The sequence below is a fragment of the Myotis yumanensis genome, unplaced genomic scaffold, assembly GCF_028538775.1.
Source record: "Myotis yumanensis isolate MYYU_CA2020_CCGP unplaced genomic scaffold, mMyoYum1.0.hap1 SCAF_2, whole genome shotgun sequence".
Classification (NCBI taxonomy): Eukaryota; Metazoa; Chordata; class Mammalia; order Chiroptera; family Vespertilionidae; genus Myotis; species Myotis yumanensis.
Window position 1 is genome coordinate 14,245,089 of NW_027223753.1, and position 54,391 is coordinate 14,299,479.

General features: G+C 38.1%; 2 protein-coding genes across 5 annotated transcripts in view; both read right to left on the minus strand.

Annotated features, from left to right (window-relative positions):
• Positions 1-6,741: 6,741 nt before the first annotated feature.
• HNRNPR (heterogeneous nuclear ribonucleoprotein R) lies at positions 6,742-39,643 on the minus strand. The gene is given in 12 exon segments (XM_070404331.1): positions 6,742-8,031; positions 8,170-8,291; positions 11,424-11,573; positions 16,128-16,333; positions 19,187-19,322; positions 21,277-21,405; positions 21,407-21,454; positions 30,174-30,287; positions 35,258-35,365; positions 36,193-36,311; positions 38,613-38,781; positions 39,629-39,643. Coding segments are annotated over 12 exon segments (1,923 nt in total). The 5' UTR covers positions 39,638-39,643; the 3' UTR covers positions 6,742-7,418.
• Positions 39,644-51,420: 11,777 nt separating this feature from the next.
• The window catches only part of ZNF436 (zinc finger protein 436), a 10,065-nt gene continuing 7,094 nt past the window's right edge, over positions 51,421-54,391 (minus strand). For all 4 annotated transcript variants that reach the window (XM_070404333.1, XM_070404334.1, XM_070404332.1 and 1 more), the window contains one exon: positions 51,421-54,391. This exon is cut by the window's right edge and continues 197 nt beyond it. In XM_070404333.1, the coding sequence (XP_070260434.1) occupies positions 53,336-54,391 (1,056 nt within the window). In that variant the 3' untranslated portion in view covers positions 51,421-53,335.

Here is a 54,391-nt window from a genome sequence, read left to right on the forward strand (position 1 = left end):
ACACATTGATGTTTCTCTCCACCCCCCACCCCAGCTCCGCCCCACCCCTTCCACTCTCTCTAAAGATCAATGGAAAAAATATCCTCAGGTGAAGATTAAAGAAACAAACAAACCCCCCCACCCCAACTCTTCTTGTTTATATTAGTTTTTTAAGAAAATGTCTATACATGATCATGATTTCAGTAATAAATTTCAAGTCTAAATTAACAGAAATGTGATTTTCATAGCTATAGGCAAAAGATACTCCCTTATGTGAATATAATGCACCTCACAGGAAATACCTAATAAAATCTTACTTCTAAAAATTAACTAAGTAAATTCAGGGCTTTAGGTAGAGCAAAAACACACCAATAGAGCCCAAGTTTAAAATCTTTGTCAGAAGCAAGCCCCCTTTATTTTTGGAAAAAATACACCACACATCTGTGAGCTGCTCCATCTCCAGCTCTACCAACACCTACAGATGCCCAAGTTTAGATTTCTGTTAGAATATTCCTTCCTGTCTCAGTGAGTGACCTTTGATTTGGGGACAACAGGAAAATAACAAAAACAGTAAACTCTTTCTGGAAAATACTGGCCTATGCAAGTATTTTGTCTACTCTTATTTTAAAATAATCACTTTTTCTTCTCCATAGCTCTCTTTTATTTAACAGTCTTCATTCAAAAAAACAAGTAGACTATGTTATTACCCCTTGTGAAGAGTTCCTTTAATTCGCTTATAAGTCATTAGGTTCCTATCACTTTCCTCCTTAATCTTTGTTGTTATTTGGTACAGTCTGCAAAGAAATGAGCACATTACTTCAAGTAGATTTCCATTCTAAATTGCAGGACTTCTACTCTTTAGACTCTAAAGTTTAGAGTAAGCAGTGGTCGGCAAACTGCGGCTCGCAAGCCACATGCGGCTCGCAAGCCACATGCGGCTCTTTGGCCCCTTGAGTGTGGCTCTTCCACAAAATACCGGCTCTTCCACAAAATACCGATTTCTGCGCATGGGCCACGAAGTTTCAATCTCACTGTACGTGCGCGCCCGCACGTGGTATTTTGTGGAAGAGCCACACTCAAGGGGCCAAAGAGCCACATGTGGCTTGCGAGCCTCGGTTTGCTGATCACAGGACTAAAGGAACTAAGAACACCCCAAGGAAAAGAAGTAAAAACAAAAGCTACTGTATTAGGTCTATCTTCAGGAGAATGGGAATCAGAATGAAAGAGAAACCTTCATAAAATTTACTGTAAGAAACAAAGAGGGGGCTCTCTCTATATGGTACTTCTTATACATTGAAGTTATTACCTGCCTAGTGCATTCAAACACAGCCTTCCTCAAATATTCCTTTATCACCTCCTTCACTTGCTGGCATGTCATGTCAATTGGTCAAGAACACTGGGGCAATAAAATGGTTACTGAAAGCATCATACAAATGTTTCCCTCTGCCCACCTCTGTATGTTTTCTAGGATCATTTCTAATGTGGAAATGCCACAATTTCTTTAGAAAAATGTTATTGGCAGCCTGTCATGCCAAAGCCAACATCCCTATCGGTAGACCCAGCTCTAAACTCCAATAAAGCTATTTCCTGACACTTTAATAAACCCCCTTGATGTCAGTCCTTTTAGTCCTATTTCTTTACTGCCTTTCATGGAACAGGTGCCCAAATGAGTACTAAATCTGAAGATAGGAAATCCATTTGACTTCAAATGTCTCAATTACAGAACTACTGAATTTGATTTGTATAATGGAACCCATCACACACCACCCAAAATCACCAACACAACATTTTGAACATGTTAAATTTTATTAAAAATATTTAACATTGTACAAATATTCCAATACAGTTATGGTACCTGAACGCTGTACCAAAAGCATAATTTTTATTAAGCTGCTGATTAAATGTTCTTATAAATGTTTCTATTTTAATATTCTCGTGTTACTGTAATGTTTGCAGGAGCTTTCGGCTCAGTTATAGAAATAGCCTTGTAATATAGTGCTAAACATCGTAATAGGCATCATTCAAGTACAGATGAACAGGCTACAGAAGTCCCTTTTGTCCAAATGACAAATCAAGATAGGATGTTCATGGGATCCTGACAAAGTTACTACATAAAATGAAAGCCCTTATTTATATTTGAGGAATGTATGTTTTCCCCCGTAATGCTTCATTCTTTTCTGGTCCTATGAAATGTATTTTGTTGTTAGTGTATAAAGCACAAAAATTTGCAATGCATTTTCGTTAACTTCTATGAACTGCTCAGAACTACTTGAGTGTTCCTACTACTTACTATAAAACTTCCCAAGAGCACATTAAGTGCAATCTTAAAGTTTTATACTCTGATCTTTTCTACCACTGATACATGTATAAAATGTGTCAGAAGAGAACAAGTACCTTAACATAATGATACAATCACTAAAATTCTTCAAGTATTTCACTGCAGTAATGTTCAGCTAGTCTACAACAAGCTTAGAGATAGGGGTTTACATTCATGACACCAACTAGCACATGTTTAACACCTAGGAGATTCTTCCTGGACTGATACACCCAACCAACAAAGAAGGCGTAAGAATAGTGAGGAGGTTCTTCAGGCATGAAAATCCAAAATTATTTTCAATCAGTGCTTATGTTATATTACATTTTTAGATGGTATGGTCAGAAATCCCTATTCAATTTAATTTCCTCAATTTATACTTTACCTTCATGGAATCCTCTAATGAGTATGAAAGATTTTAATCTTTAACACTAATCTAAAAATTGACTCTTAATTCTACCAATATCTACTAATCCTACCAGCTTTCCTGAGTTTCAGATGAAACACAAGTTGCTGATTAATTTGCGTTTCGCTATGTTCAATGACCTAATAATTTACCTATGTATTTTCCTCTTAACAAAAAGTTGTTATAGCAAATGTATCTTTATACTGAATCAACTACTGTTTTTCAAATTGCTAAAACTTTTAAGTTTCATTTTACAATATTAAGGTTTCTTTTGGAGGATTTAAAAAAAATTACTTCTCTTAGTGTTTAACACCTCCATTCTATCAACATCGTCCTATTTTTACTAATATTAGTTTGCAATGAACATCCCTTAAGATGCATTATATGCTAATATACCAAATAAAAATGTAAATGTAATGAAGATATTGGATTGTTTGAAATCACAGTAAAATAAAGCAAATTTATTGCCTCACCAAGAGACATTATTTAGAATCCATCTTATAAAGTGTCTATTCTGATCACTTAAAATAATACCCTGAGTATTTCATTTATTCATACTGTAGGCCTTTCCTGCTCATCTACCAATTTGAGAATAAAGAGCATGAAGTACTTATTATATGTTCCTATTAAGAACAAAATTATTTAAAGTCTTATTTTTCTATAAGGCCAACATAAATGCCCACTTATAGGATATGGGCATTCTCCCACACTTAATGCCCCACTACTAATAAAAAAAAATAGGAAAAAAAAAGTTCTTACCAACAATTCCACTGGTTATCGTCCCCAGCGAACCCCACCTAGCAAGTCGACATCATGACATGTCAGGTCAGGGCAGCCTCAACCTCGCTTCCCTGATAGTCAGGTGATAAAAGGAAGGAGTTAAAACAGGAAAAGTATACTTGCAGATTTCTGGATAACATCTGAAAATGATTAAAAAAACAAAACAAAACAAAAAACCCAGAGCTTCTGGTAACCTCTAAATAAAATATATATATATGTATACACATTTTAAAGAAAACTTTTCTATAAAGATTAACAGTAACTACTTCAAATTAAAAATTATATTTAAATTACCGGCCCATACTTTAAGTATGCAATATTTTTAAAACTTGGTGTTTAAATCTCAAAGATAAGAACTAATCAACAAACTTCTATGCAAAAGTAAACATGACTGGTTGACGGATTTGTCAATCTGGATTCTCTAGTCAGTTATCCACTCCACTTGCTTACTCTGAACAACTAAGTTAACAGAAGCTCTCATTCTTAGAGGAACATAAACACACTTATAAATCCAGTGCACTCTTTCTATAAGGCTTTTTCATAGCTCCTCAGTTAAGAGATCCACATACTAAAGGACATCACTAGTATTACTATTTCTTCCACATTACTTTGATTGATTATAATGGATAGCTCAGTATAATAAAATTATCTTTGGAAAATCAAAACAGCAAATTTTAACATAATTAGGAGTCTTTAAAATTGACAATAGCCTTATAGCAAGTATTTACTGGAAGGGTTTGGTTTTACAAATAATACACAATTAATAAAACATAGGTATGATTATCCAAATGGGCAGGAGGCAAATGATGTAATGAGTTTCAAGAATATTATATGGCTTTTCGCTAGGAATAGAATTTTATATCCCTTCTCTTTTGGAATTTAAAATATATAATTTATGTTGATGCATTCTGACCTTTTTAAAAAAGAGGATTCACCTAAGTCAGATTTCAAAGTCAAGTGAGAGAAAAATTATTTATTAATAGAAAGCATTGGGCTTTCTTATGCAGAATAACCACAGGAACTAAAAAAACTGAAAAATTATGCTGAACTCTTTTGTTTAAAAAAACTAACTTCAGAACCATAGTAAACTTAATTTCCATATTAATTGACCAAATGTGGATTTATTAAAAATCTGGCGACTTATTAAAACATTTTTGCTTTAAAAAAATTAAAACAATGTCATATACATACATTTAAGCAACTGCTATAAATGAGTGATCAAATAAAAATTAGCATTCCATTATGGGGAAGGGGTATATTTATGCCAATCTCAGGAGGATAACTACAAAGACGTCTATCTCATTATAAAGTAAAAACTTCCTAACACACATTAATATAGCAGGCTCATAAATAAAACCAAATGAATTAGGTTGGGGAACAAAAAGATGACAGGAGTATAGAAAATCAAATTTCCCAGAACTCATCATTTGTGCCTATTAAAAACAACAATGAATGCAAGTCTAGAATAAAGACCTTCCTCAATGGATATTTTTCAGATTTAGATATTAGATTATTAGATTTCTGTGAAAAGTTAAGCTCTGAATCTATTTTTTCTGAATGCTGCTACAGCAATAGTTTACAAAGACAAGGTAAAAGCTCTAAAATGAGACTTAATGTTTATAAAGTTTCATTTTACTGCTAAATAAACGGACATAAAAATCCTATAAAACAATATTAGAGGAACTTTTCTATAGATATATATTTTAATTGGTGAGAATAAAATGTAATTTGCAATCAAAGAAAGGATTTGTTATGGAACCCAAGTTTTGTTCTTATGTTTTTGCTGGGGCTTTATATTTTAGGATGGGTGGGGGAAGCATCACTTTATTCCAAGTCCTAATTCCCTTCATGGTAACTTTGTAGCTGGTACCATCTAATTTTTAAGAAATACAAACAACTCAAATTTTATTTTTAGACCCTTTCTTCTTTAGAAAAATCAGGGTTTTATTCAAGTCTAATTTAGATTTATAATGAGCTTCAAGTTGTATTTTCAAAGCTTAAAAGCAGTATTTAAAGAATTTTCGGTGTCTTTACTTTTATACATGGGCATTAAAATACATCAACACAACTGGATCTAAGCTTTATCAAATACATACCCATGTTGACCTGAAACTACTCTAAAATAGACTATATATATAATTCCTTTATCAGTTTATAAAAAAAATAGGAACATTAATAAGGCCAGTTTACTTACTGTACTATGTAATAAGTACACGTTTAAAGAGAAATAAGATATACTAACTTTCATCAAGAAATATTTTATTTGAAACCCAAAATATAATCTAATCAAAGTCGTAAAAAAATTAAGTGGCTTATAATTTTGAAATCTAGTGCTACTGTTATAATAGACACCAAATAGAAACAGAACACAAAATAAGGTGTGTTGTTTTTAATTATTCCCCAATGGCTTGTTTTTATAATTTAAAAACAGATCCACCTAAGAACAAAACGGAAGGGAAAATTTTGCAGTAATTTGAAAGTGATCCAGCCTTTCCTGCACTATAAAGTTTGGATTTTTTTGTTCCTCTTATTCTCAAGCAAAAAGGCCATTACAATAAATCAGAATTTCTAAAGGAAACAGGGAAAGAGACGTTATGACTTGGCCAACAAAAACTTTGGCCATTAGGGTTAGTTAAAAAAAAAAAAAAAAAGGTTTTAACCGAAAGTCAGAAGTATGTTTACTAGATATTTTTAAGCCTCTCTTGTGAGGCTTGTGTTTCTCAAAACAAATTTACATAGCAATAGAAAATCATATTCCTGAACTGAAGTGGCAGTCCCGATCATGTACACTAAAACTGAGTTTCATCCGTAGTGCAACTGACACCACAATACTAACATTTTTTCCTGTTACATATATTCACTTATTCAGCAAAAAAGGTCTTCAGACAACAAATTATCCTTTATAGAAATAATGTGGGTCAAAATAAATTGCAGTTTGCTTCCCTAATCCCACTTTAACATAAATTATACAATGCCTGCAAGAATGTTCAAAAGTCATTGAACCTGTTTTATAAAAATAAGGATAAAATTTCAAAATTTAAGAGACTATGAGAGAACACCAATCAATGAAGTGCTATTTGGAATAAGTACTAGAATTTAGACTAATCCTCAGTCTGACAGCCACGATACATATTGAAATAGATAAGAAATTTTGCATGAATTTGATCACTCACATAGGCAGTTATAGTTTGAAAACAATATTCCTTGCAAGGATTACGAATAAAATAATGTTTTAGGACACAATTGAATTTGAAATAGGTAATGTTTTGAATAGATTTTTGAGTTTTATTGAAATCTTACATGAACAAGAAATTGGAAATACAATCACATCAAAGAACAAATTGTCACGGCTTTGACGTTTAAGCCAAACAAATTTTGTAGGGCAGATTTCAAAAAGGTGTGAAGTAATAACAATTTAAAAACACAGTTAACCTACTTCTAGGAATGCAAAACATACAATCATAGGTTATTTTCAATACAAGAAAACTTAAATTTTTGTCTGCTTTAATTTCTTAAAACTACTAAGACAAAGTACTAGCTTGTATTTTTATTTACAGCATACTCCATACTCCTATGTAATCTATCTCAAATGCAAAAAAAATGAAACTGTCCAAAACCAAAGGTTCTGCAAAATCATGATTTAACAGTGTGCTCAGCTTGTTTTGAAGCTAAAAATGAAGCCTGAAACAATAAAAGCATTGTAATCCCCGGAATAAGGGAACTCTGCAAGCCCAATAATGTCCAAGAGCATTTATGAAAAGAGGAAAAAATAAAAAGACTTGAGTATATACACAATAATGATTTCTTCAGCTCAATACAAATGGCAGCAAATTGCGACTTAAAGATGAAACAGTTAAGCCAATTTTTGTTTTTTTGAAGAATGTAGTAGATCTAGAGCCAATCGTGTCTTGCCAATATCATTTTCAAGCCCTCACTTGTCTATTTCCACTGTTGCCCATAAGTATCCTGATAAAATTCCTGGTTGTCATTATTGTAACCATAGTTACCGGAATAGTCACCACCTTGTTGAAGCGGCTGCTGAGCGATGGGCTGGGAACCCCAGTTCTGTTGGTTGTTGGTCTGACGGCGCTTGGAATCAGGTTGGTTGTACCCATCTGCCTTTCTCTTGCCACCTACATTGCCCCCACGATTGCCCCGAGAGCCACGGGAACCACGGCCTCTCTGCTGTTGTGCAGGCCCCCCTCTGCCACCCCTAGAGCCTCTTGGTGGTCCCAAAGGTGCCCCCCTCTGTGAATAGCCAGCTCTACCTCTTGGAGGTGGTGCTCCCCGCCCCCTTGGTGGTGGCGGAGCACCTCGCCCTCCCCTTCCTCCTCCTCTTCCTCTTACTGCATAGCCATCATCATAGCCGTAGTAGGGATCTTCATAGCCTCCACGATAGTCGTGATAATCATAACCATAGTAATCATCATAGTAATCTTCATAGCCATAGTAATCTGGAGGGTAGCCATATCCACCTCTCCCCCCACCACGACCCCGACCTCTAATTGGAGGTGGCATGCGAGGAGGAGGGTGATAGTAATAATCTTCATACCTAACAATGGAGGGAAGGGAGAAAAGAAAAAACAAATTAGCTTACTTCAAGACTCTTCCTGATTTTGTTTTATTAACCTGATCTCCGCTATCAAGTTATTCTCTGTACAAAGATGTATTTACTAAAATGCAGACTCACGCAGTGCTTCTGGAGGCCTGTCTAGCAGCTTGGCGTTCTTTCCTTTTCTTGTCTGGTGGCTTGGCTAAGACTATTTCAATTTCTTCCCCTTCTATTTCTTTGCCATTCATTTCATCCATGGCCTATACAGAATTAAAAAAATAAATTTATTTTAGAAGTAATACTTTAAAACATAACTACATAAGCATAACTGTGCCAGTTAATACACTAATAAACAATTTAAATATTTTACTTTGCAAAAGATGAATCCAGCCACAAAGTAAAAAAACAACTAAAGTACCTGTTTCCCTCAATCTCACCCTCTTATATGTAAACAATATTGAGCACAAAACTGATGCCCTACTCTTATATTTAAAAAAGTAGACATATGTAATACTCTTTGTAATACTTTAAGCAATAAAAAAAAAGGAAAAAACAAAGTAAACGGGTTACCTATTGCTGTTCCTTAATTCCAAATAACTAACTCTTCAATATTTAACCATACTAAAGAGGCAAATCCACACATGGGGAAGATGCCAGTATCACAAACTTTTCAAGATTCAAAGTTTTAAATAAATATAATAGCATTCAACATGTACGTGGTCTTACATTGTTCTTCCATAAAAATTTTAAGGGGGGAGAAGATAAGAGATCAACCAAAGGACTTGTATGCATGCATATAAGCATAACCAATGGTCACAGACACTAGGGGGGTGAGGGCATGTGCTGGGTGTGGGGGTGACCAGGGAGAGGTCAAAGGGGGAAAAAGGAGACATATGTATAATACTATATGTAATACTTTAAATAAAGAGTTTTTAAAAAGATTTAAAAAAAAGAAAAAAAAATTTAACCCTTTGCACTCCGCTGTCCCCTCTCAGGGGACATCGGAATTCTAGCATATCACTCGGATGTCCCCTCTCAGGGGACATTGCAGTTTATTAGTGATTACGGGGAATTGAGTTATTTCAACGCAACTTTTTGAGACATGCATGTTTCCCTGAAGTTTTATCTTGAAATGGCACAAGAAATTAAATCAAAATATCGTAAAATTACTAAGATATATACAAGAAATGTCAGCGGGTTTTGTGTCGGATTAAACAATAAACTACATATTCCCGATGTGGGACAAAGAAAACGGGACTGCATTGTGTGTTCTAACAGGAAAACACCTGGTGGCAGGCGTCAAACCACTTATTACTGTCAAACATGCACTAATCAGCCTGCAATGCATATTGGGGAGTGTTACAAAACTTATCATACTGTACAAAATTATAAACAATATTGTTTTTTTTGCAAATATACATTCCTCGATGTCACCCAATTCATATAAGTCCAATATCATTATAATACGTTACTTGGTTCCAAAATTATACTAAATAATACGAGGGTCTGTAAATGCACGTTTCCGCCGCAAAGTACCGTCGAGTAGCTGGTAGCCAATGTCCAGAATGGTTCGGAGTGCAAAGAGTTAAGAATGTGAAACACAAATGAGGTCACTGATAAGATCAGCAATGGACTTCAACAAGAAATTGACACAAACACAGTCTAGGTTTCCCTCACAACACTGAACCTGGAACATACTTTGCCTAAACAAAAGCACAGAGCCCAGAAAAAGCCTGACCTAATGAAGCACTCACCTGGAGGACAATAATCAAAAGCATTCTATGCTCTAGTCCTTTATTCATGTTGTTCCACCTAATAGCCTCTGCCATGCTTCAAGGTTCAGGTGACTCTAACAAAATATCACCTCACCACAGTTTTTCTATTTCCCTATACAACCATTTCTTCTTCAGACATACATAAATGCTCTATCCATAAAGAACATTTAGTGATTTGCAAATATCCAGTCAAATCCATCTTTCTCTAGATACTAATTTTCTCCCTTTACCACCTTAGGTTTTGGCTATTTCAGCTAAAACTAAATGAGGCTGAAGCTTCCTGGTCTAAACAACAGAATAGAGCAGCGGTCGCCAACTAGTGACCCACAGACCACTGGTGGTCCATGAGGTCTGAAAGGTTGGCGACCGCTGGAAAAGACCATCTACTCGCTCACCTGGCCATATCGATGAATGTGATTCCCAGTCGCTGAGCTAAAAATTTTGTAATTTTACAGACTTCTTTGGCAAAGCACCCTGCCAGTTTTTATGCACCTGTTATTTAATACCAAGTGAATCAAAGGACTATTTAGAAGGTATAAACTTATTAGTTATCAGTGCTTCATACCATTGGCAATTTAAGAAGGCATACATTAAATTCTGTACCGAGTTGTGAATTTTATAAGCAATAAGGACTAATTAATTAGCAGCCATGAAAAAGCAAACAAATCAATTCTAACTAGTCAATGCATTTGTTCTACAAGGCACATTTAACCCCTAGAGTGCCAGGGAGCGTGATCGCGACCGCGCTCTTCCTGTCTTTCGCCAAAAGTGCCGGGACTGCGATCGCGCTCCTCCTGCAGTGTCACTATTAGATGCTAGTAGTTCACTCTTTATTGACAGATGGCACCTAAGAGCAGATTACTTATGATGCCGAATGTCTGTAGTTCTAAAATTGACCACTGGCATTAATCTGCCTAATTTTTTACAGGTACTACGATTTTATGAAGTTTACTCAGATTTTGTAGCCCTAAAGCTTCGAAATGGCGTCCAGTTCTAAGTCTGCTTTTATTAGTGATGATGATATTGCTAAATTATGTCAATTCTTGCTGTGAAGATGACGATTTTGTGGAAGCTATTGGAGAAGGGTGTCCCTCTATTTTATTATGTTTTGTTCAAATTTTTTTTTCTACTAGTATTTTATAATACAATCAGCAAACAATATATGTCAAAGATAAAAACAAATGTAGTAAAGGTTTCCTTAAGTTTTTGAATATGTAACTTAATTTACTTGAGATTCATAATTTTTTTCCTAAACTGCTGTAAAATCAGCAAAAATGCCTTGGCAATTTTAGCAGAGTTCCTAGGATACTGGTTGGCACTCAAAGGGTTAAAAGCAGTACCCTGGGCGAAGGCCTGAAGGCCTGGGGTGGAGAAAAGCCGGGTGAGGGGGGCAAAGGAGGGAAAAATGGGAGACATCAGTAATACTGTCCTCATCACTGATGTTTCTATCTCCCTCTCCCTTCCTCTCTGAAATCAATAAAAATATATATATATAAAAAAAAAAGTTCCAGAGTTCGGCGAAGCTGAAAACCAATTTTATTTTAATTTTTAAAGGCACTACATATGTTTAACAAGTTTCAATAGCAGAATTCAAATATCAAGAAACAAAATTTCTACCTTAACAGCTGCTCCTCTGTCTTCAAAATGAACAAATGCATAATCTTTCAACTTCTTCACCCTTTCGAGTTTTCCAAATTCAGAAAATGACTTTTCCAGTATTTCTTCCGTCACTGTAGTAGCCAAGTTTCTCACAAATAAAACTTTCACCTAATACAACAAATAGAAAAAATTGGCATTGGCTACTCAATTTTAGCTGGTCTTATATTAAAGTATTTCTTCCTATCTTCATGGCATAGGCTTTTTTCCTCTGAAACATTAAGTGCTATGATAGAAGGTATAAAAATTGCCAAAATAATTCAGATTTTACCGATTTATATAAATATTGGTTCCTTCTCATGTCCTATAATTAAAGTGCCTAACATTGTAAATAGGACCTTCAAAAAACAACAACACATAATTATTACTAAGTTAACTTACAAATTTTGCATGGTCCCTAAGACTCCCTTAAACAAGTTTTTCCAGGTTTTTTTTCCCCCTATTAGAACTGGATAAGCTGATTCTAAAGTTCATTGGAAAAAATAAGCAAATATAGCCAGGAAAAAGATAAGAAAAAAATTTAGAGACTAACCTTACCAGATATAACAACCATAATGCTTAAATCATTCAATCAGTGTAGTGTTAATCTGGATAAAAATAAAAGTCAGATCCATATCTCACACTGTATGCCAGGATAAACTCCAAATACACACACACACACACACACACACACACACACACACACACGGATGATGGGGAAGGGAGGAAATGAAAGTGCTAGAAGAAAATAATGTTTTTATAACACACATTGGGGAAGGTTTTGCGACTCAAAATTTATTAACTATAAGTCTATAAACTATAAAGGAGTGATGGATTCAACTACTAAAAATAAATGGCTTCACTTGGCTGGCGTGGCTCAGTGGTTGAACATCAACCTATGAATCAGGAGGCCACGGTTCCATTCCCCATCAGGGCACATGCCCGGGTTGCAGGCTCAATTCCCCACTGTGGGGCGTGCAGACGGCAGCCGATCAGTGATTCTCTCTCATCACTGATATTTCTCTCTCTCTCTTCCTCTCCCTTCCTCCCTGAAATCAATAAAAATATGTGTAAAAATAAATAAATAAATGGCTTCCATATAGCAAAAAATACAAGCAAAGTAAAAAACCAAATGACTTATATAACAAAGAATTAATCTTTCTTTTATATCAGAGATCCAGAAAATAATAAAAAAAAACTCAACAGAAAAACTGAATAGAAAAATAGGCAAAAATTCATGATTATATGGTTCATATAAAACAACAACAACAACAACCAGCAACACACAAATGACCGGAAAACATAGTAAAAACTTAAACTCATGCATAGTAAGAGAAGAAAACTCTTAACGGCTTTGAAATACCGTTTGTTATCAAACTGGCAAAATCCGAGAGTTTAACCATACACTAATTTTGACAAGGATGAGAATAGGCCTCTTGTATTTCACTGGTAGGAGGGTAAAACGATCTGGTCCACTTCCCAAAGAGGGGAATATAGTAATCTTAGTAATAACAGGTGCATTTATCTGTTGGCCCACAATTCTACCCCTGAGAATCTATCCTACAGATATATCCATACTTGTATCAACGGACATGACAAAAGCTTATTCACTACAGAAACAACCTAAAAGACTAGAACAACCCAAGAACGTCCAGTTGGTTGAATATACTGTGGTACATCCACCGAATGGAACACTATGTAACCATACAAAAAATGAAGAAGAAAAAAAAAAGAGGAAGAGTTCTAGCTGGTTTGGGTCAGTGGATAGAGCATTGGCCTGTGGACTGAAGGGTCCTCCTGGGTTTGATTTCAGTCAAGGGCACATGCCTGGGTTGCAGGCTCGAACCCTAGTAGGGGGTGTGCAGGAGGCAGCCAATCAATGATTCTCTCTCATCATTGATGTTTCTATCTCTCTCTCCCTCTCCTTTCCTCTCTGAAATCAATAAAATTATATTTCAAAAACACACACACAAAAAAAACGAGGAAGAGCTCTAAGAGCTGACATGGAGAGATTGCTAGGATACATTGTTGGTAAGACTTTTTTTTCCCATTTCTGAAACAGGGATCCAACTTATAGTCAATGTGACAGATAAGCACTGTGTCATAGTTTAATTGGCAACATTTATAATTTCTTAGTGGTACTTATAATAATGGTATACCTTCCTTAGAGCTGATGAAATAGAGTGGTAAATAAAACAAATATGAAATCAGTGAAAACAGTAAGTTACCAGCAACCACTTGTATAAGAAGCAGGGAAATAATACATCCTCAATATTTGTCAGTATTTGCCCAAGAAAACACGAAAAGATAATAAGAGACTACTAAAACTGAATGCCTATAGGGAACCAAGGGGTATGATACAGATATGGTAGATGGGGATAGGGGTGGAATTGGGACTTGTCTATCTTTCTATAAAATTTTGATTTCTAAGCTAAGGAAATATATTAACTATTCAAACAAAAAAAACAAACATATCCACTGAACAAAGTGTTGCTCTATGAATAGAAAGGATGGGGGAGAAAAATCTTAATTCAATGGGTGAAAAAAATGGAACAGTTTCCACCTCTCTCTATCTCCTTTATTTTTCTAAATGTTGTAATACTGAAGTATAACTTCATCAGACAGGTCTCCACTGATTTCCTTTTTAACTAAACATGGATCCCTTATCTTTTTCTGAAATGAAACCATTACATACTATATAAAAATTACTTGTTGCCCTAGCTGGTTTGGCTCAGTGGATAGAGCGTCGGCCTGCAGACTGAAGGGTCCCGGGTTCAATTCCGGTCAAGGGCACATGCCCGGGTTGCAGGCTCAGTCCCCAGTGGGGGCGTGCAGGAGGCAGCCGATCAATGATTCTCTCTCAACATTGATGTTTCTCTCTTTCCTTCTCTGAAATCAATAAAAATATATTTTTTAAAAATTACTTGTTAAAACTGTATTAAGAAAGATACATTTATTTAGTTGCTTAGGTTCTGTTTGATTTTAAAAGTGACCCAACTTGGCAAAAGATCTGCAATAAATTGTAACATTAATAGAGTGAAGTAACAGCAAAAGCTTTACTCTACTGTGTAAATTCCCCCTCATTAGAAAACAAAGAGTCAGTAATATTCAAGTTTATTCAACCAGTATTATTCAAGTTTATAGAGGCTACCTATTCATTCCAAAATTGTTTCAGATGCAGAAAGAATAGTTACTAGAATAAAATTTGAAGTTTTCTAACCCTATAAAAAGATTTAGGGTAAATTTCAATCTGAAAGGTTATAAGAAGTATATGAAAAGTGATTGATGAGAAAATTAGTAGCTATACTTTAGAATTTTGGGGGATTTGATTCCCCTCGTATAATATACCTATAATACTATTTTTAAAATGTTTTTATAGGATAAGCAATACAGGCTACACTTAGCTTCTATAAGGTAGATTCAAAGTTATAAGAGATTTGAAGATATTTATCCAATGCTAATAAAGTAGGTCACATCCAAATTCAGTAAGTTTGCCCCAAGTCACAATTGGGAGAACAAGTGAAATTGAAATCAAACTAGAAAGGAAAGAAGGAAGGAAGGAAGGAAGGAAGGAAGGAAGGAAGGAAGGAAGGAAGGAAGGAAGGAAGGAAGGGAGGGAGGGAGGGAGGGAGGGAGGGAAAAGAAAGCAGGGCCATTTAAATTCTCAGTCCCTTTCCTTGACACTATCTATTCAAGGAATATGTTAAAAAGATACTGAACAGCACATCTAAGAGCCTCTGGCTCATTCTCAGTGGATCTTCTGTTTAACACAAAGATGTTTTTTGCCTACAAAAATTTTATCATGCTAATATAAACTGGAGCTCTTTTAACTAATCAGAGTGAGGACTGCCTTCTCAGAATCTAGAGGCAGACTTCTCATCCAGAAGAATCTAATCACTAATTTATGACCATCCATAAAGTTGCTGCCTCCCTGAGAAGGGAAAAGACATTTACCAAAATACTCAAAAAGTCACTAAAAGGGACAGAGATGCAACTCTAATGTGTCCCTTCAATCCCAGGACTCACCCAAAAGAAAGCCTGAGAATGAGGATTCATGGTACCATCTGTTACCAGGCAAAGATCTTGGCAATGCAAGGACAGGACAGAGAAAAACGAGGTCCCTCTACAGGACTTGCCATGCATATTTTGCCACTACCATATAACAGCAAACATGAAAACCTTCTGCCTTTCTTCACAGGGACAATACCCTAAATGAAGCTTGATAATTAAAAAAAGAAAAACTTTTTAAAATAAGAGAAAAAAATTAGATATAAATATAAATAAAATTATTCCTGGCCATTTAATAAAAGTCATAATATGGTCAATGAAGATTATAATTCAAACTTTACCTCTTTCTTTACTGAGTAAGACCTTGTCTTTTTTTCTTTTTAAACCTCTGTATTCCTTATAATGCCTAGCACTAAACAAATTCTCAGTGTGTATAAAAATACTTAATGGAAGGGATTTCATTTCAGTTCCTTTTACACGTTTAATCAGCAGGAAAAGGAATGGTTAATGGAAATTCCTGAATATCAAGAAAGGCTGTTAAGTTTGGTGTTAAAACAGGTCCTTGCCTAAATAGTTAAAATCAAGAGCTATAATATTAAACTCAAAAAATTTTGAGTTTCATTCTGAGTATAAAATTTGAATGATGACCACACCTCCATCCCAAGAAATTGCATTTACCTTAGCCATGACTTCTGGATCTGGTTCTTCCACAGGGTCAGCCCATTCAACTGTAACTACATTTCCCCATACTTTTACTTTTCCACTCATCAGCCGGCGTCTGGCTTGTGCTGCTGACTTGTGATCCTCATATTCAAGGAAGCAGAACCCCCGATTCTTCTTTTTGTCATCGGGTTGATGATAGAGAATAACGTCCACCAAACCCTCTGTTAAACCAACAGCCAGATATATAAGCCAAAAGCATCCACCACACATCTACTGATTAGGCAGACCTAAATCCACTTGCCTAAAAGCAAAAAATAACTGAAGAAGCCTCAAAATGATTCACTAATTACCTAATAGACAATTTAATCAGCATTATTAGATATGAGGTTTGGGACAATATTTTTATGTGCCCTTTTAATTTTAGGGGTCGTAAAGATACAGCCATAAACAACAGGTGCAACTACTGCATTTTGACATACAGCATTCTACAATGTTTTAAAGATTTGATGTAACATGACCTTACAATTTATAAAAATACTACACCAAAGAACTTAAACATCAAATTATTGATATAAATCCAAGAGAACTAAGATTCAACAACTAACCATCCTCAGGTCTAATTTAAAAGTTAGTTTTTACTAAGAATAAAAATAATTGCTAAATACTGGTGTCCCTCTGGTCTGTCCTGTGCCCTCATCTTTCCATAAATCTCCTTTCTAGGTAAAAACCAGGTAGTTCCTACTCTTAAATACTATCTATATCCTTAAGAATGCTTAGATTTTATTTCTACCCCAGACTTAGACATTTTAAATTTAACAGTCCAAAACTGCACCACCACTCCCCAAATCTGTCTTCTCTAGACTTTCCTACTTAATAAACAGTATTATCTCCTGAGTTTCTCAAGCCAGAAATTAAAGACTCATTCTTGATTTCCTCCTTTACTTCATCTCCCCTATCCAATTCCAAGCCAATCTACTTTTTGCATCTCCACTGCTCAATCTTCTATTTGAACATTATGAAAGCTTCTACTCTTTACCCCTTTCTAAGCCATTATCTATATAGCAATAAAAATATTCTGAAAACATAAAACAGATGTCATTCCCTGTTTAAGACCTTCAAATACCATCTCATTATACATACACTAAAATCCAAACTCCTTATGTGGTCTTCAAAAGTCCTACCTACTTCATTTTATATAATTCTGCCTTTTAAAAACACTGGCCTTCTATTAACTTTAATATACCAAGTTCTTTCTTGCCTTAGAACACAGGCATGTGTTGCTCTCTTGGAATGCCTGTTTGTATGCTACATTCTTCATGTCTTGGATGAAATGTCACCTTATCAGAAAAGACTTCCATAACCATAAAATCCCCAATAGTAGCTATTCTCTACCTAAATATCCCTTATTTCCTTCTTTACAGTGCTTACCACAATGTGTAAATATTTCCTTAATTGGGGGGGGGGGGGGGGGGGGATGATCTTCTCTCCTTTCCCAGAATGTAAGCTCTACAGGGCAGAGACTAGATCTCTCTTATTCACCACTGTATCCCAGCAGATAGTACAATACCAGCACTTAATAGGCACTGGATAAACACTTGCTGAAAAAAATGAATACATGGATATAAAGCCAGAAAGGACTTGGTAGGTAATAAACTAATATAAACTAATGAGGTTAAAGAATTGTGCCAAAAAAAAAAAAAAAAAAAAAAGAACTGTGCCAACAGTTAGAGGTATTTGACCAACACAATTATGATAAACTAGAGGCCCAGTGCATGAAAATCATGCAGTGTGTGTGTGTGTGTGTCCCTCAGCCTGGCCTGTACCCTCTTGCTATCCGGGAGCTCTTGGGGAGGGGGCCTAAGCCATCCTAAGCCATCAGTCGGACATCCTTAGCGACATCCTTAGTTCCTCCGTGGAGGCGGGAGACGCTCTCGCCACCTCTGCTGCACTCACCAGCTGTGAGCCTGGCCTCTGGCTAAGCAGCACTCCCCATGGGAGCACACTGGCCACAGCTCCTGTGTTGAGCATCTGCCCCCTGGTGGTCAGTGCACATCATAGTGACCAGTCATTCCACCGTTCGGTCGATTTGCATATTAGCCCTTTATTACATAGGAGGATAGTGGCAGTGGTTACAATGTGGGATGCTAGAAGTAAAAAATTCCGGAGTGGCTAGATTTTGTGGCAACAAGATCCAGAATGTGATCTGCATGTGGGGAAGCTGAAGTAAAGGACTGAAGATGAGATGGTCACAAAACTAGGAGGCTAGGGTACTGGATGATGCCTCTATGGCAAAAGTACTAAGAGTAAGTCAATTTAGGACAGAAGAGAAAGACTGTGAGTCAGAAGCAACCTTGAATTAATAAGACAAATTAAAACCAGAAGAGCAATAGATGACAGCTTGAAGGAAGGGGAAAGGATGACAAAAATGTAAAGGAATAGTGGGGTTTTCTTTAAAAGGGAAGGTAATCGTCCAAAAAAGTGTTTTTTAAACCACAGCTAGTATTTAGTAGCTCTCTATTAGCATTTTAAAAATGGAAATGGAAAAGGAAATAGTAAAAGTATTTGGTTTCATTAAATTTTGTTTCAGTTACATATAAATGTATACAGACCAATGTATAAACGTATACACTGTAATATAAAATGTACTTCTCAATCAATTCCATGCATTTAGAATTGCAAATTTTGAAAAATATGATCTAGATGAGCTAACAGGAAGAGGACAAGAATACTAATCCCTTTGGACCTAAAGTACACTGAATGTCAGAAGGGGAAAGCCTTCACTTGAAGACCACAGGGCAAAAGCCAAGGTTCAATTAAGGGTAAAGTGAAGGGGACATTCCAAGATATTAAGGATATGAGGAAATGTGCTTAGTCCAAACCACTATAAACATAAAAAAAACTCAAATGATTTATCAAACTGGCAAAATCCAGAAAATAATAAAAGCAGAAGGGATGCAATTTAGACACTGAATAGACATTTAAACTCTTAGATTAATACACACATCCTTTTTTTGCACTTATAAACAGTACCACAGATTTCCCAAAATTAACTTCTAAATACATTTTTGTTTTACCTGTGACTTTACTGAATTCTTCCAGAATGTTTTCTTTAGTCTTATTCTTTGGAATTGATCCAACAAAAAGCCTGTTGTTTGCCACGGAAATGCACACTCCAAGGTGTTTACCAGGGCGAATTTCATAGCTGTCACACTGCAAGGAAGAAAAGAACCAGACACCCCACAACCACCCCAAACTCAGGACAACCGATCTCAATCTAAAATATTCATTAATTTAAAGTCAAACACTCCCTGCTTCATGAACTCACCAAGTTCCCTCAGGCTTGCCATAATATAAATGTGTATTTTAAACTTGTTACAGCCAGTCTTTCATTTAATCTGGTTTTGTTAACTTTCACTATTCCTCCATATTATAAATAACTCAAAGTTATTAACATTTCATTTTTAAAACTATCTTATTTCATATTTAAGATTTATCTATCTAAAAACTTCTTTCCATGGATTTTTCAGAAAAAGTACTTTGGAGATGAAATCAGATTCACACAAGTCATTGGCAAGATAATAATATATGAAGAGTAACAACTATGTTTAATCAATGCAAAAGAAATTTAGAAGTACTTCATATTCTACACAAACCACAGAATTCTAAATATATAAAGTTTTAAACTGTGTATCAAACACAATATTTTCAAAAGTATATAAAATGATATATATAAAAAATGTTTTATTTAAATCACTAAAGTTTATTCCTTGATAAACTTTAGCTTGTTTTAACATTACTTACCCATTTATTTACTAAAAGACATGTTTTATAAATTAAATCATCCATATATTGCCAAAACATGGAAATAAAGATTTAAAAACTTAATATTAAATAAACAAACTGTAAAAAAAAATCCATAACAAAGACTAAAATCTGGGTCAAACTAGAAGCAGAACTAAGTTAGAGGCAACTTATGAAACAAAAGCCTTTGTTAAAGAGGTTACTGTTCTAGAAGGACTAGACTAGGTGAGGGCTTTAGATATCTGGCAAAATATAATGACATTGTTAAGCTACTGAGATGGTTGTATTTTAATACAGTAGGAGTAAAGATATACTTAATTTGCAAAACTTAGTTACTACTGCTACTCATAAGTAAGTACGAAGAGTAAAAGGCCCTATAAAAAGGAATTAATAGAAGACTGGTTATAAAATAGCAAAAAAGAGAAGGATTAAAGCAGTGGTTCTCAACCTTCTGGCCCTTTAAATACAGTTCCTCATGTTGTGACCCAACAATAAAATTATTTTCGTTGCTACTTCATAACTGTAATGTTGCTACTGTTATGAATCGTAATGTAAATATCTGATATGCAGGATGGTCTTAGGCGACCCCTGTGAAAGGGTCATTCGACCGCCAAAGGGGTCGAAACCCACAGGTTGAGAACCGCTGGATTAAAGACAGAGAAGACTGAACGACCTGGAAACAAAAATATAGAAAAGAAGAATATACTTAGAAAATAAATTGTATGATTAGGCTGTGACAAAAATAAAACAAAACAGATTCAGAACCATTTCCAGAATTGGCTACAGTGTCCTAAGCCTTCATTACACTTTAAGAATCCTATCATAAAGTTTAACAGCAAGAATTGACATCCTTTCTATCAATATTCAAATGGAATTTTAGATACTAATCACTGTAATTAATAACTTTAAAAATATATTTATATTTATTGATTGCAGAGAGGAAGGGAGAGGGAGAGACAGAAACATCAATGATGAGAGAGAATCATTGATTGGCTGCTTCCTGCATGCTCCCCACTGGGGACTGAGCTTGCAACCTGGGCATGTGCCCAAGAATTGAACTGTGATCCCTGGTTCACAGGTCAACACTCAACCATTGAGGCAAACCAGCCGTGCTCTATTAATAACTTTTTAGAATTATGGGACACTTTCTCCAACACATTAATTCTTGGGTATACTCATTTCTTTTTTACTTTTATAATCAGAAAACAGAGCAAAGGCCACATACCAACTCAGTCAACATAAAAACATTCAAAGCAAAAACTAAAGAAAGTAAAATAATGTTAACTGCAAACATTTTAAACTGAGGTAATTCTCTCAAATAATGACCTGCTAGACAGTAGGTATCTGTTTTGTTATCACATACCAGTTTAACAGCTTCTTGTGCAGCTTCCTTTCCACAGAAGGTGATAAATGCATACCCTCTGTTCTGACCAGACAGTGGATCCATCATAAGACGTAGATCCCAAATGGGACCAGCCTTTTCAAAAAGGGGGTACCAACTCATCCTCATACAAATCTCTTGGTATTTTACCTACAAAGACCTGAAATAAAATCTCTGTATTAGAATCCCAATGTAAGCATTTGATTTTAGATCTATAAAGCCTAACTGCCTTTTCTTTAAGGGGGTGGGGACATGAAGATTGTTAAGGAGCAATGGGATAATATGAATTTTGTGATACTGACCCTAATTTTTATTATAATAACTTTAGGGTCATCAACATAGAACAGTATTCTATACTGAAAAATGGAAACTGATTAATAAGAGTGTGCAAAATTAGTACTAAAATTTGAATATAATTTATTTTCCTCATAAAAACAAATAAAGAGCACATATGTTCATGGAAATATGTCTGTTTTTATAAAAAAAAATTAAATAAAAAATTAATGTGGTCTTCTTCAAGCTTTTTCAATCTAAAATTTTTATTATTTAAAGCTCCAGGGCTGCTTCAATCAATCCCTTTCTCTATCAGAATATTGTATTTTAAGGCCTATAAAAAATTCTTCACCATATAAAGATTTAGTATTCTATTTTAATAAAAATTATATAGGATTAAATTATAATATACAATGGTAAATTAGAATTAAATAATCATACCACAATTGTCTTCAAGTTTCTACGTCAGTAACATCAAAATAATCCTTTATGTTAAAGTATTTGCAATCCAGTCTTAACGAGTAAATCAGTGTTTGCATGAGATAAATTTTCTAGTGAAACTCTTCTACATCAACATTCCATATTCTGAAAAATAACCTGATTAATGAATAATAGTAATCCTACACTAACCTTGTCTTCTTACCTTTAATTATTTCTCTATCCTTTCCAAGGTGATCCTTCAATCTACCTACGTTTCCCAAAGTTATGGTTCTACTATACTTCACTGTATTTTCTTCACTTATAAAGATCTATCCCCAAAGCCTACAACTATACAGTCATCTTCCAGTTCCCCATCCCAAGACCTAATTCTGTGTCTCCAAATGCCTATTAAACATTTCCTCTTGATTGTCATCAATAAGTCTAGCAGTGCCAACTTGTTTTTTGAATATAGATGTATGTATAGATAAGAATGACTATCAGAATAATAGTAGTTATAATACATAAAAAACTTTTCTAATTGTATTTTTCCTTATTACATTTCTAAATATTCTACAATAGAGATAGAATACATTTGCAAGAAATGTTTCCTTTTTCAAAAGTCAAAATGACTAAAACCCACCCTTGTCAACTAGCTCCTTTGAATTTTCACCATTTCTCTTGGAAGAACATAATTTCTGCTGCTCCTCCAACAAGATGACTGAGGAAATATTACTCCCATAAACAAAACAAAAAAAACTCAAATATTTTGAATCCCTCCCATTCTCATCCATGTCCAATTAATCTTTTAATTATCAGCTTAAAGTTGCTCCAATGCATAATGTCTAGCCTATATAGACAACTGGTTCCTTCTTATGAGACATGGAAATGCATATGCATATACCTTGGACTAATGTGCCATGTATTTTTCTAAGTTCTAGGGATATAGTGAACACCAGACAAGGTCTAGGTATTCATGAAGCTTATATTACTGATAGAGATATAAATATAAACAATATTATTTTAGGAGGTGTTAAAGGCTAACAAAAATAAAGGCAAGGAAGGAATAAAAATTATGAGGAAGAGACTACTTTAATTAGAGGGCCTCTTTAAGGAGGTTAAATTTGAATTGAGACCTAAGAGAAAAAATTAAGTAAATAATCTGAGGAAAGAACATTCCAAAATAAGGGAACAAGTACAAAAAGATGGAAGTACAACTGACATGGTTGAAGAACAGCAAATAGGCCAGTTACTAGAATACAACATTGACACAGGAGACAGTATTGAGAATGAGACAACAGGTTAAGTTAAATCATGGTTAGGAGTTTGAATTTTATTCCAATTGTGTTGGGAAGACATCAGACAGCTTTGAACGGACAAGTGACTAGGTATGACTTATGTTCTAAAAGGAGTATTTGGGTAACTGGGTTGAAAATGGAGTGTACAGAGACACAGGCTGACTGGTCAGGTTAACAGGGCAATCCCACAAAGGGATGATGTGGCTTGGCAAAGTAAAGCTATGAAGGTAGAGAAAATGTAAAAAAATAGTGAGTTTCAAATTACATTGAATTCAAATCTACATTTTTAGTTACCTTGAGCAAGTTTCTTAATTAGTGAATCTCAATTTCCCCATCTGGGAGTAACACCAGTAAGAGGGTTCAATTTCCATGTGAGTGGAGAGTTCACAACTTGTTCCTCATTTTATTCCCAGCATTGGACACAGTGGCTGCTCATCTTTGAATAGATGTATGAATGAGCATCTACCTCATACTGTTAACTTCTGCACTAACTGGATAGATCCTATCCCCTTTCCTACTCAAGGACGCATGGATCAGCAACGATTTTATCAATTTCCCCTTTAATAAATGGATCATTTCCATCAGCACACAAATATATTTTAATTTCTTCCTTAAAATTTAAACAAAAATATATCTTGACTATAATACCTTCCAGTTATTGTCCCATTTCTTGCTACCCTTGTAGCTAAATTGCTAAAACAAACAAAACAACAACAACAACAAAAGCCTGTAAGTTCTTGCTATCTCAAATTCCTCATCTTCCACTCTCTTGAATCTTCTCCTAATCTGGCTTTTACCACCATTCCTGTCAAAGTCAACTAATGACATCCATGTTGCTACAATCAAGTGTCAATTCACAGTCCTCACCTTACCTGGAAAGTTTGATATAATTAACCAACCTTCCTTCTGTGAAAACTTTCTTACTTCTGAGACACCACTCTCTTGGTTCTTCTTACCTCATTGGCTCGCTCTTCTCAGTCCCTTGTTAGTTCCTCCTCATCTCCTCAAACTCTAAATGTTGAAGGGCTGCATAGATCAGATCTTAGACCTTCTAAGCTACACATGATTTCCTTGGTGACTGCATCCAAACTTATGGTTTCTAAATACCATACAGATGCTTATGTCTCCCCACATTTACAATCTCCAACCAAACTGCTCCCCTGAACACCAGACTCATATAAGCAACAGATCAAACAACAGCTATACTTGGAGGTCTAAGAGATATCTAACTCATAACATACCCAGAATTGAACTACTACCTTTCAATCCTACTAATTTGTTCTTCAATACATCCTTCCTCTCATTTCAATAATGGCAATTCCATCCTTCCAGGTGCTCAGGTAAGAAGCCTTGAAGTCATTCTTGGCTGCTTTCTCTATCCCCATATCCATCCTATCAATAAATAATGTTAGATCTGCCTTCAAAATATCCAGAATCTGACCACTTCAGCTATACCAACCTGCATTATCAACTCTATAAATATTAACAGGGCACAGCACTAAAAAAAAGCTAGTGATAAAAGGTGTCCTAAGATAAGTGGATAGTGTCGGCCTGCAGACTGAAGGGTCCCGGGTTCAATTCCATTCAAGGACATGTACCTTGGTTGTAGGCTCCTCCCCGGCCTGGGCCCTGGTTGGGGCGAGTTCAGGAAGCAACCAATCAATGTGTTTCTCTCAAATCAGTATTTCTCTCTGTCTTTCCCTCTCTCTCTCTTCCACTCTCTCTAAAAAAATCAATGGGAAAATATCCTCAGGTGAGGATTAAGGAAAAAAGAAATACACAAGGATGACTGATATTAATTTTGAAATGCATTAAAAAACTTATACTGACAAAGTTCTCATCTATTTTATTGATTTTTAGAGAGAGAGGAAGGGAAAGAGAAACATTTTTGTGAGAGAAATATAGGTTAACTGAGGATTAAACCCAAAACCTAGGTATGTGCCCTGACCGGGAATCAAACCCGCAACCTTTTAGTGTATGGGACAACACAAAAACCAACCGAGTCATCTGGCCTAGGCTGAAATGCAATTGTTTAATGTGGCTAGGCTCTCTAGCCTACTCTGGTTAGAGTATTTTTATATTCCAGAATATTTGTATTTGAATATTTTAAAACTGTCCTTAGTAAATTCTGCTTTATATTGTTTCTATTAATATAATGCAATGGTGCTTCATAATTACATTGTTCATCATCCAAATTTTTCCCCTACCCATTACAAATACATGGAAAAGAAAGAGCACATGGAGTGGCACTATGAAAATATATCTGACACACAACTAAGTAAGGAAGCTAAATGTCAGACTATACTACTACTTATGTAACACATGTGCCTATATTTTTAGAACCAGACGGGTTTGCCTCATTAAGCATACCTAAAATGAAAAATCTGTATTTTCAGCCCTGGCCGGTTTGGCTCAGTGGATAGAGTGTCGGCCTGCAGACCAAAGGGTCCTGGGTTTGATTCTGGTCAAGGGCACATGCCTGGGTCGCAGGCTTGATTCTCACTAGGGGGCGTGCAGGAGGCAGCAGATCCATGATTCTCTTTCATGGATGATGTTTCTATCTCTCTCCCTCCCTCTCTGAAATCAATAATAATATGTTAAAAAGAAAAATCTGTATTTTCAGTAAAAGTAATCTAATCACTTTACAGAAAAGATTCAAAAGAATGAGCTCATTGTACTCTATCATTTGAATGTTAGATTTTCCAAGAGAATATTGATTTATTTTAGAAGAAACATCTCCAAACCTGTGATCAACAAAGCACCCAATATTATAAATATTATAAATCACTGGGGGCCAAAAATTCTGGTTTATCTTAGAAATAGGAGGTAGCTTCATTTCGAGATCAGTTTAGCTTAGAACATTAAAAGAACTTAAAAAGGCTAAAACTAAACAGTATTCAAAAATATGCTCCGGTTGGGTGGCTCTGCTGGTTGGAGTGTCATCCTGTACAACAAAGGGTTGCAGGTTCGATTCCCGGTCAGGGCACAAACCTAGGTTTCGGGTTCTATCCCCAGTCAGGACCCATACAGAAGGCAATGCATTGATCTTTTTCTTTCTCTCTTCCCTTTCCTCTCTAAAATCAATAAAAACAACCCTAGCTGGTTTGGCTCAGTGGATGCAGGGCTGGCCTGTGGACTGAAGAGTCCCGGGTTCGATTCTGGTCAAGGGCACATGCCCAGGTTGCGGGCTCAATCCCCAGTAGGGGCCGTGGAGGAGGCAGCATCAATGATTCTTTCTCATTATTGATGTTTCTATCTCTCCCTTCTTCTCTGAAATCAACAAAAATATATTAAAAAAATAAATTTTTAAAAATCAATAAAAACGTATCCTTGGGTGAGGATTTATTATTATTTTTTTATTTATTTTTTGGTTACTCCTCACCCAAGTATATTTTTCCATTGATTTTTAGAGAGAGGGAAAGAAAAGAGAGAAACACATTGATTGATCGCCTCCCACATGAGCCCTGACCAGGGCCCGGGCCTGGAAGGAGCCCGCAACCAAGATAAGTGCCCTTGACCGGAATCAAACCCGGGACCCTTTGGTCCCCAAGTGGAAATTCTACCACTGAGCCAAACCGGCTACGGCTCTTGGGTGAGGATTTTTAAAAAACACAATAAATTAAGCATCACACCTTTTAAAGTTTTTTAAACACCAATTTTAATTAACTAAAATGAAATAGAAATGTTTTCCCTTTATTAAATGGTTGGGCTCCCTATGAACTGTTCAGAGTAATCACTCAGTTGTGTGTAAGTTATCCTCCACCCCAATCCAGAACCAATAGAATCTGACAAATACCATAACAATTATTCCTTTACTCACTTGGCATCAAGGCTTGGACAAAACTCTGGCTGTCTATTATCTATCCATCAAATACTTCAACAGTAATAGAGGAAGTCCTTTGAGGATCCGGAAACAATCAACAGAAGCAAACAGGCAGCTCAACAAAGTCTTTTGAGTATCTACTGGAGTTCATTCATTATCCAGTTCCTATTTGCTCTTTTGCAAACAGAGCAGCTTTTCTACATATATAATTCAATTCAGGTGCTACAAAGTCATATACTTTTAGGTCTCTGTCACTGGTTCTGTAACATTTCCATTAGTAAGAAATCAAAGAATTATATCTCAATCTGCCATTTCCTCTGAATTCCTAAATAGAACATCAGTGCTTATGCACTTTAAACAAGTAAGAGTTTATTATATACTAGAGGCCTGATGCATAAAATTCGTGCAAGGGGCTCTGCTGCTGCTGCAGCGGCGGCTGCCTCTGCCTTGGTTCCCCGCCACAGCGGCTTCATCTGGAAGGCCATCCGGCCTAATTAGCATATTATGTTTTTATTATTAGAGATAGCCATAATCTCCATGGATATTACATTTTTATCAATGGAAACAAATTAAAACAAAATTTGCTTCCCAAGTTTTACGATACCAGCTGAAGAATATAAAGATATCATAACCAGACTAGGTCTGAGAACCAAGGCACATTAAAAAATACATTATGAAATGAATACCTATCATTCTTGTATATTTCTCAACGCAGGAAATGCTTAGTAACAATGTCTGTTAATGAGTGCTCATTTATAGGATTAATTTACAGATTTTATCCAAAGATAAAACCTCACAGTCCAATTAGCCCTGGCCAGGTTAGAGCATTGGCTTGAGGACTAAAGGGTCGAGGGTTTGATTTCTGGTCAAGGTCGAGGTTGTAGGCTCCATCCCAGTTGCAGGTTCCATCTCAGCTGCATGTTCCATCCCGGCCCCGTCAGGGAGGTAACCAGTCGATGTGAGCTCACATTGATGTGTGTGTGTGTGTGTGTGTGTCTCTCTCTCTCTCTCTCTCTTCCCCCCTCCTCCCTCCTTTTCACTCTCTCTCTAAAAACCAATGGAAAAAATATCCTTGGGTGAGGATTTTTAAAAAAAAGACCAATTGAAACCAATGTATTAAATCTATATTAAAAACCTACTTTTCTTGCTGCACACCTAAACTAATATAAAATATTGACTGTCAACTGTAATTGAAAAAAAAAAACCAAAAACACCTTTTTTTCTAATTTTCCAAAACTTTAATTTTGAACAAGTATAGGTCAAATCTCATGAAATCTAAATTTATGGGAGGAATCCAAAATTTTACACTGCCATTTTGTTGTAACAAATTCCTTGACAGGAAGGGTTTAGGCTGGTGATCTCATATAGGGATTTTGCTACAATATCTGCTGTATGTAATGGTATCTAACATGTAGGAAAATGCATTTCTCCTATATAAGAGAATGATACATGTTTTACAATTAGCACACCAATTATTTGTAATTGGACACTCAAAACAGTTTCCTATTAAATTATTCAAATGCTTTGAGTGAAATCTTAGAGTACTAGTAAAATCCTTATCTATGTAAAGCAAAGATAAAACAAGTCTCCATGAATGAAACCAATCTAATGGGCAAAAGAGTTCATTACTATAATTATGAAATATATACAACCAATTAAATTTATACCAGGCTGTATTGTGTGTTGTGAAAAACATAACACTATTATATAGACTTAATTTTTATTCCTAAAAAATATGACTAAGATCAATGTAATATGTAGTTGATAAATACTAACATAGATATCACATGCTGAATGGCATATACTATAGATAACTTTTTCAAGCTATATTCCCCTCTTGGAGGTGTTCCAGGCTGCCTCAAGAACAAAGAAAAGACAAAGAAGCCACTTAACAATTTTATGAGTGACTAAGGTAATAAAAGAACAAAATTTAAAAACCATTAGAAAAAAATACATACACTGTAGAAGTCCAAGTAAGAAAGTTGAACTATATTTCTATATTGTTTAAAAATAAAATATAAATTTGAAAGGGTCTACTACATAAGTAGCGCATTAAAGATAAAGGATACCAAAGGGGTTATGGGAGTACAAAAGTGAAAAAAAGGCCAAATTACTATTTAGTTGTACACTATGTTTCAAGAACACTTGCTCCTATAAGGAATGTAGATGGTTGAGTCCCAATTTCAATTCTATCAATAATTATGTAACATTAAGTTATTTAGTTTTTTTTAATTTTATTTATTGATTTTTGAGAGAGAAAGAAAGAGTAGGAGGGAGAGGGGAGGCAGAGAGGGGGGGAGAGAGGGAGGGAGGAAGGGGAGGGGGGAGGGAAAGAGAAAGGGGGGGGCATCAATTCTTTGTTCCACCTCCTCATACATTCATTGGTTGATTCCTATATGGGTCTCAATCAGGAATCAAGCCTGCAACCTTGCTCCATCAGGATGACACTCCAATCAACTGAACTACCCAACCAGGGGAGTAATTTAGGGTTTTTTGTTTTTGTTAATCCTCACCAGAGGATATTTTTTCCATTTTTTTCTCCTTTTAAAGAATTAGCATAAAGCAATATGAAGAAACTTTTAGCAAGGCACAGATGGAGGACAAATTACTTCCTTGTTCAAGTATAAACAATGTGCTCAACCTTTCCACATCCTTCCCTTGTGCAACCCATTCCCATCAAATCTCTCAGTAAATAATACTGTCTATGTGATGGAGAGAAAAAGGGTCAAGGAGGGAGGACAAACACTGTTCAAAATTAGACATAAAGCAAAACCAAAAACAGAATATAGCAATTATTTCTCCTTAATAACCTCACCCAAGCACCTAAAATGGTGTTACTAGTTGCATAGTTTTAGCAACTGGATCCAAGAATTCTACATTCCTTTACAAAGTATTTGGGTATCTAATAGTTACAATTATTTTTGCTTATGAGGGCAGCAAAATACAGATGGATATCCGAAGAAATAACAGCTAACCTTGAAAAGAATCAAGTATTTTTCCTACATGCACAATAGATAGAATAATCTATAAACTATAAAGATTTTGGCAAACAGCTGAAGAACACTTACTTCTGTTCCAATTCCAGGTTGCATGCCAGAGTACACACTGTCTGGTGGAGGACCACCATACTTCCTCTGTCCTGTGGTTACATCCAGAGTATAACCAGTCCTCTCAAGCAAGGCCTAAAGGTAATTATACATCTGTTTATACTTGAATATTAAATATCACACATAAATCAGTATATTATTTCCCAAAAGGCACTCCGACCTGTTAGACTATGTATTTTATAATTAGGTTAAAAAAAAGAGAGATTAAATTCACATTGGTTCCTCTCATACATGCTGCTCCCACTTTATTTTACTTCTCCTTTCCATACATTTAATGGAAAGTTATAGGCAAATTAAGTCTCTAAGGACTTGCCACTTTTTTGTTACGAGAATAGAAATAGGAGGAAAGGATTATTAAAAATTCTATGTAAGCTGACCTGAGACTACCAATTCGTACTTCATACCACAGTATTTCTCATTTTGCACCCCCTCTACTTCAATTAGACTTCCTTACTTGTTCCCTTTATATACCATACTTATATCCACCAGTGATTCTTTTCAAATAACGTGTTCTCTATCCTTAAAAAAATCAAAAGTCCTGCCCAACTGGTGTGGCTCAGTGGATGAGAGCCGACCTAGGAACCAGGAGCTAACGGTTCGATTCCCAGTCAGGGCACATGCCATGTTGCAGACTCAATTCCCAGTAGGGGACGTGCAGGAGGCAGCCAACCAATGATTCCCTCTCATTATTGATGTTTCCATATCTCTCTCCCTCTCCCTTCCTCTCCAAAATCAATAAATATAAATATATATATATATTGAAAATCAAAAGTCCTACCATGCAGCTTATCCCATTTACTATTTCTGACATCTTCACTCTTTCTATTGTACTCAAATAATTTAACCTGTTTTATTTGGTCTTTTGTTTTGTATTCCTGTTACACCATAAGCTCTTTAAGAACCAGACAATTTCTCCAGGGTGGTGGACCTTATGGTCCACATGGTCTCCAAGGAATAAGAGCCCCCTGGACTACCAGCCCCAGCAAGAGGAAGAGGCCTTCAGCTGCTGGGGAGCCCTTGCCCCAGATCAATCCCCCAATACACTGAGAATCTCCTGACCACAGTTTCCATCCCAGACCCCCTGAAGAAGGGGAGGGGCTTAGGTAGCCCTACCTTGTTGTGCACCATCAATAAAGCTCACTGTACCAAAAAAAAAAAAAAAAAAAAAAAGAACCAGACAATTTCTCATATAGCATAGATTCAAAATATTTGGCAATTACCAAATGAATATACTCAGGTTTCAAAAAAACAAAGGAAACCTCATGTTTCCTAATTCCCAACCTTCCTCACAACATTATATTAGGTATTTAAGGGAAATCATAGAAAAGAAAATAATGTCTGTGCCCTAAAGGTTGTGCTTATATGAAAGGCCTACAGAACAAAGACACAATGAGAAAAAAAGAAATGCAATCTATCTAGAAAGGGGAGTTTTACACTTCATGTGTTTAAAATTATACAATGTCAGGGCAATAAGAGATATCAGACATCAACAAGTTCAGTGGTTTTCAAAAATATCTTTGGAAAAACCCTAGGATACCAGTTTCCTTAGACCTTCCATTCTTTTACCTTTGACTCAAATAGAGCTGCTCTACTTTTAAACATAGAAATACATGAAATATATTACATAATACATGCATAATATGTATATTACATGTTTACACATGATGGTACTTGCATAATGTAATATACACGTGTTATATATATAAAACATACAACTTATCAAGAGCAAATAGCTTTAGGGAAATAATATAGGCTCATTCAAGGAACAGTAGTAAGTTTTAAAAAAACAATTATTACATCAAATCTATATATATAAAAGCCTAAGCAACCACCCGACCAGTAGCTATGATGTGCACTGACCACCAGGGGACAGACACTCCAACTAGTAGGTTAGCTTGCTGCTGTGGTCTGGCGAATAGGTACTGGGTGAGACGGGCAGGACACGCCTTGGACGAATCCATGCACCGGGCGATTTTGGTCCAATCCCCGCAGGCCAGGCCGAGGGACCCCACTGGTGCACAAATCCAGGCACCGGGCCTCTAGTTTTCACATAATTATTTTTAAAATATTAAGCCTGGCTGGTATGGCTCAGTTGGCTGAGCTACCAAGAGGTGCTGATTCAAATTCAGGTTGGGACTCATGCCAAGGATGCCAGTTCAATCCCCCTAGGGGTGTGCAGGAGGCAGCCGATCAATGATTCTCTCTCATCATTGATATTCTCTCTTTCTCTCTCTCTCCCTCTCCCTTCTTCTCTCTGCAATTAATAAAAATATATTTTTTTAAAAAGAAAAATGGGGTTATGCCCTTTTACAGATGAGGGAAAAGAGGTACAAAGGAGCACTTAGGTAAGCTAATTATATGGCAGAAACTACAATTTATATTTCCTACCTACCTAAAACTGTACAAACAACTTCAACATTAAGTAACTAAACAACAATATCCATTTGTTTAAGGTTCACTGGTCTTTCACTAAATGCCCTATATTTACCTTTCATAGCAGTTCATCTACTAGTATATAAAATAATAGTAATAGCCCTAACTGGTTTGGCTCAGTGGACAGAGCGTCGGCCTGCAGACTGAAAGGTCCCAGGTTCGATTCCAGTCAAGGGCATGTACCTGGGTTGCAGGCACATCCCCAGTTGGGGGTGTGCAGAAGGCAGCTGATCGATGTTTCTCTCTCATCGATGTTTCTAACTCTCTATCCCTCTCCCTTCCTCTCTGTAAAAAAATCAATAAAATATTTAAAAAAATAAAATAATAACATAGCCATAGCAAGTTTGGCTCAGTGGATAGAGCGTTGGCCTGCAGACTAAAGGTTCCGGTTCAATTCCGGTCAAGGGCACATGCCCAGGTTTCGGGCTTGATTCCCATTAGAGGGCGTGCAGGAGGCAATCGTTCAATGATTCTCGCTCATTGATGTTTCTCTCTCTCTCCCCCTCTCCCTTCCTCTCTGAAATCAATAAAAATATATTTTTAAAAAATGACTCATAGCCCTGACCAGTTTGGCTCGGTGGATGGAGTGTCGGCCTGCAGACTCAAGGGTCCCGGGTTCGATTTCAGTCAAGGGCATGTGCCTTTGTTGCGGGCGCATCCCCAGTGGAAAGTGTGCAGGAGGTGGCTGATTGATGTTTCTCTCTCATCGATGTTTCTAGCTCTCTATCCCTCTCCCTTCCTCTCTGTGAAGAATCAATAAAATATATATATATAAAAAAAATGACTCATAGTTGTATGTTTTTGCTACATTCCAGGTATGATTCTAAGCAGTTTCAATATCTTAATTCCTTTAATTCTTACAACTCTGCGAGGTAGGCGTGATTACTATTCCCAGTTTATAAGTAAACTGAGGTAAATAAAACTCAAAAATGAGAAAAGCAGTTATAAAAACACTTTTACCAAGAGAAAAGAAACAAAGTGGCTCTAGCTGATTTGGCTCAGTGGATAGAGCGTCGGCCTGCTGACTGAAGGGTCCTGGGTTCAATTCTGGTCAATCGTACATGCTCAGGTTGCGGTCTCGATCCCCAGTAGGGGGCGTGCAGGAGGCAGCCAACCGGTGATTCTCTCTCATCAATGATGTTTTTCTCTCTCTCTCTCCTTCTCCCTTCCTCTCTGAAATCAATAAAAAAATATATATATATATATTTTGAATATATTTTATTGATTTTTTACAGAGAGGAAGGGAGAGGGATAGAGAGTTAGAAACATCGATGAGAGAGAAACATCGATCAGCTGCCTCCTGCACATCTCCCACTGGGGATGTGACCCCAACCCAGGTACATCCCCTTGACCGGAATCGAACCTGGGACCTTTCAGTCCGCAGGCCGACGCTCTATCCACTGAGCCAAACCGGTTTCGGCAAAAAAAATACATATATTTTAAAAGAAACAAACAAAGTGCTTAGAAATAAAATGAACCAGAAACATGACTGGATCAATCCAAAAAACTGTTATAGGAAACATCAATAAATATATATCACTCATAGCCCAAAGAACAAGAAATGAGGGAGAGTCTTAAATCAGTTCTTCACCAAACATATAATTAATCTTCGCCTCCAAAATTCTTATGTAATTTTCCCTAAGTTATTTCATTTCTAAACACTAATATTTTTAAAAAGTGGAACAGTAATGTCAACCAGCATGGCTCAGCAGTTGAGCACTGACCTATGAACCAGGAGGTCACGGTTCGATTTCCAGTCAAAGCACATGCCTGGGTTGCAAGCTCGATCCTCAATAGGGGGTGAGCAGGAGGCAGCTGATGTTTCTATCTCCCTCTCCCTCTCTGAAATCAATAAAAATATATATACTAGGGGCCCGGTGCATGAAATTCGTGCATGGGGAGGGGGGACAGAGGGGGAGGAGTGGATCCCTCAGCCTGACCTGCACCCTCTCCAATGTGGGAGCCCTCAGGGGATGTCCTATTGACAGCTTAGGCCTGCTCCCTGTGGTCCTCTGATCTCTGCGGATCTGCCTGCTTGATGCCACCGCAGGCCCTGGTGTCTGCGCTCTGTGGGGGCCTGCTTGCCCTTCGCCGCCGGGGCCACGGGCAAGCAGGGCCCTGCTATCTGCTCCCCCGCAGTCTGCTGTCTGCTCGCTCACTGCGGAGGACATTCCCGCCCTACCCCCGGCCGCTTGCACACGCACGCCGGATCAGAGCGCCTGGGTCCCGGAGATGTTCCCGCCACGCCCCCGGCCGCTCGGCGCCTGTGCGTGTAGGCCCAGAGTGGCCGGAGACGTTCTGGGACCCCGATTGCTCCAGGCCTACAGGCTCAGAGCAACCTGGCTCCCGAGGACACCTGTTCCCGGGATGCAGGCCACTTGGCGCCAGTGCGCCCGCAAGCAGCCGCCCTGCCCCCAGCCGCTCAGCGCCTGTGTATGCAAATTAACCCACCATCTTTGTTGGATTAATTTGCATGCTCACTCCTGATTGGCTGGTGGGCATCGTGAAGTGACAGTCAATTTGCATCTTTCTCTTTTATTAGTGTAGAATATATTTTTTTTTTAGTATTCAATCTCATATTAATTTGATTTCATTACCAAGTCAAGTTTTACCTTGATCTTTGCTTCATCAGGTCCCTTTGTAGACTCTTGCACCTTGCTTCCTTGTTTCTCCCTTTGCCTGTAGGTCTTCATAACTCCACATAAAAATGCACTTTTGTTCTAGAACAGGCAAGTAATTCAATGAAAAAGAATTACCAGGAATCGTTGAAGGGTCAAATACATATGAAATTTAATTTCAGAAGACCAGAATTTAAACAAAATATTTACTCATTTATTCACTCAATAAGTATTTGCTGAGTGGTTACTATGTGCCAGCGAATGGTGCAGAAAACAGCAAGACAGTCTTTCATTTGTTGATATTTAAATGCATCTGGACTATCTTTGCCACATGTTCGAAAACTATTTCTCCCACCTTCATTACTTCCCTTGAAGAAAATAAAACAGGATCAAATGATCCAAAATGTTTAAAATCTGAGCAATGTAAACAATAAAAAACCAGTAACAATTAGCAAACTTTGATTTTAAGTTTTTAAAGTAACTTACTACAAATAAAGGAGAGGAGGGACACTTTTTTACTTTATACTGTTTCTGAAAACTCTTTGCCATAAACAAAAGATTTTTCCTCCCTTAAACTGATTTTTTAAAAGAAGCAAAGGCAGCCTAACTGGCATGGCTTAGTGAGTGAGTATCACCTATGAACCAGGAGGTCACGGTTCAATTCTGGGTCAGGGGACATGGCCGGTTTGTAGGCTCCATCCCCACTGTGGAGTGTGCAGACGACAGCCAATCAATCAAATGATTCTCTCTCATCACTGATGTTTCTATCTCTCTCTCCCTTCTTCTCTGAAATCAATTTTAAAAAAAAAATAAATAAAAGCAAAGGTAATCACAAACAAAAAAATACTACTACTCCACAGGAAAAACGTAACAGTAAAATAACTTCAGGTCATTAGTTATTCAAAGACATTTCTGAGTAATAGCCTTACCTGAACATGTGATAAGTCGCTTTCCTTGAACTGTTGTAGTACAGACAGAGCTCCTTCTTCATTAAATTCCCTGAGAGCATCAATTGCTCTTTCATCAAGATCCACATAAGCTACCAATCCTACAAATCAAATTGAAAGGGGGTAACATTATTGCAACAAAAGGGATACTCTAATCTGTGCTATCAATGTTTAATCAAGAACAGTTGCATTCAATACTATCACTAACACACTACATTTTCATTTTACTATATGCATATGGGCAGCTATACAAATACTATATAGAAAGGTCAAGAGTTCAAATATGAAAATAAAAGATAAAATGTCAGTAACTACAAACATGAATTTTAATCATGTTTGAAATTATCCTTAGCTTTTCATACAGGGGTGTAAATATATCCCATAAAAAACATAAAAATCTTAACCCCATTTCCCACTGGTCAGAGGTTTAAGTCTTGGAAGTTAAATCTGATGTACACACACACAGATTAAGCATTAATATAACAAATTCTGGTTTATGTTAAGAGTGGTAACAACATACTGTATTTCCCAAGGATCAATCTTCAACTTATATAGACTGTTGTAGTTGTTGCTAACCACACAAGAGGTGGGGGGCAGGGGGAAGGGGATAAGAAAGAACCACTTTTACTAAACAATTTATTCCGCTCTCCAAAAAGTATCAAAGGCTTTTCCTCCTCAGCACCAAAGATAGCATGAAACACATTCGTTTATCTAAGCATCTACTTTGCTGCAGTCAGAATGTGGAAAGGCATAATTTTAAACTCTTCTACGAATTCAAGTGCAGCTTGATCAGTCAAATCTGAAAGTCGCATTTTAAGGCATTTTTTTTTCTTCTGAAGTGTCAAGCTGAGATTTAAAAGATGCTGTGGCATTCACAACACTGTCAACAATGACAATTTTTTTCAAATGGCATTAAGGACTTACAAATAAACTATACAGAAAATATACACTGCATTCTGTATATGTAGTATATTTAACTGCACACAGAACATCCACTAAGTTTCAAATATAATCACTTAAGTCTGTTAAGTGTTATATTTCCTCTCCATATATGTATAAGGAATATATTTCATAATTGATCCTATGTAAAATAGAAATATTTGGCAGATTAAAACCCTAAGTCCATATGAACTAATATCAGAAGTGACTCCATTTGGTAAAACCAAAAAAAACTTTATTCCATACAGCAAATATATTTTAAATAAATGTAATGCCACTTGCAAAGGTACCTTTAAAAAATGTTGCCAGGATTTATTTTAAAAGCTCAAAATGAGCAACTCTAAATAATTGGAGTTTCCTTACTTAAATATTCCATATCAACACCCAGAGCCACACCTCAGGACACCCAGCAATCCATTCTATCAATCCAACCCTACACTTAAAACAATCAGCCTTTTATCAATAACAAAGCACTCTGCCAAGAGAGCATCTCTAAGCAGACCACTGCCAATTCTCTATGGCAGAACGTCACAGAAAGTTCCTGAGGACTGATTTTCAAATGGGACCATCACTCAGGAATAATTTTTAGATGTCATTTTAATGTCTGAAATTATCCTTAGCTTTTCATATCTAAAATAAATTTTAAGGACAAAAAAACCCCACACCACTACATGTTACTATGGTACTTAAGACACATTTGTGAGACAATTCAATTCTCTCTCCCAAAATCTGGATAGGCACACAAAACACTGAGGAAGTTTCCATCCATGGCCCCAAAGGGGGAAGATACGTTTATTTTGAACAACACTCTCTAAGGGTAAATATTTCTCTCCCTCTTTAGAACTTCAAACCACTTACAACCAACCATATTAAGATGTTCAAATTTGTCTAAGTACTTAACCAGGGGACTTCTAGATTTAAAAAAGCAGCTGTTACAAACCAAACACTTCCATATTACTGAGAGATGTGTGTTTATATTTAATAGAAACTACACAAGCACAAACTCTCAAGGAATCTGACATTTATTATCATTTCAGACAATACAGTCTAACCAATCCTCTTATTATGCCACCTAATCAGACCTAAGCTGATTTAACAATCACTTTAAGAAGCTAAAAGTAGAAAAGTAAAAGCAAAATGATGACTGATTTTAAATTAAGGGAAAAAGTAAAATTTGATAAGCTGAAACATACATTTTACTTGGTGGTAAATCTAAGACAAATTGATGCACTGTTCTGAAACAACTAAGACTGCATATTCAACACTAAGAAGGCTTCAAAATAATGAGATAAGAATATCAAAGTCAAACCCAATATGCCCTCAATGAAGGGAAAGTAACAAACATTCAGCTCTACATAGATCAGAAACAATAAGTATTATTTAACCTTAACAAAATCTATAAAATTCAAAGTGGTTTGCCCTCACTTTCATAACCAGTCAGAAACAAGAAATGCATATTATACCTGTCTGAAATATTTCATCAAGTCTTTCTGCCACCTTCTGTGGGAGGCCTGCCTCTATCAGTGTCTTGTAGTGTTCTGTGTGAGTTACACTGGAAGTATCCATTGGTTCTTCCTCTTCTTTTAACTGTACCGCATTACCATTCACCTGATTAGCCATTTTATTATGCTGCTGGAAAAAATTCAGGAGCTATATTACATTAAGCCAAAAATAACTAGTTTGTAGGACAATGCATGATTTATCTAAACTAATTTGTATACATGCTGCTAATAACCTCTATCAAAATAATATTTTATGCCTTTTGTGATGTATCTGACCTAAATTTGCAATAACAATCCTGTAAAACCATAGAAAATGTACATGGAAGCATTAGATCTTTAAGGAACTTCATGTACACTAGGTTAAATAAAGGCTTACATTTACTTAGGTAGAATCGCTGATTAACAAAAGCAGCTGTTGTGTCCTGACGAGTATATCAACAAATCACCAGAAAATCCTAAAAAGCCCCTCAGCACTCAATTCTTATACCGTTTTTTAAAGTTTGGTTTAAAAACATAATGAACACCCACACACCACTTTAGCAAGGTTTAAGAACATTCAAATTTTCCTAGCTCTACTTCAAATCCAAGATAGTGTGAAATAAATGCCCTGCTGTCTCTGATTCAACACACTGGTAGTTTGGTTTCTCCGCCTCACATAAAACAAAACAAAAAAACACACAACTTGACATTATTTTTTGTTCTAAAATTAATTTGCTATTCCCATTCACAGATTTAAAAGAAAAAATGACCAAGTTTAAAAGCTAAAAGATTGTTTAAGTCCACATAAAATAAAAAGTGAGCTGTAATTGAGGTTGCTTCATATTAAAAAAATCATGAGTACATATTGAATTTTTCACATCAGTAAAATAAAGCTGCAAAAACATAATAAAGAATGGACAACTAATTTCTTCCAAATAATTTCAAAAAACATTACTTCACTAGGATAAACTTAGGTCAGCTGTCTCAGATTAACCTACCCAAATCATTTTGCATATTCAACCTGTATGTAATGTTGAAATGAACCAACTCCCTAAAGAGAGAGATTAAATCGTAAAACCATACAAAGCCAGTCTCTATACTGCCTCAAGACAGAAAATTAAAGTTTGTCTGTGGTGAAATTACAATGTGATGAAGATAATAAGCATCAGAATATAGAAATTGCAACAAATACTGAGATAAAGGGCATGAAGCTGGATCTCAAGAAAAAAACCTACTTTTACTGATGACACTCAAGATACCTAGTCAACTATAAATAAAATACAAGTTTCCTAAAAGCACTAAAACTCCTAAGATAACCACACTTCCAGATTGCTTATCAAAGACTATGCAAATGCACCAGGTGCCCGTTTTCTGACTTAAAGCAACTTTTTCATTTCAAAGTCCACTAATACTTAGTTGAAGTTAAAGAAAAAGGAAGATTGAGAGGAAGGAGGTAATAGATAGTAAGAAAGGGTTACTCTGAAATGAGATAATATCATGACTTCTTATGATTACAGATCATTATTAAGACTTGAGAGCCCACTAATGTTTATACAGGCACAGACTTGGTGGTTAAACTCTGGGTTGATAAATGTTTCTCAAGGCAAGCCTCAAATTCTGATGAACTGGCACACTTTTTTAAATGTTTTTGTTAACACTCAAAACTAGCACACTTTTGACCACACAAAATGACTTACAGTGTAAGATGAATACGTTTACCGATTAGTAACAACCTATTTCCATGAAGATGCATCCTAAAGTCCAAAGTCTCTTTGTGAATATATAGTTCTATTTTTCCATGCTCCCCGACCCCCAAATACGACCATAAGATGATCAGAACTCAAACGTTCTCATCAGCATCACAAGACCCTTACAGTATTGCATCTGGAAATACTATTATTAGTCACAGAAAGCAAGCAAATTTTTAACAGAAAAGTTCAATGAACATCTGTTAAGGTGGCATGTTTTTTAAAGTATATGTAAAGCAAAAAGACAAGCTGCATATTAAGGACAAGACAGAAATATTTATGGCTACTATTTTATTGCAAAGGCTCACTGCAAGTTGATCCAAAAATGGTTGAAATTTCCGACAACAAAAAAAAATTGTAAACTTCAACCAAAAAATGTAAAGTAAGTAGGTTCTAGAAAATAAAACCTTTCAGATCACGGAAACACCTTTCTCTTCGAACCAAATACCATGTGCTCATTTAAAAAAAAAAAAAAAGACTTTTTTAGGTCACAGGAGACCACACCTAAAACTCTTATGTCAATTCAACACAATGCCACACAGCCAAATTCTGATGCAGCAAATATACTAATGTAACTGTAGTCATTTGATCTCAGCATGTTTTGCAAAAAGCAAAAATTTCATTAAGATTTAAAAGGGCTGCTGGGAGATTTGGGAAGTCAGCACTAGCCCCTCCCTGGCTTTTGCTAAACATCTCTGTGCAAATTCTTCACATGAAGAGACGGGTCGTGAAAGAACCAACGAGAGGAAAACTAACGGTTATCTCAGGGTTTAAGAGTCTCAAGCCCTTATCCTGCGACTGACTCATGAGACATACATTCAGCCTCTGGAAGACGGCAGAACCGCAAACAGGCAGCGCGAAAGGACCGGACCTTTCGAGAACCCAGTGGCTGTGAGTTTTAAATGTTGGCAATATGCTCACTGCCGTCTAAGAGAGAACCCCCGTGCCTATGTAGTGCGCCTAAAACATTCTTAGAATTACGTATTTCAGGCGCCGCTTGACGCCTAAGTTTCACGGCCCCTAGTAGTCATTTTTTCCTTCAAATCTCGACTCGCATGCAGCATGGGGAGGGGGGAGAGGTTCCCTACACACGTCGGCCTTCGGCGTCCGCTCCCACGAAAGTTTTTTCTCGGCTCAAATAGCCCGGGGTTTGCATCCCGCCCTCTGTCCACCCCACCCCTTCACGCCCGTCCGGACCATCAACACATGCCACTCGTGGCGAGGGCGGCTGGTGAGGGAGCGAGGTGGCTCCGGCAGGGAGAGGCGACGGGGCTGCGGGCGCCTTAGGCCGCTGGCCAGGCGGCCCGGCCGCGTGGAGCGGCGGGCGGAGGCGGGAAAAACACGGCCGACCGCGACAAGCCTCGTGAGGGCGCCCGGCGGGCCGGACCGCGGGCCGGAGGTCGGAGGGGCCGAGGGAGAATGAGCGAGGGCGAGGACGAGGACGAGGACGCGCCTCGCGGGGCTAGGCCCTCAGCTGTGCGGCGGGACGAAACAGAAGCCGCCCCCTACCCATCCCCACCCCCACCCCGGTGCGAAAACGAAAACTGGGGACCGGGTGCCGAGCCCGGGTCGGGTCGAATCGGGGCTCCCGGCCCCTCCCCCCACGGGCCTGGGCGAGACTCACCCGGGAAGAGCAGGGACCGTCGGCCAGGCCCGTGAGAATCAGCGCGAGGCGCTTTGAAAACGACTAGAAATGGCGCGCGCGCCACCCCCTCCCCCCGTCATGGACAGAGATGCGATCCCGGCAGCACGCGGGGTTTCCCGGAACTGCTTCCAGGGACTCCGAGTTGCCGGGCAATCACCTCGCTCAATGGCCTGAGAAGCAGCTCCAGCGACCAATGGGAGCAGGAAGAGGAGTATCCCGCTGGACCGCTCGGGAGCCAATCGATAGAGCCCTCGGCTGAGCCAATGAGGTAACTCAGCGCCGCCGGCTGTGGCGCCTCCGGGGCGGGGGCAGAAACACAAAGGGGTCTGTGGTGAAGCCCGGGCTAGAGGCGAGTCTGCGGGGCACCAGGCCCTGAGGGCCGAGGGTCCTGCCGGCCAGCCTGCCGCTGACCGGAGGTCAAAAACCTAGGCCTCGCGCCTCGTGCCCGTCTCCGGAACCCCGCCCCCCCCATCCCCGCGGGCTCGCTCCATCCCGGCCCTCCCGCCCCTTCGCCGGGGCTGCAGCGTCCTGAATCCCCGCTAGCGGCGCCGCCAGCGCCTCTTGCACCAGACACGCCCACCGCCACGCGGTCGGGCCTCCCTTTAGGTCAGTGGTTCTCAACCTTCCTAATGCCGCGACCCTTTCATACAGTTCCTCATGTTGTGGTGACCCCCAACCATAAAATTATTTTTGTGGCTACTTCATAACTAATTTTGCTACTGTTATGAATCGTAATGTAAATATCTGATATGCAGGATATATTTTCATTGTTACAAATTGAACATAGTGATTAATCACAAAAACAATATGTAATTATATATGTGTTTTCTGATGGTCTTAGGCGACCCCTGTGAAAGGGTCGTTCAACCCCCAAAGGGGTTGCGACCCACAGGTTGAGAACCGCTGCTTTGGGTCATCTTTGGGACTCCGGTTAGACCGCGATTGGGGGATAATTTTGGCTGGTCGTGTGGGGAATTCAGGGTAGAAAATCGTGCAGTGGGACGATCGGAACACCGCCCCTCCCCTCTGTCTCGCTGGCTCCCTTCCACACATCGTTGGGAGCAGCTCAGAATGTGAGAGAAATCAAGTGGGCAACGCTCAAAAGCAATGCTACCCACAAATGATAGAGCAGGGACTTCTTCCCCACAGGGCTTGGAGTCAATTAGTATTTACAAAGTAGGGCAGATATGTGCCTCCATGAAGCCTTTTCCTTGCTGGGAAAAGGGCTAATTCCCAAAGGAGACTAATTCCCGTGATCGCTAAACCTGTTTCTCACCCCCCGCCCCCCGAGCTTGGTTCCCGAGCTTCGCCTTAGTCCAAAACCGTTTCATCCCACAGACCTCCAAGCCAGTCCTTCGTTCCCTATCCTGAGCCCAGCCTCCAATGCCCTACCCCCTCAGGGAGTGGAGAAGGTTCAGCAGGGGTCTGCAGCATTTCCAGACACTCTCTAGTCTAGTGTCATTTAAATGTCTCAGACCCGCCCTAGCTGGTTTGGCTCAGTGGATAGAGCCTGGGCCTGCTGATTGGAGGGTCCCCGGTGCAATTCTGGTCAAGAGCACATACCTGGATTTGTGGGCTTGGTCCCCAGTAGGGGGCGTGCAGGAGGCAGCCCATCCATGATCCATGATTCTTATCATTGATATTTCTATCTCTCTCTCCCCTCTCCCTTCCTCTCTGAAATCAATAAAAATATATTTAAAAATAAATAATAAAAAATAAATTTCTGCCCTGACTGGTTTGGCTCAGTGGATAGAGCGTCGGCCTGTGGACAGAAAGGTCCCAGGTTTGATTCCGGTCAAGGGCATGTACCTTGGTTGCAGGCACATCCCCAGTAGGGGGTGTGCAGGAGGCAGCTGATCGATGTTTCTCTCTCATTGATGTTTCTAACTCTCTAACCCTCTCCCTTCCTCTCTGTAAAAAAATCAATAAAATATATTAAAAATAAATAAATTTCTGCCCTAGCTGGTTTGGCTCGGTGGCTAGAGTGTTGGCCTGTGAACTGAAAGGTCCCAGGTTCGATTCCAGTCAAGGGCACATGCCCAGGTTGCGGGCTCAATCCCCAGTAGGGAGCCTTCAGGAGGCAGCAGATTAATGATTCTCTCTCATCATTGATGTTTCTATTTCTCTCTCCCTCTCCCTTCCTCTCTGAAATCAATACAAATATCTAAAAATAAATAAATTTCTCAGACCCTACCAACCAAAAGTTAATTATTGAAAATCTACTATGTGCCCAGTACTGAGCTGTCTCAGTGAATCCAGGTTTTGTGTTGTGAGATGTGAAACACAGACAAATGCTGGGATCTTTAAGAAAAATGATATAAAATGATACAAATTTAGAAACAGAGTCTAGGAAGGACATGGTAAAAGGAAAAGACCTTGAAGCTTAAAATTTATTAGCCTCTAGCTCAAGGATTCTTAACCTATTTTTTGCTATTTGACCAGTCTGGTAAAAGCTGTGGATCTCGCCCAGCTTGTGTGGCTCAGTGGTTGAGCATCAACCTATGAACCAGGAGGTTGTGGTTTGATTCCTGGACAGGGCTTATGCCTGGGTTGCGGGCTCGATCCCCAGTGTGGGGCATGCAGCAGATCAATGATTCTCCCTAATCATTGATGTTTCTACCTCTCTCCCCCTCTTCCTCTGTGAATAAAAAAATATATTTTTAAAAAAGCTATGGCCCGCCCTAACCGGTTTGGTTCAGTGGAGCGTCGGCCTGCGGACTGAAGAGGCCCGGGTTCGATTCCGGTCAAGGACATGTTCCTTGGTTGTGCACACATCCCCAGTAGGGAGTGTGCAGGAGGCAGCTGATCGATGTGTCTCTCTCATCCATGTTTCTGACTCTCCCTCTCCCTTCTCTCTGTAAAAAAAATCAATAATATATATATATATATTTTTAAAAAGCTATGGCCCTAGTCGGCTTGGCTCAATGGGTAGAGCGTCAGCCTGCAGACTGAAGGATTCTGGGTTTGATTCCTGGTCAGGGCACATGCCCAGGTTGTGGTCTCGATCCCAGTGGGAGGTGTGCAGGAGGCAGCCAATTAATGGTTCTCTCATCATTGATGTTTCTATCTCTCCCTTTCCCTTCCTCTCTGAAATCAATAAAAAATACTTTTAAAAAACTTGTGATATATTAATGTTTTTCTTTATTAACACATGAAATGTCAAGATCTTGCAGTGGGTCAAATAACTACTGAAATTTTAAAGCAACTAGAAGATATTTCAAGAAATCCATAATAAAATGTGATATGAAAATATCTGGATTTCACCCTGGCTGGTTTCTCAGTGGTTAGAGCATCTGCTCAAGGACTGAAGAGTCTCAGGTTCAACTCTGCTGAATGGCACATACCTCAGTTGCAGGTTCGATCCCCAGACCCATGAGGCAACCAATCAATGGGCCTCTCTCACATTGATGTTTCTTTCTTGCTGTCTCTCCCCCTCCCTTCCACTCTCTAAAAAAGTCAATGAAAAAAATCATCTGGTGAGGATTAACAAAAAAAAGAAGAAAAAAAAAGAAAGAGAATGTCTGGGATTTCTATTGACAGTGAAAGGTACTGCTAATTCTATTGTGGTTTGTTGCCTGCATTCACAATGGAGGAAAATGCTGAATTTCAGTTGGACGTTAGTGAAAATAAAGATGTTATTTCTTTCCATCTCAGTCAAAAGATTGTTGAATTTCATTCAAAGGCTCTTTTAAGGCTACAGTGGCCACAAGATAAGAACCCTTTGGTAACCAAAGCAATTCTATCATCCAACAGTTTCTGGTGTAATATTTCGAGTATGTAGCCATACAGTCCTTCTAAGTATACTCCACCATTTCAGACCATATATCTTGATATCTTTATTTGGAAAACATGGTCATCTGGGCTTTGCATTTCCAAAAGAAAACTCTGTGTGTGTGTGTGTGTGTGTGTGTGTTCATGAATTCAATATTCCACAAATGTTTATCACATGCCCTCTACATACAAATCACTGTTAAAAATAGGAACTATAAACTGAATAAAACATAATCTCTGCCCTCAAAGAGCTTACATTTGAGCAGGCAAAGTATACAAATAAATATAATAAAAATGAGCCCTAGCCAGTTTGGCTCAGTGAATAGAGCATCAGCCTGTGGACTGAAGGGTCCCAGGTTCAATTCTGGTCAAGGGCACATGCCCGGGTTGCAGGCTCAATACCCATGAGGGGGGGCGTGCAGGAGGCAGCCAAACAATGATTCTCTCTTATTCTCTCTTATCTATCTCTTTCTCCCTCTCCCTGCCTCTCTGAAATCAATAAAAATACATTTAAAAATATATGCATATAATAAAAATTAGTTGTTAACAAGAGCCCCAGCTATATCCCTAATCTTTTGAGATTAGATAATAAATCAGTGCACCAGGCCATTCCACAACCCTTCCCTGTCACACACCAAATTTGTGGTCTGAGTTGGTATGTCAATGAACATGTTTTTGCTTCTTAAAACAATGACAGGGCACCAGAATATTCAAATTGAAGCTTTGACTTACAACCTGAAGTTAACAGAGGATGTTTTAAATTATCAAACCTTCTTACTGGATCCTTAGATTAATCTTCATCATGCTTGTTTGTTTCATAACATCTAGCTAGCCTATTCCTCAGACTCCAAACATGATTATATTCATTCAGCCTCTCCAAAATGCCTTCACTTGCCACTCACAAGAATAAGCCACCCAGACATTAGTTCAAAGGCACAGACAGGAAAAAGGAAAATAAAGAAACAATGTAGAAAGGAAGAACCCACAAGAGAGAAATGGAAAATGGAGAAACACCATGTGTAGATTGTTCGTGGAAAGTGCATTAAAAATCAACTCATGCTGACATTTAGGTGCCACGAGTCCTCTACTCAGCTTTACTTGAAAACCTCAGTTCTGCCTTGAATTGTTTCATTGTCAAATAGAACTATTTATTTTCTTCATCAAACTTCAATAAATTGTATTATTTTAAGGTACTTTCCAAAATGGTGGTGCTCCAATAGAAGTCGACCAGAACTGAAGGCTGTTTTTCTTTTTTTTAAAAAGGTGCCATATGCCAAAACCGGTTTGGCTCAGTGGATAGAGCGTCGGCCTGCAGACTGAAAGGTCCCGGGTTCAATTCCGGTCAAGGGCATGTACCTGGGTTGCGGGCACATCCCCCGTGGGAGATGTGCAGGAGGCAGCTGGTCGATGATTCTCTCCCATCGATGTTTCTAACTATCTATCTCTCTCCCTTCCTCTCTGTAAAAAATCAATAAAATATGTTTAAAAAAAATAAAATAAAAAGGTGCCATATGGCTGACTTGCAATAGCTTGTAGTCAACCTACCCTTAAGATCTTATTGAATGCCTGCTTTATTGTAATTTTTAAGCATTTTTAAAAAGATTATCCTTGGGCTAGCTTATTAAATTCCCTTCTAATTCTCAAATTCACCAAAGCTGTTTTAATGGGAAGAAAGTATATTTTCGTCTTAGTGGCACAACATTTTAAACAATAATCAGTACCATTCTACTCTCTGTCAATTGTATTTCATATACTATTGCTGATCCTTACACAAACCTTAAAGATTAATAATATCATGCCATTTTATTGAGAAAACAGGGCTCAGAGAGGTTAAAACGTTTGCTCAAAACCACATAGCTGAACTAAGACTCAAATTCAGGTCTGTGTGACTCCAAAGCTACTTCACTAAGCTGTTTTTCAACTTGAAGTTTCAGCATTGGCAGATTCTTCATTTGTAAAGGTACATATTTTTACTAGTCAAATAATAATCATAGTCATCTGATTAATAAGTTGGAAGATACTATTTAGGGACCAAAGCAAACTGTGATATAAGGTAACAAGAATAGGCATGTCTGGGTAGCTCAGTTGGTTAGAGTGTTGTCCTGATATATCCCCAGTCAGGGCACATACAAGAATTAACCAGTGAATGCAAAAATAAGTGGAACAACAAATCAATCAATCTCTCTCAAATAAAAAAAAAACCATAATGAGAACATTTCTTCATATGATTTGCAAATTAGTTTCTCAATGCAATTTGAGCTTATCCTGAGGAACGACAGTATCTACAAAACAAAATTGTGGCCTCACAAGATCTCAGCACTGGGGAGCAACAAACCTTCAGGTAGGTTTGTTAGAAAAGAAAATGTCTTGCCCTGGCTGGCATGCCTAAGTGGCTAGAGCATCAGTCCTCATACAGAAGGGTCTCGGGTTTGATTACTAGTCAAGAACACATACCTGGGTTGCAGGTTTGAACCCCTGTCCCGTTCAGGGCGCATTCTAGAAGCAACCAATTGATGTGTCTCTTTCACATCGATGTTTCCCTCTTTTTTCTCTCTCCCTCCCTCCCTTCCTTCCACTCTCCCTAAAAATCAATGGAAGAAAATATCCTCAAATGAGGATTAACAAAAAAGAAAAGGTTTCATAAAGGTTTACCTATATGGACTTCATACTACTACTTAACACTTGTTAAGAATTTACCATGTTATCTTACTTAATGCTCACAACAATATATGAATATGAGGCCAAGTACCAAAAGGTATCACCTCTTTCACAAATGAAGAAACTAAGGCTCAAGTCAGAGCTGAGACTCAAACTCTAGTAACTCCTAGAACAAGTTAGGTATGAGATCCGAAAGATGAGGAGGAGTCAGCCAGAAAGAAAGAGATGCTGCTGGGATAGTGTTGCAAGTGCAGGGAAAGTACAGAGAACAGAAGCTGAGGAGAGCAGCAGAGGCCAGATCATAGATGGCCTCCTCCCAAGTCACACTGATGGAGTTTCACCGTGTGCTGCCGGTGATGGAAAGCATGAGAAGGTTTTATATAGAACAGTGGCAAGAAGAGATTTGCCCTTCAGAAAGCTCATACTAGCTGCAGTAAGGGAGTAGACTTGAAAGGGGTTGAAAACAGAAGACTCATCATGGGGTTATGTAAGGAAGATGTGGCCTGGTAGTGGTCTGAATAATTGCAGTTAATATTTTGAGCCCTATTGTTTCATTTTAATCTTTGCAACTCTATGAGGTAGATATAATTACCCCGTTTAATGGATGGGAAACCCAAGGAACAGAAAAGCTAAATAATTTGTCCAAGGTCACAAGGTAAGTGGTGGCAGTAGAGCAAGGTAGGAACATTGGAAAAATATTTAAGAGGTGGTATGGTCATGTCTAGGTGACTATTCAACTCATTATTGATTTTGGGAGGATGGCTACAGGAGCAGGAATTATCAAATATGATATGCAAGTTTCTAGCTTGGATAACTAGGTAATGAGCCAGTTAGGAAACACAGAAGCAAGTGGTGGTAGTGGAAGAAAGTGGTAGGTTCAGTTTGAGGTTTGATCTTAACGTGCCTGGGTAGTTTCCAAGTGGAGAGATCTACAACGCAGCTAGCTGCAGGGGCTGGTGTGGACCTCAAAGTGAGTCTTTGATGTCATCAGCCTCAACCTCTCCCAGAAGCAAAATCAAAACCACCTTTGGAGAAGCTGAAAACTATACAAACTGTGAACATGAAGCATTTAGAAAAACTTACTCCAATGGTTTTAACTACAAAACAATATTAGATCATTACAGGGTAGTTTTCTATTAATTTTACTTCTCAGTTGTTTTTTACTAATGGCCCTTTACCTTGAAGTCTATAGAGAAGCAGGGCCCAAATTGTCTACACCACCGTCTTTTTCTCCCAAGGCATAGGAACTCTTCTTTGTACAGCACTAACTTTTGAAGCACAAGGGCACCATTTAACAAATTATCATTTCAGTGCACTCAGTGGGGTCCTAATCCGGAAGCATAGCCCTAACCCATCGGTTCTCAACCTGTGGGTCGAGATCCCTTTGGGGGGGTCGAACGACCCTTTCGCAGGGGTCGCCTAAGACCATCGGAAAACACATATATAATTACATATTGTTTTTGTGATTAATCACTAGCTTTATGTTCAATTTGTAACAATGAAATTGGTGGTCACCACAACATGAGGAACTGTATTAAAGGGTCGCGGCATTAGGAAGGTTGAGAACCACTCTCTAGCCTCCCAGAGAACAAAGAGAAAATCTGCTTTGTTATAATAGGGAAATATTAACACATCAAATAGCCTTAGAGGGAAGGCTCCAGGTGAATTTCTCCCGGTGAAATGGCATTTTCCTTCCCAGAAATTAAAAATGCAGAACTTGTAGATGGAGAAATCGTTTTTATAAAATGCTTTGATAAAATTTCTTTTCCAAGTCTTAGCTATGAGATTATTTCAGTTTTTCTTCCATGTTTGTATCTTTGCCCAATTTAAAGCACTTCCACTCCTTACCTTTGCCTAGACTGGCCCTTCATTTAAAAAAAAAAAAAAAAAAGGTTTTGTAAGAGAAAATTACTGGTAAGTCATTTGAAAATTGTGGCCACACCCTGGCAACACATAATCACTGCCTTAGGCAGATGGTGCAACTGTGTCATGAATAGAGAGCCTTTGACTGTTTCTAAGAGGTATCTGTTCTGGAATCCCAGCACAGGTTCAGTAGAAGTTGTTTAGTAGATACCAAAAATATCTCCTTAAAGCAACAAGGCCTCCTTTCAGTTTTCCTTTTGGATGTGGGGTTTTTTTTTTTTCTTTTCTCTTCTCCAACAAAGCTAACGAGCCAGTCATTCATACCAAATATGTCCATGTTGCCTTGCCACCAGCCTAATCTTCACAGGAAATTGTTCAAGTTTTTGCATCTTCCCAAAATATGGCAATATCCAAAGGGTTCACCAATGCGTGAACACAATGTACTCCCAAATTACCATAAAAACATCTGTACAAAGAAATGAATGTAAAGAATGATTGTGCCCAATTTTAATGAATCCGATAAAAACCCATTTTGTGAATCCGTGCTGGATTACTAAAATAATTCTCAGGTTTTTTTATTTTAAAAATTATACTTTTAATTATAGAATATTGTTAGAATAATACAGATATAGACACTAGGATAACTGACCAATACCATAAGGAAAACTGTTCTACGTACTTACTTGTTCATTCACTCTCCACAACCATAGAAAACAGGCACAAAGTGTTCAGGGTATGTGCAGAAGCAGCCAGAGTCTTGGGAGCAGAAGGCATGCAAAGAGAGTCTGATGCATAACTTCTACACAAAGTTCAACATATGGGCAGCAATTGGTAGAAAAAGAGGAGAAAGAGCTGGTCTGGCCCTTGCCCTTTTAACTTCCCAGCTGGAGTGTACATGTTTGGAGAGATGGCTGGGGTACTTAGAAGCCAAAAGCAGCAACAGGCACAGTTTCAGGTTGGGGCAGGAGAGAAGGGAAGAAAAAGGGAGTGAAATACAATTAGGTCAAGAAGATGCTGTCTTCTATGGCCACTCCAAAACTGATGCCCTAATGGCTCACAGAAACAGGAGAACTTTGATATTCATTAAAACCATCAGCAACACTGATATGGTAAAGACATATTCGAGTTTAGTCATTAAGAACATGTAAGTCATTCAACAATTAAAATATGAATACCCAGAGTCGGCTAGATTTTGTATCGAACGAAAAACATGCTTCTTGCCCGAGTTTACATTTAAATAGGAGTGGCAACAGAAAGAAAGCTCCTTGGTGGAGTGGTTTTTCATTTTGTTACTTTCGAGGTTGTGTCATTTGCAAGTGATGCAGTCCCACACAGCTGTGGGTCATAATTCACTACAGTACCCGACCCTAGAGAACATGAGCTCTTTAACACCAAGTCCCAAAGAGCTATGGCAAAAGTCGTTTTCAAATGTTACAACTTTCATAATAAAGCACAGTAGAAATAACTTGAGACACGCTAAACAAAAATTTCTGTGAGTCCCATTTCCTGGGCATCAATTTTCTTCCACTCACACCCCCAAGTACTTGGATAAGCACCAACATTTGAGATATTTCTTAATTCTTATTTGGGCTGAGATAAGGAGAACTGACACTACTGGGCTTACATTGGGTCAACTCTTATTTTAACCATTTATATCTGTAGGCTGACAGGATGAAAATACATTCCTATAGGCTTATTAATTCCTTGTTACTAGCCCAAAGAGACGGTCAGGCTGAAAACAGGACAATCAGTTATCTCCCACAATTGACTGATAAATATAAACAAGTGTGTAGTTCTGTACAAAGACAGATCTTACAAGAGTGCACATTAAGCATTAGTGTTTAAATTTTTTCATCATAAAGAATGAAAAAAACAACATTTTTCAATTGGAGTGTGTCTGTAGTTCTGTCACACAATCAACATCACCCAAGAACATGCTAATTCTGTGTGAATTCAGTTTCTGCTATTGGAAAAACCACAGGAATACACATTTTACTGTACATACACATGCTCTTATGCAAGCTAAGAGAAACACTGGGATGTGGCCCTTATCAAATCCTAGAGTTAGCAGTACAGGGAGGATTGATCTTAAAGGGTAGAGGGGAAAATACACAGAAATGACCTGTGTTCCTTGGGAAGGGACTCTGTGCTTCCTCCCCTGAAATTGTCAAATCCACCTGCTCCTTACACTCCATCAACACTTATGGTCCTATCTTTCCTTGAAGACATTTTCCCTACAATGTTCCCTAGAGTGATCCCCAAAGGAAATTAATAAATTCTGACTAATGGCAATAAAAACAGTGGGCATCACTTCCTAAAGTCACCACCATTGATGAGTCCTTGTCCCCAAACCTGTGTTTCATTTATCCTTGCAATCTGTATCTTCAGTTAGCTTTCACAAAGATGCAAGCTTTTAAAAAGTTAATTAGAAACAATGAGAAGGAAAAATGTTATGATCATTGCCTTCATCATGCAGAATCCAGCTCTCAGGAAGTCAGAAAGGTACAAGTGCATGAGCAACTCAAGGACAAAGCCTTTTGAGTGTTAAGATGTGTGTGCCCAAATACTATGGTAAGTGAATAAGTGTGGCAGTTCAGGCAGTCTCTCATCTTTCTCCAAAGCAGCTGTGACCACCCTATTACAGTCCAACATTTCCCCTAGCACAGTTTTTTGAGCTAAGGCAAGGAGAAATACCTTTTAAAAATTTACTCTATTTCCAGTCCTGAGCATTTACCAGCATTTATTATCTAGACTTCAGAGTTCCAGTTACTCGTGGCGCTGATTTTGATGAAGTACTTCATTAATATTGAGTGAATAAAAATCACTATTTTGGAGAGGGAATAACATTCCCAAAGCCGTGGGTCAGAATTTCAAATGGCTTGTCTTCTTTGATGTTTTAAACCGTGGCCTACAACAAGAAAATTCGGTATGGTATAAGAAACTCAGTCTTAAAAGAGCTCTTTGATATCAAATAAAATTGTACCTTCAAATGAATTGTTTCTCAGTCATAATTACAGGACTTAGTCAGTGTGAACTCTCTTATGTTTAATAAGAGCTGAGCTCCGGCTGAAACTCTTTTCACATTCAGTACATTCGTAAGGCTTCTCTCCCGTGTGAACCCTCTGATGTGTGATGAGGTTGGAGCTCTGGGTGAAACCTTTTCCACACTGCACACATTCATAAGGCTTCTCTCCTGTGTGGGTTCTCTGGTGTTTAATTAGATCTGACCTTTCACCAAAGCTTCGCCAACACTCATTGCACTCATAGGGCTTCTCTCCAGTGTGAATTTTCTGGTGTGTGATGAGATGAGAACTCCGGCTGAAGCTTTTCCCACAAGCGTTACATTCATATGGCTTTTCCCCAGTGTGGGTTCTCTGGTGCTGAACCAAGTGTGAGATGCGGCTGAAATTCTCTCCACATTCATTACAGTGGTACGGCTTTTCTCCTGTGTGGGCTCTGCGATGGCGCACAAGGTCAGAGTTCTGACTGAAATTCTTCCCACACTCATCACACTTGTAGGGCCTCTCTCCTGTGTGGACTCGATAGTGTTTGATGAGATCAGATCTCTCACTGAAACCTCGCCCACATTCATTACACTCATAAGGCTTCTCACCTGTGTGGGTCCTCTGGTGTTGAGCTAGGTGAGAGCTCCGGCTGAAGCTTTTCCCACACTCCTCACACTCATAGGGTTTCTCCCCACTGTGGGTCCTTTGATGTTGGATTAGGTGAGATAGACGGCAGAAACTTTTCCCACATTCGTTACATTTGTGGGGCTTTTCTCCAGTATGGATTGTTTGATGCTGGATGAGATGAGAACTTCTTCCAAAACTTTTCCCACACTCATTACAGTCATAGGGTCTCTCTCCAGTGTGCGTTCTTTGATGCTGAATAAGGTGTGAGCTCCGACTGAAGCCCTTTCCACATTCATAACACTTATAGGGTCTGTCTCCAGTGTGGGTTTTCTGATGTCGATTAAGGTCTGAGATCTGACTGAAGGCCTTTCCACAATGAGAACATATATGATACTGAATACCTGTGTGAATTTCTTTGTGGACAAGCAGATCCGTGACTTGTTG